The 70,231-nt window shown below is 41.8% G+C and overlaps 1 long non-coding RNA gene across 1 annotated transcript; it reads right to left on the minus strand.

Moving 5' to 3' along the window:
* Positions 1-45,299: 45,299 nt before the first annotated feature.
* LOC121489268 lies at positions 45,300-60,381 on the minus strand. Its single transcript, XR_005987313.1, has 3 exons — positions 59,371-60,381; positions 50,053-50,197; positions 45,300-45,837 (listed from the first exon to the last, which is right to left on the minus strand). It is a non-coding gene; the product is annotated as an uncharacterized LOC121489268 (long non-coding RNA).
* Positions 60,382-70,231: the final 9,850 nt, after the last annotated feature.

A 70,231-nucleotide genomic window follows, 5' to 3' on the forward strand; every position in this document is an offset into this window, starting at 1 on the left:
TACCTACGTTATGGACCAGTGATTCTACTCGCAGGTATATTCCCAATAGAAACCTGTATGTATGTTCACCAAAAGATACGTTTAACAATGTCCTTCGCATCATTAAAAATATTTCCAAACTGGATGCAACCCAGATATCCATCAATAGTAGAATGAGTTAAAAAAACATGGTCTCTTCATTCAATGGGATACCATATATAATGAGGATGAACAGCATTATTGCATGTAAAAAAAAAAAGGCTTAAAACTCATAAACACAATGGCAAAAGAAGTCAGACCTTGAAAAATGTAAGATCCCCTTTTGCATAAAGCTCAAAAACAAACAAATCTATGGTGTTGGAAATTAGGATAGCAGATCAGCCTTGGGTGGATGGTGGCTAGAGAGAACCCGAGGGGGGACTTTTGGTGTGTTGGTGACACATATATGTTCAGTTTGTGAAAATTCAGTTAAGAAGTAGTCTCTTAACCTATACATTTCCTTCATATGTGTTGTACTTCAATGAAAAGTCTGTATTTTAAGAAATGGAAAGAAAAGTAATTAGCAAAAAGATTTAAGTTAAAAAGCCTTCTTCCAAAAAGAAATAAACAGCAGTTATGAAAAATAAGCAGAGAAACTAGTGACAGACCTAAGATCCTGAGCTGTTTCTCTCAGTTTTCATTTGTCTCAGTTGTCTTGGGATTTATTACTGCTGTGTTTTGGCTATGAAAATAATAACTACTCATAATTGCATTTTGTTTTGCAACATTTGAATCATAGGGTCATTATTCCATTTAATCTTTAGAACTTCTTTATGATGATTCATTATTATCCCCATTCTCCAGATGGAGAAATTGAGGCCCAGAGAGATTTCTTAATTTGTCCTCACAGAGTTGGTTAAGTGACTGAACTGAAACTATTTCATCTAAGTATTGTCCGTGACTCTGGGCCACATGGGATTGGCAGTTGGACTTGGACTTTGAGTCTCCAGGAACAGAGAGGAGCGGAAGGGGGTTGACATTAATGGAGGGAAAAGTGGTGAATGATCTATATGATACATCCACAATGGAAGCTTTGTAATTAATTATGTCAAGCCAACAAACAAACAAAGCTTTTTTGACATGTGAGTTAAATCCATTGTTCTTTTGCTGTTTTTCTGCTTCAATAATTAGGGGTCTGAAATACAAATTAAATGACCTCAAGTTAACAGAAAGAAAATGCCATGGACTTGATTGAGTTATAATTGAAAGTGTTTTGGGCTGCTTTCATTGAGCTTTCAGCAAACACAAACTTTCCATGAGTGGCCGTGGAATCATCTAGCATGTTTTCGCTTGGATAGGACCACAGGGGCTTTCTGGCTCAACATTCCATCCAATGCAGTAACACTTCTGCAGCGTTAGTGATAATTGTGATCTAATAAGTATGCACACCCAGAGCTTCCCATGGGCCAGGCACTGATTACAGTTCTCTGAGGTTGCTGTTAATATCCTTGTTTGACAAGTAAGCAAATAGATTTGCTGTAAAACATACAGGTAATTAGAGCAAACGAGATCTAGACGGTCCTCTTGATTCTAAACTTGAAGGGTTTTGTTGCTGTGTTACTTCACTGCTTCTATCTTGGCCTTGAATTCATTCAGTGATCATTAGATCATCATTTCCATGAGACACACCATGCTGGGAATGGAAAACCATACTGGAAAAGTCTTTCATATATTTATGTGGAATCCTCTTTCTCTTAATTTTCATCAGTGGGACCTAGTTTTACTCTCAAGAGTAATACCACTGAAGATCCCCCCTTCCCAGTGAAAGCCATATGTCCAGAAATTAAAAGTGTGCGGTTACATTAGTTCCAGAATGTTGCAATGGCTCCAATGATTGATTGGTGTACAACAAACTACCTTGTATCTTAGTAAGTCCAATAACCACCAATGAGTACCTATCCTCTCTCATGATTTGGCATGATTTAAGTAAGGCTTAGCTGGAAGATTATTTTGATATATATGCATCAACAGGGATCTGTTGGTAGTATTCAACTTGTGTCTAGTGTGGTCCTAGAATCCAGGATGGCTTCATTCATGCCTGGTACCTTGGCAGGGACAGTCTCAAACTTTTCTATTAGGTCTCTCCTACGAAGCAGTTGGACTTCTTACATGTCAGCTAAGAACTCACAGGGTGAGTGTTCAAGAGAGGACATCAATCTGCCAGTCTCTTCAGGTGTGACCTTGGAAGCTGGAAAGGTTGTCGCTTTCAGGTCAGAGCAGGCACAGAGCCCACCCAAGTTCGCGTGGAGGGACGAAAACCCCACCTCTCAGTGGGAGGAGTGTGTCAAAAGTTTTGCAGCCATTTATCATTTGCCACACTGAAGATTAGTCCAACTTAATCCCCATTTCCCTGGGTTGGAGGTGATACTAGTTATTCAGATGTGAAAGTCCCCCTTCTGAAGTTACTATTTTCTCTATTTTGGGGCATTTGAACTTTAAAGGGCTTCTTTTCTAACTAATTATTTTAGTTATAGAGCATGGTCTTTTTCAGTACTAATTGTTTGTGAACTTAAAGATGGTAAGCCCATTAATATTACAGTTCAATAAGGACAGATCCTCCTTCAGGCTGTTGGACAAAGGACTTTCTGATATAATTCATTTGCAGTTTAAACACATGTGAGTAGAGGGCAGAAGGATGCTGGAGATGGGGTAGAAGAAGAATGTAGAGACCCTAAATCAAAAGGGTTTTTATAAGTAGCTTAATTTGTACTCTTATCCCATTATATCATTTTCTGTTTTTCATTCCTGCAGAGAATTTGTGACCTTTTGAGTCTTTAAAACAGCATTTTAAAGTTCTGTAATTTTGGTCAATGAAATGCATACTTTATTTTTCATTGGAAATTGAGGCAAAAAAAAAAAAAAAGGAAATTGAGGCAAAATTAAATGGTTATTCCTCTACCTATATTGACAGAAGGACTTAATTGAAATTGTTTCTAATCTTTTGATCCTTGTCACACTACTCTGCTATGCAATAATACACTAAAGAATTTTCAGAAAGCAACTGTTGGGGACCTAGCATAATTCTTTGCCTTAAGAATATGCCATTTTGTAGAGTTATGCTAGCAGCTGGTATGCTAAATTGATCAAAAGGTGCTGTTAGAGAAAACAAAATGCTTTTTGCAGAAGTAAAACCAAGATACTTTGGATAAGAGGTGTGAATTCATTGTTGCCAGGTACCTTGTTTTTTTATTTGTTGAGAACCTAATGAAAATCTTATATGAGGATTCAAAAGCTGAAATAATAGGTTTTTCCTGCACAAATGCTATTTATTTTTTACTGATGTAATCCTTACTGCAAAAATAGAAATGAACTTGAGCACACATGCTTGATGAGTCTTTGTTTTATTAAAGTATTTCAGACCTACTGAAAATTACAAGGAGTGGTATGCCAAACACTCCTGTGTCCACAGTCCAACATAAGAAAGACCACATTAAAAACAAAAACAAAAACAAAAAAACAAAACAAAACAAAAGACCACATTAGAGAGATACCTGAAGCTCCTTGTGGACTTCATCCCAACCCTCTTCCTCTCTTCCCAGTAGTGACCTCTACTCTAAATGCAGGATTACCATTTCCCGACACAACTTCTTATCTTTACTATATATGACATATACACATAAATAATACGTAGGCTTTAACGTTCTTAATGGTTAGAGAAAAAAATCAAAAGAATAGTCTTTTGTGACACTTGAAAATTATGTGAAATTCAAGTTTTGGTGTCCATACATAGAATTTTATTGGCATTCAGTGTAAAGATGTAATATCCATGGTTGCCTTTGTACAAAGTGGCAGATTTGAGTAGCTGGAACTGAAACTATATGGCCTACCATGCCTAAAATATTTACTATTTGGCCTTTTATAAAAACAAACAAAGAAAAAAATGTTTGTTGACCCCTTGTCTGCCATATTCACACACACAAACACAGAGTAAATAATCTGGCTGGGGCAAGATTGGTATGTAGGTATACATGCTTTGGCCAGGAAGGAGCAGGCTCATATGGACAAAAGGCCTTTTTTTTTTTTTTTTTTAAATAACCTAGATATTTTTTTCCTTTTTTCTGGTCTCAGGAGACCAGCAATGATTGACCTTTCCCCTCTCAGCCCCCATCCCTGAATGTCTTATTCCTCTGCTTTAAGGTTTCCCCTTTGCTCTCACTTTTCCCACCCTTGTGTCTATAAAACCAGCAAATTCCATTTCTCCTGTGACAGAAAGAACAGTTCCAAGGATAGTCACCTCCCCTCTCCTGAAAGTTCTTAGCTTAGCAATATGCTTTGCCTGCGTCTCCGATTTGGCACATTGCGTTCCCTTGCACTTTCCTTGTCTTCTGTCTCTTAGAATGTTGGCTTACCACATACCAAGAGATCACATCTACAACTGGCTGCAGATAGATAGGCGAAAGTCAGCAAGGAGTGACTGAACAAATGTTCTTTTAAACAAACTATATAGTTTATGAGACTATTTCAATTTTTTTTGCAGAAAGAGAAGCGATAGTAGTGATACCTTTTCCTTATTTCTTTACTATGATCTTCCCCTTTCCCAAGCCAGAATTATGCAGATAATTGTCCCAACTGATAATTTTCTCTTCCAGTAATAGCTGAATAACGCTCGATAGTGTAGTGGTGAGTTTCTGGGCTTTGAAGTCAGGCAGTCCGTCTGTTAGCTAAGAGACCTTGTAGTTTTCTTAGCAAAGGAGAAGGAAATGGCCATCCGTGGTGACTGTCAATAAAGGTGGAATACAGGGACACCTGGGTGGCTCAATGATTGAGTGTCTGCCTTTGGCTCAGGGTGTGATCCTAGAATCCAGGATCGAGTCCCACATCTGGCACACTGCAGGGGAGCCTGGTTCTCCCTCTGCCTGTGTCTCTGCCTGTCTCTCTCTGTGTCTCTCATGAATCAATAAATAAATTTTTAAAAGAAATAAAGGTGGAATACAAAGAATAATGATACTTTAATCTCACTCAGGGTGCTTTTAAGTGAGTTGGCAAAATAAAAAAGGAATGACAAAATGGAAAATACTACAGGGTAAACTAGAGTGTCATAAAGGCTATCAGAGGTACAGAAAAGGTACTGGAAGGGAAAGACAGGAGAGGTGATTTCCTTTTTGGGACAATTTGAAGTGCTTCTCGAAGGAGGTAGCAGGGAGAGACAAGGATTTGAAGCAATGGAATTTAGAGCAAAAACATTCTAGGCCACTGGGACAGCATGAGGTGCTGAGACAGAGATATCAGGTGGAAAAATAGAGGACAGAAAAGAGTTCAGTTTGCCCATATATGAAGGGTCATGGAGAGATGAGAATGGAGGGGAGTATTAAGGTCTGGCAAGGCAAGGCCTTGAATGCCAAGGAGAGGAGTTTAGTAGCAATGACAGTTGATACACCCCTTCCAGTAATATGTGTACTTGTACAATTATGACTTTTGAGTCTCAGCTCTGTCTTCAGCTCTAGAAGACTGCCGCCCCACAAGGCCTTGACTTTTCCTATCTCGGTCCAATGTCACTCCATGCAGATTTGCTATCTCGGTACAAAAAATGTGAAAGATACCGGAACATGTTTTACAAAACATCTCCAAAAGAACCAATCTAAGAAGCGTTGCGCAATGGCCCTCATCTCTCCATTATCACTCTCAAATCAGGAGAAATATCTCTGACTATAGCAGAATATACTGTCTCTTCTGTTCCTTGCTCAGCCACAGTTCTGGCTGAGAAAAGAGGCCAGAGTGGAAACTTTCATATTTGAAGTGGGCAGAAGAGGGGAGGAGAGGAAAAATGATTTTCTAAAGTATTCCCTTGGATCAGTAGGGATATACATTTATCAGGGTTTCAGGCACATCTGAAGTGGCCTTCCATGGGTCTCTTTCCTGTACTCAGGTATTATTTAGGCTTCCATTTATGAAGATGGGTCATTGGATAGAAAGATTATTTAATGTTATTATAATGAAAGGGTGTCCCAAATATTTTTCATTGAAGTTAAATTGAATAGAGAGGTTAGTAAACCAAAAACTCAGGAAAGCACCCTGGAGGACACAATCTAGCTTTACATTATCTAATAGTATAGTTTCTTTAAAGTGTGATGGAGCTGGTGTAAGTAAGAGGAAAATAAGCTGATGGTTGTGAAATGATGCCTCCCCTGTATTTCATGTTGATGCTAAGTTTTGCAGACTCCCTACTACTGAAATCTCAGTCCAAGGAAGAGCTAAGAAAAGATGGGGGGGGGGAGGGAAGAAATGAAGTATTTTGTGGTATTGGGGAACATTGGACTTTTATTTATTTTATTTTTTTAATTTTTTATTTATTTATGATAGTCACAGAGAGAGAGAGAGAGGCAGAGACACAGGCGGAGGGAGAAGCAGGCTCCATGCACCGGGAGCCTGATGTGGGATTCGATCCCGGGTCTCCAGGATCACGCCCTGGGCCAAAGGCAGGCGCCAAACCGCTGCGCCACCCAGGGATCCCGAACATTGGACTTTTAAAGCAAAGGTCTAAGATTCTATGTTTGAAGTCTGAGTGGGAAATGGTAAAAGTGAGGAGACACTATTTTTTATTTGAGAGAGAGAGAAAGGGTGCTTGCACAAGCAGGGGGAGTGGTAGAGGAAGAAGCAGGGACTGGTGGGGCTTGATTCCAGGACCCTGGGATTATGACCTGAGCTGAAGGCCAGCACTTAACTGACTGAGCCACCCAAGTGCCTTGTGAGGAGACATTATTAACAACAAGTGTAGCACCCCTTGGTTAATGAATACACACTTTTCCTGAGTTGTAAAACATATTTTTAGAAGTGATTCTCTCTGGGATTACCATAGTGAATCTCTCCTAAGCATCCAAAAAAAAAAAAAAAAAGTATATATATAAATTTTTTGAGATTCAGTTTCTATACACATTTACCTCACACCAAATTCCTGCCAATCCGTGAACATTGTATGCTCTTTCTGCCATATGTCTTCCAATGCAATGTGTCTCCTACCTAGAGAACTCCCTCCAATGTCCCTCCACTGGGGAGCCCTTCTGGTGTCACAGGTAAAACCCATCACCTGCCAAGATAATTGTGAAGTTGCCTCACACATCTGCCACTCTTTGATTTTCTTACCCAGATGCTATTGCCTTTTTTTTTTCTTTTTTAAATTGAGGTGATATTCATGTAGCGTAAAATTAACTTTTAAAGTGTACAATTCAGTGGCATTTCATACATTCACGGTGTTATGTAACCATCACTTCTATCTAGTTCCAAAACATTTTCATCACCTCAAAGGAAACCCCATATCCATTGAAGAACTCACCCCCATTCTATCTTCCTTTTGCCCCTGGCAACCACTAATCTGCCTTCTGCCTCTCTGGATTTAATTAACCTTTTCTGAATATATCATATAAATGGAATATACAATGTGTGGTCTTTTGTGTCTTTTTTCAGGTAGCATGATGTATTTGAGGTCCATCCATGTTATAACATGTAGCAGTATTTCATTGTCTTTTAAGACTAAATAATATTTCATTATATGACTATACCACATTTTGTTTATCACGCATACATTGATGACCATTTGAGTTGTTTTTACCCTTTGGGCTGTTGCTTTTTTAAGGTAATCATGACTAAGCTAAATGATAATCACCAAGTGAGGCAGTGTGTCTTCAGTCTGGAAATTAGGGCCCTTGTCCAGGAAAGAGGGACCTCTACTAGGACTGCTTAGTGACCCTAGATGAAAGGGTGCAGATGGGCAGTTCTCAGGCAAAATGAGGCCTTCAAGATGTATTTGATTTTACGTGCACTGTTGTCCTGTTCAATCTTTAAAACTTGATGTTTTTTTTTTTTTTAATTGAGTAGGTGCCATGCCCAGCGTGGGGCTTGAACTCACAATCCTGAGATCAAGAGTCTCATGCTGTATTGACTGAGCCAGCCAGGCACCCCTGTTTGTTTTATTTGTCAATTATCTTTAAAACTTGAATCCATTGTCCACATTTAAATTTAAAAGATTCCCCTGCTTCTCTCTCCCTCCCTCTTTCTCAGTCTCTCTCACACATACACTTGAATATTTATCTTTTTTTCTTTAGATTTAAAAAAATTTCTAAGTAATCTCTATACCCAATGTGAGGCTCAAACTCACAACCCTGAGATCAGGAGTTGCAGGCTCTACCAACTGAGCCAGCCAGGAGCCCCTGAATGTTTGTCTTGTTACAAAAAAACAAAAACAAAGCTTTGTCAGTACCTGAGCTGTATCTACCTGGCAACTGCCAGCTGGAGTTGGATGCAGGCTTGTACTTGGGAAAGTCCTCTCTAGTTTGCCATAGCCCTGACGCAGTGAGGCCAACGGTCAGGACGTTTGAGTTGCTGTCTTCTTCTGATAATGGAGTTAGAGGAATGTGAAAGATGGGCTCAGTCTCTATCAAAAAACAAAATTCATTTGAAAAGAGATGCAAGTGGTTGCCCCCCCCCCAACTGCCTTTCTGTCCTGCAAGCACCTGGGATCATGTCCTTTATTTTACCAGGTGTTCCTCATTTCCCTAATACCAAAATTTAAAAACCCATTTATTGAGATATTCCATACCATTCACACATTTGAAGTGTGCATTTCAGTGGATTTTAGTATATCGCAGGTACATGCAACCATCACCACCGTTAGTTCTACAACATTTAGACAAAACAGTTATTTAACATTAAACAGTCATTTATCACAATTAATTTAGAACCTTTTCATCATCTCAAAAAGAAACCCTTTGGCTGTTGCTCCTTTGTCCCCCTTCCCCTTGGACCTAAGCAACCACAAATCAAATGTTGGAATTTTTGATGGCACACCAAAAAGGGATTGGAAGGGAACGCAACACCAAGCACGTCAGCCAGAATTCCAACCCAACTGCTGTTGGAGTGTGACATTGTTGGAGTTTGACAATGTCTCTCTTCCATTGCCAATGAGAGAGAGAAAAAGGAAGGAGGGATGTTGAGATTGAGATTATAGCGCTTCATTATTGCTTTTTTGTCACCTGGAAGCCCTGGTTCTGCCCCGCCCACTCTTTTTTTTTTAAATAAATTAATGATGCAATCTACTCCTTTGGGCCAGTGCATACAGGATCTTTCTTTGGAATCTTAATTGTAGCACAGTAATTTATACCTGTAAGCAGCTCATCACTGCATTTCAAGACCAAGGGAGGCAGCTGCCTAGCAGCCAAGAGAACAGACATAGTGGGAACAAAAATTATTTTGTCTTTTTGATCACGGTCTGGCTACTGTCACACCTAAGAAGCTTCTAGGCCCTCATCCCAGTCAGTGAATTTCAGGAACAAAATCGCTTAGGTTTTCACTGCTTTAGTGTTTTTAAGGGAGTGTGTCCTGCCTTTGTCTCCTACCCTAACATTTCTTGGTTAGTTGGTTGTTCTTATGGAGAATTTCAGTTTGCATTTGACACATGTAAGAACCTTCCAGGTGTTGTCATTATTCTCATTGAATCATTGCTTGTGACACTTCAAATCCTAAAGGGAAACCACCCCAGAAATAATTACCTTGGCGGAGAAGCATTGAATTTTAAATGACCAAGCCTCTGGGAAGCTGGAATGTTCCCCTACAAAGCCTACAGCACTCACCTTGCTGGCAGTCTTGAGCTTCCTTTTGGCCTATGGTTGCCATATTTAGCAAAGGAAAATGATTGACTATTTATCTGAGGTCCAAATTTTTGCTTCCACTCCAGGACATCGTTGTGCTGCTCATCACTTGGCCTTTGAGTTGCAGGTCCTTAGATCTAGGTCTGGAAGAGCTTCCCGCACCTCAAGGAAGTGGGAACTCAGAAGAGCAGCCATAGGGCTGGTGACCCCTTTCCAGCTAACACAGCTGGGCCCCACAAACTGGCCAGACCAAAGACAGATTCTGGCAAGTTCCAGACAAGTAGGAAAAACATAGACAGTAGTGGCACTTAGGGTGCTGTTTGGTAGAGGGCTCAATTTTAGGTCCTGGCTTCATTAGCTTGAACCTGGGCAGGTCACTGTAATTCTTTGGAACCATAATTGCCATGTTTTCACTTCCCTGAAATGAGAACAGTGAAACAATCAGTAACCAGCATTTGTTTCAGGCACTACTGTTTACTTCTCTAATTTACTTAGCAGTCCTAATCAGGGGAACATCCCTCCTAACTCCCTGCCCTGGGCATCTCAGAGAATCCTCACAATGACCTTTGAAGGGGGTCATTATGCCCATACTATAGACCTAGAAGCCAAGGCTCTGAAGGTTTAAGGAAAGTGTGCCACCCAGCCCCTCCAGTATTTTATTTAGTGAAGTCAGTTGGAGAATTCATAGAAGTGGAAGGAAAGGGCGAATCCACATATTTTGTCTTCATAGGTTTGGTATCTCTCCCCATACCCTCCCCCCCCCCCGCCCCAATCTAGTACCTGGCACATGGTCTTAATACATGTCTATTGGTGAGTGAACACAGGAACCATGGGGAAGAGTGAGGGGTCAGGGTCCCTGGTCTTCTCTCCGTGTCACCCCCATCCCTGCCCCAGTGTAGGTAGAGTCCTCCATTCTCAGCTCTTCAAGCACTTGGTGTAATATCACATATTTTTGTATTTAGGATGGTAGCTCATGTCAGAGTAGGAATTTCCCTTTGGTCCTATTCAGTCCAGACCCCTCATTTTATGAATGAGGACACTGATGTCCAAAGTAGTCCTGTGATAGGCCTAAGATCACACTTTTACCTAAAATAGTTGTTCACTGCCTGTGCACAGCTGTTCTGAAAGCATCGCCTCCATCATCCTGTATGTTTCAGTGGCTAGGGTGTATGCACGGTCTTCTGTAAGGAAACCCACAAAGCACCCTGAGAAGGGAACTCAGATCTTCCAAGCTGACAATGGGCAGTGTCACCAGTGAAGAGGAGTGGCTGGATCCTCCTAGCTCTGACTTTTCTTTCTAAGGACCATCTTCTTGGTTCATCTATTGTATTACCTCCACCTGGCTATTCTCAGGAGCACTGTTCTGACTTTAAAATTTGAGTCTAGACTGGATGTAGGATGCTTGAAGGAGGTAGGATGAATGCAGAAAGTTATATCAGCTAGATATTCTGATTAATAAGATAAGGCTTTTCCACTGTTGCTGGTAGTTGGGCCTCTGCTCCCAGTCTCCTTCCCTCTCATTTCCAAGAAGTAGGGGTTGCTGTTAGTCTGGTTCCCCAGGAGCATCCTCCAAAGTCTGAATCTCCACGCAAGAGAAAACTCCAAATGGCAGTTTCTGTTCCTGGTGGTCAAAGTCTCATCTTCCGGATTCTTTTTCTGGTTGGAGGAGCCTCTTCTGTTTCAGAGTGTGTAACATTAGGAATAATCACATTCTCTAGGGAAGATGCCCGTCACTGCCACCACTCAACAAGGTTCTTTTGTTTTGTTTTGTTTATTAAGATTTTATTTATTCATGAGAGACACACAGAGAGATGCAGAGACCTAGGCAGAGGGAGAAGCAAGCTCCCTATAGGGAGCCTGATGTGGGACTCCATCCCAGGGATCATGACTGAGCCAAAGGCAGACGTTCAACCACTGAAGCCATCCAGGTGCCCCTCATCAAGGTTCTTTACCCCAAACCTCAACAGGACATAGCTGGCAGATTACAACATGGTTGTGTCCACATTTAATATGTTCTACAGAGGAGTGGGAGGTGGAGGACAGGCATTTAGGGCATATCCCTAACATGTTAATTCTTTAAGATGTGTACCCTTTCTTCTCTTGTTTTTTCTGTCCTGTGGGCATTTAGCCCAGTATTGGGCACTCAGTGAACCCTTTTAGAATTGGGTGGATTTGATGCATCAGGTGTACTTTAGGGAAGGAGTTTGGGTGGGTGGGGCCAGGGACATGAGTCATATGGGAAGAGAGAAAGTTTGCCATCCTGCTTACCACCTTCTAGGCTCCCGAAGAATGCTTATTCCACTTTCACCCCCTGGAGTGTATTCATTCATTCATTCATTCATTCATTCATTCAGCGAATATTTCTAGAGTGCTTCCTATATGCCAGCTATTATATTTGGTGCTGGGCATCAGCAATGAATAAAAACAGCCTCTGTGTCTGCCCTAAAGAGCTATGTTTTTTGCGTGGTGGTTGATGGATGATCTGTCCCAATCTCATTAGTAACAGTAGGAGCATTGTTAATAAACCCTGCTTGATCCTGTGCTGAGACACCTCTGTCTTCTGAAGATGCCTGCGTTTGCTTTGATTTTGTTGGGAAGTACGGATGCTAAGACGAGTTTTGCCCCAGAAGCACCACCAATGTGATTACCCCGGTTAACCAAGACGGCCAGTATGAGGCAAGGAAATAATAGGCTGTTGTGTAATGTGTGCACTTTTTCTTTACACAAGACCTTTAAAGGTCAGTTTATTACAGCCTAATGAAACAATTAGGTATATATATGGGGTAATTTAGTTGCTTCTTTACTTCTGCAATAAAAGTCGCAGGTCTTGGTGATTACAGACTTGCTCTGGGGCCCTGAAATGAAAAGGATACATAAGAACTTTAGGCTCAAAGGAACTTGATCCTATTTTCCTCTTTTCATTTTTTATTTGGCACATGAATTTCATTCCATACAATTTTTTTTTTCCTGTGCACAGTAAAGTTTTAAAATAAACAGCAGCAACTCTGTTTTCCTAGTTTAGCTAACATGGAAACACCTAATCCTCTTAGTTTTCTTGATTTTTGCAAACAAGGATTTGTTGGGATAAAATCTTTAAGTAGTCCAGTCACATGGACTAGATATTCATTTGATGACCCCAAGTACAACCTGTTAGAAAAGCAAACTAATGAATTAATAATGTTCCTCACAGATATTTTTCTGCCTTATTTTTCAAACACATGTTGCATGACTTGAATGGAAGTAGTAAATGAAAAAATATTCACCCCATAAGTAGGGAATAGTCACTTCACCTTGTAGCTAGCCCTCCTGTCAGCTTTCTGACCTTTCCCTTTTGAGCAGGTAGGAAAAAAAAAAACAAAAAACCAAAAAAAACCCAACAAACCCCATGAGTTATATAGATGTACTGTCCAACACAATAGCCACTGGTTCCTGGTGGCTACTGAAATGTGGTCAGTGTGACTGAGCTGAATTTTTCAATTTAAATTTAAAAGCAGAAAAAAAAAAAAATAAATAAATTTAAAAGCAGGAACAGTGTATTTTTTTTAGAGATATATTTATTTATTTGAGAGAGAGAGAGCATGTGCATGTGGGAGGAGGGGCAGAGGGAGGTATCCCAAGCAGATTCCCATCCTGAGCAGTGAGCTCTGATGTGGGGCTTGACCCCCACAACCCATGAGCTCATGACCTGAGCCAAAACCAAGAGTCAGTCGTTTAGCCTTAGCCGACTGAGCCACCCCGGTGTTCCAGTGTAGAGTATTTTTTTTTGTTGAATGCAACTTTACTGGGAGGCTTGTATGTATGTTTGGAGCAACTTGAATGTGTGAATCCACTTTTTTAACTATAAATTTTATGTCATAGAGATTATTTCTTATGATAATTTTGCATTCAAATTGAGATGTGCTATACATGTAAAATACATGGCCAGATTTTAAAGACTTTGTTAAAAATAAATATGAAGGGGCTCTTGGGTGGCTTAGTTGGTTAAGTATCTGCCTTCAGCTCAGGTCTGGGATCAAGCCCCGCATTCAGCTTCCTGCTCAGTGGAGAGTCTGCTTCTCCCTCTCCCTCTGACTCTCCCTCCTGTTTGTTCTCTCTCTCCCCCTCTCTCGATATCTCTCAAATAAACTCTTTTTTTAAAAAAAATCAATGTGAAATATCTCATTTAGTGATTAATAATTGTAAGCCTATATTTTAAAGATTTTTAAAGTAATCTCTAACCCAACTTGGGGCTCGAACTCACAACCCCAAGATCAAGAGTTGCATGCTCCACCCACTGAGCCAGCCAGGCTCCCCTTAATAATTTTTTATACTGATTGCATGTTGAAATAATAATGTTTCAGATACATAGAGTTAAAAAAATATATTAAAATTAATATTGCCTGGTTTTGTACTTTTTAAATGTGGCTACCACAAAATTTAAAACATGTAAGTGTCTTGCATAATATTAATACAGACAGCACTGTTGGTTTGTTGTGTTTAGAACAAAAGGTTCCGTGCCATGGTCCACAAAGTTCTCTCACCTGTTTACCTGGAGAGAACATCACAATGAGCTTGGTTAAAAACATGAACAACAAATTCTGTGCCATAGCAAATCACAAAATATATTTAATAATTCTGTTTGTTTTTTTAAGCTTGTCAAACCCAAGTGGTCTTAGATACTTTTTGACTGCAAAACTACATCACATATTTAGTTCCACTTACCCTGGGGGAAATCTCATCTAAAGTTTCAAACAACTCAGCTGGTTAAGAGAGCCATTCAACAGTATGGTTTAATCACTCTAGTTATAGATAGCTTTACAAAGCATTTAAATAATATTTTATGCTATAAGCACTAGAGTAATTGTGGTTCAAAGCTCAGGTTTTGGAGTCAGGCATACCTGGGCTTGAATTCTCCATCTGCAGTGTTTAGTTGTGTGACCTCAAACTAGTGTGTGTGTGTGTGTGTGTGTGTGTGTGTGTTTAAGATTTTATTTATTTATTCATGACAGAGAGAGAAATGGGCAGAGACACAGGCAGAGGGAGAAGCAGGCTCCATGCAGGGAGCCCAATGTAGGACTCGATCCCGGGTCCCCAGGATCACACCCCCAGCTGAAGGCGGCACTAAACCGCTGGGCCACGGGGGCTGCCCTCAAACTAGTGTTTTAAACGTGGTAAGCCTTGGTTTTCCTCATCAATAAAATGGGACAATAGTGGTCCCTATGTGATAGGGTTGTTATGAGGATCAAAAGTTATAACCCATGTAAAGTGCCTGGCACATGAGAAGTGCTCTGTTGTTAATTGTTGTTGATTATGAAGTTGCCCTATTGTTGTTATTATTATTCCTTGTGAAGTATCCACCATTGTCCTCAAAGACCCTACCTACTATCTTGCTGTTGGATCTGGAAGGCTGTGTCAGAGCTGCCATTCATTCGCAAGTAGTGTCTTGTGAAAATTACTTGTTCTCCTTGAGCTTATCCTTGGCCTTACTTTGTTCTTTTCTCCTTTCTTGTTCTTTGCCCTACTCTGCAATCAGCCTTTGATCTTGAACTTTCTCTTCTCTTACTTTGTGTTCTGTACTTGGCACACTCCATATCTCTACTAAGATTTTATTAATGAGTATGTATTGAGCACTTACTATGTGCCAAGTTCTCTGATAGGTGCTAGGAATACTAAGATGAGTGATAAAGCTCCTGCCTTCCAAGAGCTTATTAAATAGTCAAGAGAGAGAGTTTATTGATCAGGGTAACAAGTGTCACAGGTGTCGCAATGGAATTTGGCAGAGTCCTGTGTGGGCAGGGGCAGGAATGAGATGCCACAAGGGTGATGATCAGAAAAGACTGACGTGACAAGTGATTGGCTGATAACGAGCAGGTATTGAGAGTCAGCATTGTGTTGGGGAAGAGACAGGTAGAGGGCCTGGGATAGACACATGGGAACAGCCTGCAGCCAGAACAGTGTGTTCTGGAGATGTCAGTAGCTTGAACGGAATAGCTGGGTCACCATATGGAAAGATGAAGTTAAGCCAGCACATCAGCCTGGAGAACTGATCCTGGAGGACTTGGTATGCTTTGCTAACTAGTTGGTATTAAGTGATACAACCTGGTCCGAGTTTTGGCAGATCACTTTGGCAACGAGGACTGGCATTAGAGGTGGAATCCTGTAAGGCTACAGCCGGAGTCTGAGTTGAGTGAGGAATCTGAACCAAGAGGTTGGCTTTGGGACAGAGAGGAAGGGGCCAGATCTGGAAAGTCAAGGTGACTCTGCAGTGGTGGTGGAAGCTAGCCAGACTTCTTGTGGTGATTCTTTCGCAATATATGCAAATATCAAATCATTATGCTGTATACCTTAAACTAGTAGAGTGTTACATGTCAACTATATCTAAATTTTAAAATTGTAACTAGTCAAAGAACAAGATGACAACGATGACAATGAGGACGATGATGGTGGTGTCCAGGAGGGAGGAGAGGAGCAAGGAGGGGAACTGGCTTAAAGCCTTGGTGATTGAGTGAGTGAAGGCAGGGAGGGAGCAGGAGTCAGACACCAGCCAGGATTCTTGCACAGTGACTTGGGGGATGGAGCTCCACTTGCTAAGGTGGGCACAGGGGAAGGGAAGCAGGCCTAGGGGATAAAGAGTAAGGTCTGTGTGGGCTGTGGTGAGGGCAGTGCTCTGCGGGCTGGAGACGGAGAGTGAGGCTGGCGGACGGCTTGGGTATAGTGGCCATTGCTTCCTCTTGTGCTTTACCCTCTTGAGGGACTGTTGTCACTGATGCCACCACCAGCCCTGTCCACCCACACACATGCTCAGAATGCTTTCAGGGTTATGTTTTGAAGTACTTTTTGTCGGGGTTGGGGTGGGGGTGCACCCAACTGGCTCAGTCAGTAGAGTGTGTGACTCTTGATCTCAGGTTCATTAGTTCAAGCCCCATGTTAGGTGTGGAGCCTACAAATCAATCAGTCAATCAATCAATTAATCAATCACATTCTGTTGGGGTTATGGGCTCTCTTCTGACAAGGGACAACTTAATCTCACTACACACCCCGTCCCCCATCCTCTCACAAGCAGATTGTACCGACCAAGGGAGAGTCTTCCTCCAAAACACAAACGAACCACCCCTGTGTGATGTTTCCTAATTCTTCATCTTCCCAAGTATCCCTCTGCAAAGCTTAACACTCTCCCGTGGCATCCCTCACTGCTCCGCCACAGGACCCCTGGCCACTTCCCCAGCCTCGGCTGCCACACCTCTGCCTCCCTCACCAGATTCCAGCTTATAGGCTCCTGTTCCTGGAGTTACACACAAAACACACAAACAAATGTACTTGTTCCTGCTACAGGATGTTTGCCCTTGTCTGTGCCTAGAATGTTCTTCCCTCAGGTCTCCACTAGGCTCCCTCCTTTTCTATCTCCTTTTCTTTATCCAGTTGTCAGTGCTGGTATCTTGGCGTGGCCTCCATGTACTCATCCCTGTTGGTCTCCACCCAGTGCCCTGCTCTTTTGACTTCATAGCACTTCCGCTGCCTGAAATGATCTCATTTGATGGCTTATGTGTGGTCATCTTTCCCCAAAAGTGTGTAAGTTCTTGGTTCCCACATGTCCCCAACACCTGGCAGAGAGCTTCCAGGTAGCAGGCATTCATTACATATTTGATCTAAGAGCTTGAAATCCCTGAATTAAGGTGTTCCCTCCCCCTCCCCCGGGCCCCACATCAGCTAAGTTGTTTTGCAACAAACTCCAGTTTCTAGAGTGACTTTATCTTTGGTGGGAGGAAGGGGAGGCGGCTACCCCAGTCAGATGCCCAATGGGAAACAGATGGACACTCAACAGGATAATTGAGGAGAAATTAATAAAGGGATTATCAGGGTTTAGGGAAACCAACAAGAGATTGTGAAGTACTGCCAAGAGCCCAGAGAAAATAGTTAAATGAAGAGGCCCTGTCAGGAGCCTGGATCAGGCTGTGGCCACCCTTTCATCACCCACAAGGGAGAGAATTTAGGGGATAAATACTCTGACCTTGTTCTACCCCCAGCCTCTCGGTCTTATGCCTGTGCCTCTATTGGCTTAGTTCAGTGGGGTTGCCGAGGCAAAGGGAGCCTAGGCAATGTGGGTCAGCATCCAGGGGCACAAAGTGGTAGTGGAAGGGGGTGCTGAGGACATGTACAGTGGCAAGATCAGAAAATCGCATGATGTCCATGCCATTTTCCTTTGTCCCTGATTCAAACACTATTTTGTACTGTTACTTAATTATTTTTTATACTTACATGTGATGCCCATGAGAGAAAGGTATGGGAAGACAGGGAACATGCTTATAACACCTTTATTTTTTTTTTTAATATTTTATTTATTAATTCATGAGAGAGAGAGGCAGAGACACAGGCAGAGGGAGAAGCAGGCTCCATGCAGGGAGCCCGACATGGGACTCCATCCCAGGTCTCCAGGATCAGGCCCTGGACCGAAGGTGGCACTAAACCACTGAGCCACCCAGGCTTCCCTGCTTATAACACCTCTAAAGAACCTGGAGTGATGTGATAGGGGGCGATTCCTCAGTATGTGTGAGCTCTGAGTGTAATGGAATGATAGGTGAAAACTCGCTAAGTGAGCATGATCCGAAACCAGAATATTTTGGGCAAATCTTAGGAATGACAAGCAACAGCTTAATCCTCCATGGCAGCATTTCCATAGTATCCCCGTGCCTGGTGCGCAAGAATGCCAGATGGTCATTTTCGTGTGTTGGTTTGCCTGTTTTAATGCATCATTTATGGCCAGAGTCCTAAGACTCCATTTGCTTCCCAAGTCAGAAAAAATTCTCCATAGGGAAGGGGACAGTCGATGAATCTTCCAGAGCCCTTTCTTTATCTCAGCTTACTCTACTTTGGGCTGATAATATCACTAAAGGGATAGTGATGCCGTGTTTTCCTGCCAACTAATATATGTTAGGAGAAAAAAAGAAAAAAAGTTATTTGTGTTAAAAAGATAAAGAGTGAAGTTCTAACATATTCTTTACCATTTGTTGAGATCTCATGGTATAGACCATGGGTCCCAAAATGTAACAAAAAATAATAGCTCCTACCTTGATTGAGCGCCTACTGCATACCAGGCACTGGACGACTTGACATAACATCCAACCATCTCGTGTCATTGGTATAATTAATGCAGTTTTATCGTTGAGTTGGATCTAAAGTCATCAGCAAGGAAGGGAGATTCAGAAAGGCAAAGACTGGGGGGGTTCTTGCTGCATGTGGAGATGCCCTCAGATGACTGCTGGGATTGCCATGTAAAGCCTGTTGCGGAGTCAGGGTGGGAAGACAGAGCTGGTCAAAGGAGGACATGACTGAGGGTGGTCATGAATCATTCTGCTTGGCCATGCGGTGGGAAGGAAGCCACGACAGAGCCAGATGAGAGAAAGATGTGGAAGAGGCAAGCTGAAGGCAGCTGATACCAGCAGGGAACGCCAGTGAATGCAGCCTTCAGTGGGTGACTCCCTGGGGATGCTGCAACCACGATTTCAAGCCCCTTCTCTTGGAGATCACCTGTCCCTGTGCTTACGGTCCTAAGGTTTCCACAGGCTTCCACGTGTCTGAGGTTCCTCATTTGGGATCCAGAAGGTTATCCTGTAGTGTTCTGAGGAATTCCTGGAACCTCGAAACCAGGAAGAGGATATAGGGTTTAGGTTCCAAATGAGGAACCTCAACTCATTTCATGTTGTCATTTCACAACTAACAGAATATATTAGAAACTGGGAGGAGGAGGATGGGGAAGGAAACAGGATTCAGGCACACAGATAAGTCACCTGGATTCTTTTTTTTTTTTTTTTTTAATTTTTAAGTCCCCTGGATTCTAAGGGTTTTTTTGTTAAGTGGAAGTAAACAAATTCAGAAAATATCCATGAGATGGAGTTATTTGATTATTTGATTTTGCTAACTAAATTAAGTTTAGTTGGAGAAAGAAAGGTTTCTTGGTAGAGAGAGGCCCATGGTATTTGGTGTGTGAGAGTTTAGACAGGGTTTGCTGGTACTCTAAAAGTCTGGTTTCAAGGAAAATATATTTGATTTTGCATAAGATTTTCTGTATAGTAATGGTCGGTGTGAGAGAAAACGCTTTGTATTTCTGCCGGTCAGTAATTACCCTAAAGTCCACTTTCCCAACATAGTAACTCCAAGACCACTGGAGAATATGGCTGGGGAAGGCTCCCCAGGGAAAAATGCTTCAGAGGAGGAGATTAATTAATGAACGTAAGGTGGAAGAGAACCTTACAGAAAAGGCTCACAAAGATAAGCTTTCAGTTATAAGAACAATGAAATTTAAGTAGGCTCTGACACTAGGTAAGGACGTAGAAAGATCAAGCTAAGAAAACTGAAAATGGATAAAAGTAGAAAATGGAATCAGAGGGAGACCATTTATTTATTCAACTGTTTGCTGGGTGCCACGGAGAAAATCAGTGTGTGTTTGTGGGTTTCTTTACCGGGGAATAACACTGTGGGACTGCCTCTGTCTAATCATAAGATTTCTGCAGAAGTAGGAGAAAACACCAGAGTTTGAAAGTGTCCCTGATAAGACAGAGATTTGGGGCTTTTGGTTTCTTGTTTGGCTGCATTCCTGTCTCTTTGTAACTATCAGGTTATCCCAGACATCTTGTTTTGAAAGCGTGAGACACCATTGAGAGGACCAGGGAAAGGAACACAGGATTTAAAAAAAAAAAAAAAAAAAAAAGGGATGTAGGAGGAGAAAATAAATGGCAGAAGGGAACATCTTTATTTTTCCAAGGAATCTGACCCCGGTGCCTATTATACTGTCTGCATCTATTTGGATGGACACATGAGCTGTTTCCAGAACTATCTTCATGTCAGTATTAACTCTGTGATCTTTCTGAGGCTGTCTGCAAACCTGCTGTTGGCCAAGGACCCTGGTGAGCAGGCATTTCCCAGTTTGAGGAAGTCCCCGTGGCCAGTGTGAGACTGAGGTCACCAGTGTGTGGAGGGCTGGAGTGTGGACTCAGTGATTGGCTAGATGGAATTTAGCCTTTTTCCCAGAACTGAAACTGGTCCCAATCCATTTGTTGGCTCAGCACTCGAGGAAGGCTATTTCAGGAAGCAAACCCAGAAGGAACTAAGAACGCAGTCATGTGTTCATGAGTGACTCACTCAGGGTTTCTGCTCTAGCATGTGACCTTCAGGCCACCAAATGCATGGAGTGGGCTGAAAGTTAATGATTCATTGTGGGAGGGGGAAGCCCTTTATCTGAGCAACTCCCTACCAGCTCCTGGAGTGGCTTGAGTGACAGGTACCATCCAGCATGAACATTGCAGTCAGCCTGCCTGAAACTGCTCTTACTGTGACCCTGGGAAAGTTATTTAATATCAGCCTCCATCAGTTTTTTCATCTGTAAAATGGGCATCATCATAATAATACTTGCTAGGATTGTGAATATTATGTAAGGTCACACATGCACAATGTGTGGATGTAGCACAGTACTGGCCATTGCAAAAAAGAGAAACAACATGGTAATTGCTAACCTCAAACACAAATGATTTCTCATTAGGATGTTAATATGTTACATTTATTTTGCATTTTACAGTTTGTGAAATGCTTTCATATGTATTATGTCCATGGATCAGAGAGGATAGATCAGAGGATAGTAGTAAAAATGTTTCACATTTATAATAGGCTGATGAGAGTATAATCTAGGAAAGATAAGGAGAAAGGAATGTATTCCATTGCCTGGTGTTCTACCCCAGGAGGAGTTTAGGAAAGGTGGCCCCACCGATGCTGATTGCATACCCTGCCTCTTAGCAAGCTATGTGGGCCTCCAGGGTAAGAGTGTTTCCCTAAGGATGCTGTCCAAAGGAGAACATGGACCACTGACCTGGGTGGGGCTAGAATGAGGTGAACTTTTGACAAATAGAGGCCCCAAGAAGCTTCTCCCCTGTTTGCCAAGAGGCAACCACTAGGCCTAGAGAGTATCTGAGAGGTCAAACCCTTTCCTTCCTGGAGCCAGGCCATGGAACTTGTTACATGTGAGAAAACCATGAAGAAACCAGATTTCTCTCTTTAAGAGAGAGAAATTACAGATGACCAAATGGCACCATGCTCTTGATCAATAGAATAGGACAGTCCCGGGCAAACCCACAGAGGTTGGTACCCTTGGCACACAGTAGGCCTGGATCACAGTGGCCCGAGGGGGATTAAGGACAAAGCTATAACTCAAACTTCAAAGCCAGATAACTTGGTGAGACTTCTTAGTAGATAGCTACTCGGGTGATACTTCCTTGTAGGTAGCCACGGTGATAATATTCCCTTTGTGAACGATAGTGTTTGTTGAGTGTTTCTGTGGGGCCAATAGCCCACCCTCAGGTTGGGTTTCTCAACCCTTGGCACAGTTGATATTTTGGATTGTTGTGGGATGTTGCCCTGTGCATTGTAGGATGTTTAGCAGCATCCCTGGCCTCTGCCTACCAGATGTACTAGCACCTGCCAACAAAAATGTCTTCAGGCATTGCCAAATAACTTCTGGGGTGTGGGTGGGGGCACAGTGGCTCTAGCTGAGAACCACTGCTCCAAGATCCATAACAGCTCCCATGTATTGGGAAAGTGACCACCCCATCATCTTTGTAACCTCTTAGTTTTTTGCTCTTTCCCTCCAGCTTTGCCCCTCCTAATATTCTGATAGCCTCCCCATTCTTCTCTCCTCCTATCCTCCATGATCATGTGTCATTCCTAAGTTTGTGAAATTCTAAAACATACCTACGGAACACAAGTTCGTCTAACAGTCTGAAGAAGTCATTTCATTGAGTTTTTTAGAATCTCTGGGAATTCTTTCTGGGCTGCTTCTTTTGTCTTCTGAGGTTCAGTGGAATCAAGCACATAAAAATCTTCAAGGTTTCTTAAAAAAACAAAGAACACCATAATTAAATTCGATCCTCTTACTGGAAAGCTTGTTTGCTCTCATGGTGCTAGCTTTGCTTAGGCAGCTTCTGAAATGATGAAATTATAATCTGTGTAGAAACTTCAAAAGGAGCTTTTTACCTTCTTGGAGAAGATTTTAAATCTTAAAAGTCTAAGAACTCAAAACACCTGCAGAGAGGCTGTGGGACTGTAGATGGTTTGTACAGCCTCGATTCTTCACCTGTTCAGTCAGTCCCTTTCCTACTAACCCTTAATGAAAAAATATTCTGAACAATGCTCTACAGTTGCTATAACACCTTTGTAAGGAGAGTTCATCAGATCCACCTTTTGGCCTTTAAAAAATGAATATTTAAACCAAAGATGCTTAATACTATTCATAAAGTTTTACAGAAATGAAAATTTCGATTATCTTTATTAGTGAACTGTTCCAGTTTTTTACTTACCCTCAAAGGCAAAGTTTCTTCCTTTTCTTACTCACTGAAGACAATTCCTCTTTATAATATTTATTTTCTTAGAACAAAAGTTAGTCTAATTTTAAAACTAACATGGGCCACTAGAGGGGAAGAACACAAAGGCGAAAAGAAAAATCATTGTTAAACCCACAACCCAGAGATAATGCAGATGATGTTTTTGGAATTAGGCATCTTTAAAAAATGCATATAATATGTGTTGATCAGGTTAACTTTTCTCCTATTCAGTTTTCACTAGGGAAAGAAAACACTTCTGCAATTTTGTGGTGAATTTTAATATATTGTACTTTTAAATGCATAAACAAAGAGTTTCACAGGGGAATTGACAAAGAATGCATAATGATGAAGACAGAACTTCTTCATTATGGTTTTATTTAAATAAATTAGGTATGGATGTCTGCTGTTCTTAGTCTCTTATCTGTCCTTCAGGAATTTATTCTGTGTAAGTAGGTACATTTATGGCTTCTACTCTCCTCTTTTTCCACAGAAAGTAGACTCTTAGGTGAATTGTTTTGAAGTGTTTTTCTTCACTTGGCAATACATTTTGGAGATCTCTCAATCTCAGCACATTGAGGGCTTCCACATTGTTGTTTTTTTTTTTTTTTAATGTTTATTTGAGAGAGAGAGAGAGAGAGTGTGTGTGTGAGTGGGAAGGACAGAGGGAGAGGGAGAGAGAATCTCAAGCAGACTCCATGCTTCGTGTGGAGCCTGACACGGGGCTGGATCTCACAACCCTGAGATCATGACTTGAGCTGAAAGCAAGAGTCAGACACTTCAGCAAGTATGCAACCCAGGTGCCCCTGATTTTTTAAAAAGCCACATAGTAGTCCATTGTATGGATTTACCCTAATTTATTTAATCCCCTGTTGATGAATATTTAGCTGTTTTCCAGTCTTTCACTATTAAAAATGATGCTGTAATAAGTTATCATGTACACATGTCATTTCATAAGCATAAAATATATCTGTAGGTTAAATTCTCTGAAGTAGAGTTGCTAGAATAGCAAGTATATGCAATAGTAATTATAATAGATATAATGAATGTATAATATAGTAATTTTAATAGATATGTAATATAGATAAATTTCCTCCATGGGGGTTGTACCAAGATATACTCCTATTGGATATGTATGAGAGTACCAGTTTCCCTACAGCCTTCCAATATATTATGTTAATATGTTACTATCAAACTTTTGGATTTTTGCCAATCTGATAGATGAGAAATATTTCAGTGTACTTTAAATTTGCATAATTTTATAGATTATTTGTACTCTGCCAACTATCTGATCATCTCTTCTGCCCATTTTTCTATTGCTTTATTGATCATTTTTTTCATTGATTTGTACAAGCATTTTATATATTACCAAAACGAGCTCTTTGTGGTGTGAATTATGGATATTTTTCCTTATCTTTTGATTTTGTTTGTAGCTTAAAAAATTTTTGTATGTAGTTGAATTTATCAGTCTTTCATTATGGCTTTTGGTTTATGAGTCATAATAGAAAGATCATCCTTACTTCAAGGTTATGAAAGAATTTTCCCATATTTTCTTGTAGAATTTTTGTGGTTTATTTTTTCACATTTATATATTTGATCCATCTGAAATTTATCCTGGAATGGGATAGGAGGTAGAGATCCAACTTTGTTTTTTCTAGATGTCCCAGCAATATTTATTGAATAATTTCAGTCACCATTGGAATAAGATTCCTCGTTTACATTCTGTCTAATAATTCCCGTATCTGGAGTCCTTCTGAGTTTAGTTTTGTTTTCTGTATTTCTACATGATGTCACTCATGTTGTCATGATGCACCTGTTTCTCTTTGATTGGATGCTGGATCTTATATTTGAAACTGTTGTTGTGAAATAATTTGAAGTCTAGCATTTAGTTATGCTCCTCTTAGATCATACTATTTATTAAGGCTTTATATTATATTTTAATATCTCATAGTACCATTTACCCTTCTGTCAGGATTGTCCTGGTTATGTACTTAAGATCAGCTTTTATCAACTTAGTTCCAAGCCTCTCCTCCTTAAAAAACACTGCATTGGTGGCACGTGGGTGGCTCAGTTGGTTAAGCATCCTAATCTTGATTTCGGCTCAGGTTGTGATCTCAGGATTGTGAGATCAAGACCTGAGTTGGGTTCTTTCCTCAGTGAGTATGGAGTCTGCTTAAGATTCTCTCTTCGCCCTTCCCCCCTGCTTGCATGTGCGTGCGTGTGCTCTCTCTCAAAGTCACAATGGTTCATTATTATTTTACGAAAGCAGAACGTGCTAATTTATGCATTGATTCAAAATGGCATCTTACAATGTTACATATTCTCATCAAAGAATATGATAGAGATAACACTTCAAAAAATGTTGGCATTCTTGGGTATTTTATTCATGGACTTAAGAACTATTCTTTGAGATCATAAGAGAAGTCAGTAATAGGTATGGTTTAATATATAAATAATCATTTTAGATGGCTTCATTTATACACCATGATAACTTAATAAATGATACTGTGATATTAGACTTGTGGCCTCTTGATCCTCTAGCATTAGGTTTTGTTTTTGTACCTTTCTCATCTTGTCTCCTGTACTGAGTCATGTTGAACAACCAAAAACTTTGACCTTTATCTTAATTCTCTTAGGCTAGCCTGCATTTCTTTGGTTTTGTCAGACACTGGATTGCAATCCTTTCTTCAGATGTTTTTTCTGTGTTGTTCACAATTGTGTGTGTTATCCAACAAGCATGCACGCTACGCTTTTACAAAGTCTTGGAGTCAGAGACAATAGAGCACAGTATTTAAGACAGCAGGATCTGGTGTCTGACTGAACTGGAGTGAAGTTGTAGCTGGGCCTCTTTATGAACTTGGGCTAGATACTTAACCTTTCAAAGCCATAGTTTTCTCTGGGAAATGCAAAGAATTTCATCAAAGAAATTGAATCTTCATCAAAATATTTGTGATCATTAAATGAGAAAGCTTACACTATAGAGAACAACGTATCAAGTGCTCACTAAATGTTAGCTCTATTGCAACATTGTACAGATAGATTTTCCTGGGTTCATTTACTGAAGTGGAAATGGCAGAGCTTTTGGTCTCTTTTCATGGTGCCACCAGTGAATAATAGAATGACCAAGATGTATGGTCCCACTGCATAGGCTCCATTCTTAGTGCTTTACCTCTGGGGGGTTTGGGTTTTTTTTTGTTTGTTTGTTTGGTTTGGTTTTTGTTGTTGCTGTTATTTGCACTTTACCTCTGTTGACTCAGTTTATCCTTACTAGTCAGAAGATAGATACTATAATTATCTCCATTCTACAAATGATGAAACTGAGTTACAGAGAGGTTGAATGATTTACATACAGCTAGTAATGGCAGCTAGGATTTGAACCAAGGCAGCCAAAGACTCCTAATGATATTGGCCTCAGAACGGGCTCCATAGTCCAGTTTCTACCATAATGCAGAGCAAGAGCGTCTGGTAGGTAACATTCTGAAAATGAGCACCCGGTGAGCCCGAAGGCCTCATTTCGGCAGGCCATCCCTACCACTGGTGGTAGGGCATTTGAATCCATAGCAACCTTTCCAGGTTCCTGTTTGCCCTTTTTCCCTTTTGTCTCTCCTTCAGTCCTGTCCTTTTCATTCTACATCTGTATCATTTATCTTCTACTTTTCCTTTATCTGAACCCTGTGAAGGGGGCTTGCCCTGAAGACAGTGTGAGCTGGGATGGGGACTTAGGGGAATTAGCACCTACCAAACCTCAGGCATTGCATCGGGTGCCCTCATGTCCATGTTCTCGCCCCCATTTTGCAGCTGAGAAAGCTAAGGCTCAGAGAGTATAAGTAGTAAGTTACCCACATTCACACCATTGGATTGTACCAGAATTACTATTTGAGTCCAAGTCTGTTTCTAGAGCTTGCTGTCTTCACTAGGGCTGATAAATAGTTGTATGCACTGGTAGAGCCATGTTGCTTGTTAAAATACTGAAATCTCTCTGTACCTCTTGGTGGATAGCTTCTCCCAAGCCTCCCATGTGAACTTCTTCCTTCCTCACTCCCCTCCCCGCCTGCACCCACCCCCCCTTCCCCCTGGCCTCCCTGGACCTGCCCATAAGCCAGTAAGTAAAAGGTTCATGCCCACTCTAGCAGGGGCATCAAGGGCCGTTCTCCGGCACCAAGCTGGCTGGTAGATGCATCCATGCCCTTGAGGTACTCCTGCTCTGAACCACGCCACCGCCACCGTGTAGTATCAAGTATCATGCTGAGTACTGCTTAACATCACTGGGGCAGCTCAGGATGAATGAGAAAATAACAGCTCATTAATGAAACTGCCATTTGGTATCAAATCAGAAATGCTGTGGAGGCTTAGCTGAATTCACTGCCTCCTCTGACAAAGTACAGAATGAGGAATGTTGCATCTGTGGACAAATGGATTTTATGTTTACCAAGACTGAGGTTACTAGAGGAGGTGTTTCCAGCCCAGTCTTCACTCCCACTACCCAAGCCACTCATGCCAGGGCCCTCCTTCTAGGCATTCAGCCTCTGGGCCCCTTGCTTAGAAGCTCTTCTGCCTCCTTTGCCTGCTGAGGATCCTCAGGCCTCAGAGGCCCACAAGCCTGGTGTTATTTTTAGAATCCTTTCTATTGTACTTGGGTAAAAAAGATTTTTTTTGGTTGAGTTTTCATTCCTAACATTCTTTCTTTGGAGAAGGTATTCTGTGTTTCAAAAAGCAACTTACAAATGAACTTTTCTAAAAAGCAAGATAGGAATTTTTCTAATATTCTGGAAGGAGATTAAGTATGATATATCACTCTTGCCCAAATGTTGATTCCTTCCTATTGTTTTGTGGTTGATGATAAACCCCTAGAAATGTTACCTGTGCCTCTTATTTCTCCTACTTTAAAGTCTTTTAAAGTTTTTACTTTTGCCAATCCTCAGAGATACCCTGTGTACTAGTTAGGATAACCTAAGTAGGAGTAACATATGGACCCCAAAATATTGGTAGCTTATTCAATAGAAATCTATTTCTGGCAATCCTGGTGATGTGCTGATTGGCAGGGTGGCTAACTTCCATGGACTCAGAGATCCAGACTGAGAGTGGCTTTGCCTTTTCCAACACACAAGGTCCAGAGTTGCTTGGGGATTGCTATCTTAGTCAGCGAGAAGAGGAAGGAGTCTAGAGGAGAGTGTCTGGTAATATTTTAGGGCCAGGCATCATGGTACACACACTTGAGTTCCTCTCCGTCCAGTGGCTAAGTCAAATGGTGATGCCTACCTGCTGTGTGGGAACTATGGTCTTGCTGTGGCCCATAGAAACAGACTTTAAACTCTAGAGAACAAACTGATAGTCACCCAAGGGGAGTTAGGGATGGGTGGGTGAAATAGGTGATGGGCATTAAGGAGGGGACTTATGATGAGCACCGGGTGATGTATGAAAGTGTTGAATTTGTACATGTGAAACTAATATAACACTGTATGCTAACTATACTGGAATTCTTCTTTTTTTATACTGGAATTAAAATAAAGATGTAATAAAATTTTTTGAAAAAGGAAATAAAAGAAGGAACCTTGATACCAAAGCCATACTGAGAGGAGCTTTTGTTACCTCTCTGGATTAGGCAGGTTCAAAGAGTTGACCAGAGGGAAGGTGAACATGTTGGTGCATCCACCCAGTTTCTTACTGCTGGACACCACTGAATACCATCATGCATCACTTGGAGAGAGGCCTCAGTTCTGGGTCCTGCTGAACACTGGCCTTGTGACCTTGGGCAAGTCACCTGCCTAAATCTCAGTTTTCTTATCTAGATCAACTAGTAGATATCTGAGGTATTTCACTGGTTTAAGATGGCATGATTCTAAGAATTTGGCCTCTGGAGATCCTACCGGATAATTACAGCAAGCCACAAAATTTAGAGAGCATATTATAACTGTTATAGCCATTCAGTCTTCAGAAAAAAAGAAAGAAAAGGAAAACTGCACAGATCATCAGTGTTCATTGTTTAAATGCTGTTTATGAAGCAAAAGGATTTATTCTGAGTCAGCCTCATTCGATGGTGAGGTCAGAGGTCAGCAACCACATTAAAATATATTTTTGATTTTAGGAAGGACTAAGGAGGGGGCTCGGTTGAGTGTTGGACTCATGATTTGGGCTTGGGTCATGGTCTCAGGTTCTCAAGATCAAGCCTCACACGGGGCTTTGCGCTCAACTAAGAGTCTTAAGAATTTTCTCTCCCTCTTCCTCTGCCTCTGCCCCTCCCCACTGCTTGTGTGGTCTCTCTCTCTCTCTCTCAAATAGTAAATAAATAAATCTTTCTTTTCTTTTTTTTTTTTTTTTTTTTTTACAAAAGGAAGGGCTAATGAATGCCAATTTAATACAACATATGGACCTGTTCACTCTGCATAATTTTAAACTGCCTACTTAATGCTGTCTTATCATTGAACTTCACCTTCTTTGGAATATGGCATTTGGACCTTCACATGCACCCAATATGATTCTCACCCCTTGCAGTGAATTCTTCATTGATGTCTCCTTATCTAAGAATAATATTGCTTCTGAGCAGTAATACTGAACAGCCAATATTATTCCATATGGAAAAAATATATCTGTGAAACCAGTTTTAGTTTCTAAGGGATAGTTATAAGTAGAAAGGAGGTGTTTTGTGGGCAAGTTATATGTTTGTGTGTTTATTATCCACTATGTTGTAAGGAATACTGTATTGTGCACATAAAAACTTTCATAAGCTTTGGCCTAGTAAATAGCCATGCCTATTTGAAAAAACTATTAAGAGCTCATCTGTTCAAAGCAATGGGTTAAGCATTGTGTTCGCATTTAGAATATTACCATTAGCTTGGGCTACCTAACATTAGCATAATCTGAATATTATGCCATGTGGAATTCAGTGGGACAGGGTATAAGCTTCTGGTACTACACTTGGGGCAAAGGAATGAAGAGAAAAAGGGGCCTTGGTTATAATAAAAGCTGTTGTACTATTTATCAAGACACATTTTAAAAAATTCTGAATCCCCAGTGTATCACCTTGAATACATTGCCTCTTACTGGGCCCACACTCACAATAGGCTAAATGACTTGCCAGAGAACTGGGTCAACCAACTTGCCCAATGAGTAGAATTACTGGAACACTGTTTAAAATGAGAGATTTCTAGACCCTTCCTTTGGTGGTGCTGATGCAGAAGGTCTACAGCAAGGCCCAGGAATCTGATTTGGACAAACTCTTTAGGTGATGGGCAAGCCTGAGAAACTATGGAGTGCACTGGTCTCCAGCCTTTCAGAAGAGGGTGCTATGAGGGATACCAGGGGATGAGAAGCTCTCCCAGGGGAAGGCCCTGGGGAAGAAGGTCTGGGTGAACATCTAGTGTGGTGGTGGCTTGTCACAGGCCCCCTCCATCAATATGTGTTGTCAACTGAAAATAAGGTTACTTTTGGAAAATTAGCACATTCTCTCTCAACCCGGGGTATACAGGGAGAGGCAAACAATGTTCACAAGACCACTGGGTGAACATGGAATTACAGCTGGAGGAGAGACATCTAAAATTTAATGGCACCCACCTCCTTGACCTGGTATACCTCAGTCTGTTTCACAGTAGGCTCATGTTATCTCTGGGCCTGGGACCCTTCTGGAGTCCAGTGACTTTAGAAGTTTCCTCTCTTGATCTGTATGCCAGTGGGCACTGTCAACTTTTACCTGGCCAGCTTTTTCTGGGCTTCCAAAAGGGGAACCACCCTTCCCTCTGATAGTCACAATTTTTCTTTAATTATGTTAATCTTACAGTCAGAGAACCAGGCACACCAGGTGGTCTCTTTCTAGCTGACTTTGCATATCTTTAAATCTAGTGGATTTTGAAGATTGTCTCTCGGGGACTCTTTCCCTGCATTGTAATCTGACTGTACAGATTATAAAACTTGAAATTGATTTAATAACAGCTTTTAAAGTGAGAAAATATATACATTTCGCTATGTGAGAGATGTTGAAATGTAAAATTTGGTGTGTTGTAGAGTAGGAGAAGCAAGCTTCAAGCTACTGAGTAGACCATGCATTGTAGACCTCTAATAAATGTTACTGACTGGATGGATGAATGGCAGAGATTCCTGATCTCCTAGTGGGAGGATCTCTCATTTTAAGACAATGGGATAATTTCAAGAAGATCAAGCTTTAAGTCTCAGCCTACCCCTGAGAAGGCTTTTTTAACAAAAGATTCTCCCTGAGCATCAGTTTCCTTCACTGAAAGTCAGTTTAACAATTTCCCACCTTGCCTGGTTGTTGGGAGGATTAAAACAAGACACATGGCCTGGTTTTCCTTTCTTCTTCCTTTTTTAAATCTTATTTATTTTATTATTTTTTTTTTAGATTTTATTTGAAAGAGTGAGAGAGATCATAGAGGGAGAGAAGGAGGGAGAAGTAGACTCGCTGCTGAGTAGGGAATCTGATATGGGGCTCGATCCCAGGACCCTGAGCTCATGACATGAGCCAAAGGCAAATGCTTAACTGACTAAACCACTTAGGTGCCCAGTATTTTATTTTATTTTATATGTTTTAAGTAATCTCTATACGCAACATGGGACTCCCAACTTACAATGCCAAGATCAAGAGTCTCCTGCTGTATGGACTGAGCCAGCCAGGTGCCCCAGGCTTAATGCAGTGTCCAGCACATAGCCAGTGTTAAAAATATGACAAATAGTGAAAGAAAAGGGAATGGCATCAACTTTTGATGTGTTCTGCTGGTCAGCAAAGAGGACCTAGAGCAATATAATGCACAAAGTATATTCAAACTTGAGATGCACAAGGTTGGGGTGGGGCCACCCCGAGGCTGCAGTGGGAGTGGGCATGTGTCATTCTACCCGAGGAATTGATCATATCATGAGTTCTGGTTAGTTTTACAAATTCAACCCAGCAAATGCACTTTGAGCCCTGTTGGTCAAATGAGGGTAGGAGGAGAGTGCTGGGCCATGTGAAATCTCATGTCTCTGGAACACCTCTGGCCTGGAAAAATGGAGACAGCCACAGAGCAGAATTTCCATGCCCCTTCATTTTAAAGTCTGACCTTAGTGAGCGCTTAATGCATTTTAGGGGTTTTCTGCACTTTTCATGCAGGGGATTCAGATTCTGCAGGTGATGTTTGTGAAACCTTCCACTGTCAGCAACCCTGGTCATGTTAGGAAATTCCTGGCAACTCTGAAAATTCTGAGTGGTAGGCTTGTATTTTGACAACATCGTTTCAGCCGACTGGTCTGGTTTTAACTGTTGTGCCTCTCTGAGAGTCAGGGTAGAAAATGAGAACAGGGTACTGCCAAAGTTGAGTGCCTGGCCATGGGTGAATGATTCACAGACCTACTCGCTAATCTATCTAACATCTATCATAAATTTGACCAGAAAAAAGTAAACATTAAAAACTGCTTGAAACATGGTTGACCCTTGAACAATACGGCTTTGAACTGCATGGGTCCACTTACACATTAATTTTTTTCCAGTAACACAGGAAGGTACTATAAATTTCTTTTCTCTAGCTTGATTGTAGGAATGTAGTATATAATATACATAACACACAAAATATGTGTTAATTGACTGTTATCGGTTAAGTTTCTGGTCAATAATAGGCTGTTAGTTAAGTTTTGGGGGAGTCAAAAGTTATATGTGGATTTTTGGTATTGTAGGGGGTCAGTATCTCTAACTCCCGCATTGATCAACGGTCAACTGTATATAGACTGAAGGAACACTGAGTTATATATTTCATTTGTAGTTTGGTGTGCTTGAGAATCAGAGCTAGGGGATATTTTGTGCTGCTAGGAGGAATGAGGAATTAAGAAATCAGGAACAAGTGTTCTTTCCACCCAGTAATGAAGGGCCTGACTTAGCAAAACAACACAAATCCTACTTTTGCTCCACCAAGAGTTTTCCTGATTTGGGTGGGTCCTGAAGGACGGTAGAGGGGATATTTCATGAAACTAAAAAGAACTTTGCTGAATTAAGGTTTTCTCTGCTCTTGTACTGGTCACTTGCATGAGCAGAGTTAGAACCTGCATTTTATATTTAAACAACTCAATCTCTGGGGCACTCTTGACACATTAAAAAAAAATTTTTTTTAGATTAAAATCTCCAATGTTCACTTCAGATTTTCTCACTTGATACTCCTCAGCACCTTGGGGCTTCAGTTGAACCTTTTAATCAGGTTCAAAGTTAAATAAGAATAATAAATTGAAGTAACAGCTCAAAACCATAGAGAACATGTCATAGGGCACCGAATGATGAACTGCCAAATAGAATTGTCCCGGCAAGAAGACATTCACAAATCACAGGTGAGAGAAGACCTTGTTTATGTCTGCTAGTGAAGTGCTGGCCAACTCCTGGTTTTCTGTAGAAATTCTAGACTCCTTCATTCACTCAACAAATATATATTGAGCTACTAGGATGTGTCCGGTGCTATGCTACATGCTAGGGATGTAGAAGTGAGTAGACGGGCACCTGGGTGGCTCAGTCAGTTGAGTGTCTGACTGGGTTTCGGCTCAGGTTGTGGGATTGAGCCCCACACCAGGCCCAGCGGGAGTCGGCTTGAGGATTTTCTCTCTGCTCCTCCCCGACTGCGTACTCCAGCTCTCTCTCTCTCTCTCTCAAATAAATAAATCTTAAAAAAAAAGAAAAGAAAAAGAAGTAAGAAAACAGGTAAGGGTCCTGCCCTCATGGAGATTACAGTCTGGTTGGGGACAGCCAGACAGTGAATAAATTAACTCTGTAGTATTTAATTATAAATCACGATGAACCCTATGAGAGAAAGCTTACATCAAAATGTAAGAGAAAATGGGGGAGGGGGAAACAATCAATTTGGGGTGTTAGAAAATCTCCCCTGAGGAATTAATATTTGTTTTTTTTTTTTAATTTTTTATTTATTTATGATAGTCACACACAGAGAGAGAGAGAGAGAGAGAGAGAGAGAGAGGCAGAGACATAGGCAGAGGGAGAAGCAGGCTCCATGCACCGGGAGCCGGACATGGGATTCGATCCCGGGTCTCCAGGATCGCGCCCTGGGCCAAAGGCAGGCGCTAAACCGGTGCACCACCCAGGGATCCCAGGAATTAATATTTGAACTGCTATCTAAGAATGGAGTTTACCCCCCAAGGACTTGTTGAAGAAAGACTACCACTGGTCCAGTTTCAGTAGCATCTTTTATTTCCATAAATGATTAGTTTGAAGGATAGAAATAAAAGCCCTAACACAATTTATACTTGTTTTGCATTCTGGGCATTAGGAAAAAGTCTGTTTGTGATGAGCATATGCTTCCATGCACACACACACACACACACACACACAGCCTTTCTACTCACACATTTTCCTGCTCACACCCCACCCACAGCTCTCCCATCCCACTTCATAGAGTAATTTTACATAAGAACGTAGGAAAATCATCCCAGATGCCTAGCAGGTCTACCTCAACCTTTCTCAGAAACTCCTGGGGAGGCTCTCAGAGAGGTGGAACTTTTTTTTTTTTTTAAGATTTTATTTATTCATGAGAGACACACAGAGAGAGGCTGAGACATACGGCAGAGGGAGAAACAGGTTCCTTGAGGAGAGCCCAATGTGGGACTCGATCCTGGGACTCTAGGACCACAACATGAGCCAAAGGCAGACGCTCAACCGCTGAGCCACCCAGGCTTCCTGAGAGCTGGAACTTTTGATGGCCAAAAGCTTCGAGTGCCTCCTTCCTGAGTGTGGCCATGACTTCCTGAGAAGCTCACTATGCTCAGGTTACTGTCCCTGAGCCCCCACTGGCTGGAGTCTTCGCTAGTCCAACGTCAGACTTATGTGTGATGTCACAAGTTCACCCTAGCCATTCGCCTTGCTGAATCCTGTGTCCTGGAGCTATATCAAGAAATAATTGAGGAAATAATGACTTTTCAGCTCACACTGACATCATCCATTAGACAGGATAGTATGTGGCCTTAAGCAGGACCTGCAGAATTAGACTGCCTGGGCTGGAATCCCCACTTTGGCACTGCCTACCTGTGTGGCTGTGGACAGCTCACTTCTCTGTGTGTGAGTATAAATCTGAGACATCATCACCTGAAACTCTGGGTCAGATGTCTTTTTGGAATCCAGAATATTTCAGATTTTAGAAAGATAATAGATTGCATGTACTCTACTTGGCTTAATGCTACTGGCTGGGTCTGGGGCAACATCCTATAATCAAACCCATCACTATTTCTTCAGCAAAGCCTTTGGATACTCAGACATACTGGAAGAAAGGTAGTCTGTGGAGTCTCGTTCAAGTCTGGAGGGTCTAGATTTGGTTGCTAAATGACTTCTAAAAGATACGTGGTTTTCAGAGTTGTGGTATCTCCCTTACAGGTGATGTGTATGTCTTGGAGGATTCACTGAGAATACATAGGTAACGTGCTGAGACCAGGAGGCACCCACCCAGCACATGTGAACTGTTACTATAAGTCACACTTGTTATTGTAAAGCCATTATAGACAGAGTAGAAATTCAGTCTATATGTCATTTTCTTCTCTTCTCCCTTCCAACAAATGGGCCTTGACTGTGTGCCAGGCACACTGCTAGATGCTACAAGATGACAAATGGCAGGCAGACATGGCCCCTGCCTTATACTACAGTTATTGCACCTGTGGCCACATACACTGCTGGCTCTTTCTTTCTTTTCTTTCTTCTTTTTTTTTTTTTTTTATGATTGCTTTGCATATCCTAGTTTTTCCTAGGTATTTTCCATGTTGGGCTATTTGAATTCTGTTAGAGTCAGACTATCCCCTAGATACACTGTCATGCATGGTACGTCGTCAAACTGCATTTTAAAAGGAAAGCGCACAGGAAATAATGACACGTGACATATGTAACTGGAAATGGTTCTCGGGCAGGAAATTATAGTTGAGACAGCCATGAGAGGAAGTATATTTCTGTTGAATGAGCACTGATGGCAAGACTGAGTGTAGTTGTTACTCAGGCTTCTGCTGAGCTTATCCCATGTACCAGGCACTGTGCTGGATCCTGAGATTAATAGAAGTGAATCAGGTAGGCTCTGTGCATCTTTAAGTGACCCAGTATTTGCTGATGTTCACGATTTTGGCGTGAGTCTGGAGAAGCCAGCCAAACTTTCCAAACCTGCGTACTTACCTTCAAAACAAAGGCTGGTTCAGTTGGTAGTGTGTGTGGCTCTTGATCTCAGGGTCATAAGTTCAAGCCCCATGTTGAGTTTAGAAATTACCTAAAAATGAGATCTTAAAAAAAAAAAAAAATGCTGGAGTAGGTTATAAGTTTTTTAAGGCCCCATTTTACCTTGAAAAGTCTGTGGTCCTGGGCACCTGGGTGACTCAGTCTGTTAAGCGTCTGCCTTGGGCTCAAGTCATGATCCCAGCGTCCTGGGATCGAGTTCCACATCAGGCTCCCTGCTCTGCGGGAAGCCTGCCCCTCCTTCTGCCTCCCCCTAGCCCCAGTCTCTCATGAATGAATAAATAAATAAATAAAAATAACCTGTGGTTTTAAAGAATTACTAAACTGACTTGTTGGTCAAGCACTGTCCACCACTCTGGGATTTAAGTAAAGCATAGGGACTTTAATTGCAGTAAGAGAGGCTTTATTCAAGTAGACCTTAAGAAGGATTGGTCGACAGCGACAAAGTGTTGAAACGTGTTTCATTCAGGTTTATTAATCTCTGCAAGCAGGGATGTTTCATTTCTCACAAAAGTGAGTATTGACTAGTTTTAGACTCTGTTTCAGAAGAGAAAGCCCTTTTTTTCATGGACCTTATATTTCATGAGGGCATAGAGATAATTAAAAGTGACAAAAATGAATACATAATGTAATTTCAGATGATTACAAGCACAAAGGAAAAAAATAAAGATAGGAAAAAGGAGAGAGAGTGCAGGCTTGGTGATTGGAGGCTTGTTTTCAAGGAATGGTCAGAAACGACACTTAGAGGAGGTGATATTACAGCAGATACCTGAATCCAGTCTGAGAGAAAGCCAGACTGGGAAAGGAAATTCCAGGCAGCGGTGACCATGAGTGCTAAGGCAGAGAGGTGAGAAGGAGTTGGCAAGTTGGAGGAACAGCCAGGAGGCTGGTGGTGGGCCCAGAGAGAGTAAGGGAGGTAGGGAGAGGAGCAGAAGGGAAGCAGAGACAGCCCTGCAGGCTCCTGGAGGGGGGAGCTCTGGGAAGGACTTTGGGTTTTATTCCAAGTAGAAGGAGAAGCCATTGGAAGATTTTGAGAAGGAAAGTGACATGATAGGATTTTTTTTTTTTTTTTTTTAAAGATCACTCTACTAGAATATGGATTCAGCAGCCATTTATCAGGAGTTAGTGTAACCCTCGTGTAAGTTCATTTAGTCCAACGTGATACTGTTACAGTGTGGACTAGATGAATTTTTTTAACAGTTGAGATACAGCATCTATATCTGTATTTTTTTTTCTCTGTGTTCCTTTTTTTTTTTTTCATAAAAGGCCTTATATGAAAATGGATTGCTTTCTAAAGGGAAAATGTTGCCATTTTTGAGCTAATGCTTGTCCTTTTATCTTTTTTTAAAATTAAAATTTTTTTTAAAATTTTATTTTAGAAAAGGGAGGAGGAGCAGAGAGAGAGGGAGAGAGAGAATCTTAAGCAGGCTCCACTCAGCCTGGAGCCTGACATGGGGCTCAATCCCATGACCCTGAGATCGTGACCTGAGCCAAAATTGAGAGTCAGATGCTTAACCAACTGAGCCCCCCCAGGTGCCCCAGCTTTTTTCTTCTGTAGTGCAACTTTTGAAAAGATAGGCTCTTCGGTGCTCCCTCCTCCCTGCTTTTTATCCTTTCCCATCTGCTTCTTTCGTCCCTCCCTTCTTTCTTTTAAACAGATGCTTTGTGTTTCCTAAGACACCTGGATCCCCTGCACACCAGTGTTAACAGAGGCCAGTGTTTGGGGAGGGTGGCTTGGTGGTGGCGGTAGTTTTTTTCAATATGCATAGATATCTTGGGAATATTGTACAAGGTGGTGGAACTGAAATTTTCAGTTCTGTTTTCTGGACACCCATCTTGTTTGAGACATATGCTTGCTTCTGTGATGCTGGCTTCATGCTGCAAAAGTGAAAGCGTGTGCTAGAGTGTGTTAAAAGTAAGCAACAACTTAGACTGCACCAAACCGCCTTTGGAACTTGGCAGCCTCCGACCAGATGGATTTTGTGGTAACCCTGTTTTCTTAGGTATTTACTGCTTGGCCATGACACAAGCCCATCAGGCCCCACACACAATCTTGTGGTGGCCTATACACCCACCCTCCGTTTCCCCTGAGAAGTATCCGGGGCCAGGCTGGGACGGCCACCTGAGTTAATAACTGTCCAGTTTGTGCTCAGGAAATATATGTCAAAGCCACAAGAGGGCAGCTTGTGCAGTGAATCTGGAGGTAAAAAGTGCTGCTCTCCAGACATGGCATGATGAGGGGGGAAGCCTTTGAAATTGTTCAAAATATTTCTTGCATAAGGAAGATTTTATTTTATTTTTTAACATTGTTAGCCAACTTTTTCCACTCCAAGAAACATTGTTTTTAGAGTTTAAAAGATTTAAAAAAAAAATTTTTTTTTTAATTTATGAGAGAGAGAGAGAGAGAGAGAGAGAGAGAGAGAGAGAGGAGCAGGCACAGGCAGAGGGAGAAACAGGCTCCTTGCAGGGAGCCTGATTTGGTACTCCATCCCAGGATCTGGGGTCATGCCCTCAGCCTAAGGCAGATGCTCAACCACTGAACTACCCAGGGATTCCCTGGAGATTAAAAGATTTAAGGCAAGTTCTTTTACACAAATCTACTTGGAATAAGTATCTGTTTTCCCTTGAGTGTCCCTTTTTCCTGGTGGCCCAGCTTCCTTCTATCTTTCCTGAAATATAATTTACATATAAAAAAATTCACACAATCTTTAGGGCTATGTGGAATACATCCTGCCGAGGAACCACTGCCTGAGTTAAGATAAATTTCCATTTCTCTAGAAAGCTCTCCTGTGCCCCTTTGCAGTGTGTCTCCTTTTGCAGGTTTTACAGTCCCCTTGAATCTTTAATCTTTGAAAAATGTTTACCAGAGACAAAGCGTTTTTATAAATTTAAAGTAATGGTCATGCACAAATACTAGGACTTTTTAAAGAGGTGGTGTGAGCATTCTGGAGAGACCAAGGGGATCAGAGGCAGCTCCTTTCCAAGGCAATCATACACCTTTTTTTATCCTGCGGTTGTGGTTGTTGTTTTAACCTGGTTCATATTCACTGAGAGGGAGCAGTGTCCTTAATTGCACAGGCATTAATTATCCACTTATTCTTTAAAGTTTATTTATGCTTTCATAATAGCTAACATTTATTGCACTTAAATACTTTTATTAATGAGTTGAAGAAATCCTCCCTGTAAGGGAAGTGCCATTACCATCTACTTACAGATGGGGAAACTGAGGTACAGGCACACGTGGCTCTGACAGATCAAAAACACGAGTGGAGTTCATTTCCTGATGTGAAATGTAAGATAAACGAAATTCAAAGTTTCTTAAGAAATGCATGATCTCATTGATCAAAGTAGTGCTGGCTTTTTAAAAAAATCAAATAAAAACAGTGCTTCTCTTTAAAAACATAATGTCCCCAGGCAGTGTCATCCATGGCCACCCATCCCCCCATGATGATTCCAATTCTATATCCCTGACCTTGACCACTAAGTATCCCTATGTCTGTTTCCCTGGTTCCTGCCTTGATGGGTCACCTTGCCTGAGCCTCTTCTGCATTGTGGTCAGAGTGATCTTTCTAGCAGGTGGTTCTGGTAAAGTCGCCTTCCTGATTAAAATTCTCCATTGGTTCACTGTGCAATAAAATGTGAGCTCCTGGTTCCTTGCCTTGTTCAGCTGTACTCCCTGCTGCTCTCCATGGCCCACCCTGAGTCCAGCTAGTTGTCATTTTCCAAAGATGCTGTGCTCTCCAGTCCCCACACCCAGGACTAGCTGTTCCTTCGGTCTGGAAAGTGCCCTCTCCTCCATCATCCCTGTCTGCCAGGCCCTCAGAACTTGGCTCATACCTTCCTCAATTAGCCTTGACAGAGTTGGAATCATCTTCTTCTCCACTGACCTTGCCCCTTCTGTATTATAGCCAGTGTCACATTACTTTATAATGCCCCCCCCCCCCCCCACTGTGCATTTCTAGCCTAGCTCAGCACCTGGATTCCCCCATCCAGACCATTCTATACCATATAGGCCCACACGATGCATATTTTATTCACCACTGCTGTGCCCAGTGTCTGGCACAGAGCCTGACCTGTAGTAGGTGTTCAATTAATATTTATTGGAAGCATCAATGGTAGGTATTTTTAAATGTCAGATTGCAGTGCATTAGCCCAGGATCGCAAACTGACAGGTCACCGGCATCATCAAGCCATGGACATATTTTGTACGGCCTCACAGTATTTTTGATACCTGTAGGTAGAGCCTGCTGTCTCCTGCTTACCACTATGTTACCCTATTTCTTGTCCTTGGGTCACTTATTTGTTACTTGCCTGGTCCTGGGACATAAGGTTGAAGGCTGCAGGATGTATGAGTGTGCTAGGGCTGCTGTAACAAAGTACCACAGACTGGGTGGCTTAAACAACAGAAGTTTATTTTCTCATGGTTCTGGAGTTCTGAAGGCTAGAAGTCCAAGATCAAGATGTCAGCCTGTTTGGTTTCTTCTGAGGTTTCTCCTCTCAGTGGCAGACAGCTGCCTTCTTGCTGCGTCGTCACATGAACATCCCCTGGTCTGTGTGCGGATGTCCTAATTTGCTCTTATAGGGACACCAGTCATGTTGCATTAGGCCCTGCCTCCAAAAATAGTCGTATTCTAACATGCAGGGGGCTGGGACTTCAGATGAATTTGGGTGGCAGGAACACTTCATCTCGTAATAGGCAGAAACACAAACTGGCAACTACTGTGCTCTTTGCCTGGTGTCTGACGGGTGTTTTATAACAAGTTAATAAAGGCAAGTGCAGGAACCGTCCGAGAGCAGTTTGCTCACCAAGGCAGAATCTGGAGACACAGGTCATGCTCAGACACCTGATCTCTACTACAATCACTTCGATCTTGGGACCATATTCATGCTTCTTAAACATCTGATGTTCAGTTAAAACACCAAGTAGAATTTAGGTGCTTTTCAGTTTGGAAATCTATATCCTTTCATCCTGTGCACTCCAAAAACTGACATCTGGGTTGCAACCCTTGTCTCTACTACGGAATCAGTGGACAGTAGAGGTAAAAGCCGTCCAACGACAGGGCCCCGCCTCCATGTGCCGTGAGCAAACAGCCGGGCCCTTTATTACCCTTGAAACCAGCACTCGTGACACAGATTGGACTCGGGAAGCAAGTCAAATGCCAAGTTTCTGTGGGTCAAAGTTCCTTCAAACACTGTATGTTAATCAAAAGCTCAACCTTAGTTAATTAGGCATTTTGTTGGGAAGAACTTTGGAACAAATGGTCACTGAGTTGGGCTGCAGAAGTTAGCAGAACCCTGATTTTGGTTTCCAGCACTTGGTCGTGGGCTTGTGGTCTTTCTTGGAGGGCTGTGGGAGTGAGACTCTTACTGGGTTTCATTCATTCTTGGTGGAGTGATAGCATAATAAAACCGTGCTGTACAGGGGCGCCTGGGTGGCTCAGTTGGTTAAATGCCTGCCTTCAGCTCACGTCATGATCCTGGGGTCCTGGGTTTGAACTCCGGGTCCAGTTCCCTGCTCAGTGGCGTGTCTGCTTCTCCCTCTCTCTCTCTGCCCCTCTGCCCCCTGCTCGTGCATTCTCTCTCTCTCTCTCAAACAAATCCAATCTTTATAAAAAATAAAAGAAAATCACTTTTCTTTTATTAATCAGGTACAGAGCCTGGCTAATCAAATGTATTTACTTAAAGATGAAGCTGAATAGTTACAGGGTATTCTAGGGCTTCCAAAGGTAAGGAGACATTTAAAACACTGACAGTTCACAATGCTTTAACATATTTTCAGTGTTTGGTGATTTACCCTAAAAGACCACAAGCAAATGCACCTCTGCAGAAGGAAATTTAAATGACTGTAATAATCACAGCTGTCCACTGAGTTTTCTCTCATGAGACCCTAAGGGCTTCATATCTGTCATCTTATTTATTGTCACAATGTCTTTAATAGGTGGGTAATATTAGGCCCATATTAGATGAGAAATACAAGGCTCAGAGGGGTTGAGTAACATGCCTGGGATCACCCAGCTAGCAGGCAGTAGGTCTGAGTTTTGAGCATGTGGGCAAACCTTTGAGCTTCCCTTCCTTGTTACGCCACCTCTCTCTACATTACTCTCTTCTCATCAGAGTCAGATTTTCTTCCTTGAACATTCTTTTAGCTAATATGAACCCACATAGCCTTGTAGAATTGGCAAAAGCACGTGTCCTATTTTTTCTGTGTATTTGGGCCAGTGGAAATTTCCTGTATGACTGGGTTATGTGCTTCTCTTTGTACCATGCACACACGAAGGGTATATGATGATAATTAAACCCCACATTTCTTCTTACCCCTCCTCCTTCATTACTCTTAGTGGCCACTAGTTGCATCCTCCTCATTCGCCATCTCTGGGTCAATAGAGTTATCCTTTCAATTTCATAGTTCAGTAACAGGCATTTGGGGGGCACCTTGCATCAGGTCACCCAAAGGAGAACAGCCCTTCCTGGGCTCACTAAGGCGGTTTGGTAAGTCAGGCTGGCTTCATTTTCACCATGGCTCAAATGAACGTAATCCAAGGGTGGAAAAAAAGTAGGTGAACGTTACGTGGTGACATTCAAATGCTCATCCTTTATGATTATTTTTTTAAAAACCAGCCCGTATTGTTTTTGCCTTTGGGTGTTTGCTTAGCTTAACCAGGCCAGCATGCTCTCTATTATATAAGCGTGAATGGCCCAGAAGACTCCCACAATCACAAATGACAGTTCTACATGTGAATGACTTTGTATTTCTCAAAGAAAGAAATTTGATTCTAACATTGAAAGAAAAATGAATTGTTTTGATAACTTCATACAATGATTTTGAGATTCATAGCCCTAGAACCTCATAAGCAGTGGTACTGGCCCTTGGGACAGCCTGTGTGAGATCATGGAGCAGCCTCCCAGGCAGCCAGTCCCCAAATCAGACACTCTTACCCAAGGCCAGGTTCCCCTCCAGCAATCAACATTGTAGGATTTGCAACTAATACTTCTTCCTATGCCTCAGAATGATTTGTTAGCATCCATTTATCTGTGAATGAATCCGAAGCCACATCATTCGTGTTAAATGCATGGGAAAATACATCTTTCTAGAGTCGGTGTCATAGAATGAGCAGGATTCCTCAAGCCACATGGATCAGGTTTATATAGGCGTTAATATTTGCATAACCTCCATATTATAGGGCCCCATGAATGATACTACACTAATCCCGAAATCAGTATGGATACAGGAAAACTGGTTTATAAACATTTTCTGAGCACCTACTACGTGCCAGGCTCTGTGCCCAGATATTGGGTAATTAAGAGATTAAGACAGAGAGATTAGATTTCTGCTCCTAGGCAGCTGGGCTAAGATTCAAGGCAAATATTAAATAAAAAAAGAGTAGAGGCACCTGGGTGGCTCAGGGGAGCATCCAGCTCTTGATTTTGGCTCAGGTCATGATCTCAGGGTTATGGGATGGAGCTCCGTGTCGGGTTCTGCACTCAGTGGGAAGCCTGCTTGAGATTCTCTCTCCCTCTCAATCCTTCTGCCCCTCTCCCCCTCTCTCTAATTAATCTTAAAAAAAGAAAAAAAGAGTAATGAGTGGGCTGAAAAATTATAAGGAGTTTAAAACTCCTTATAAAAGGAGTTTAAAAAGTTATAAGGTTGTTTAAAACCAGAGGACCTAACTTAAGTAAGAGATGTGACCAGGAGGGAAGGTTTCTTAGAATCTAAGTGGTGTTTTAAACCAAAGAAGAAAGAATGATTTGCTAGGCAGGGGGAACTTGGGGGCAGGTAGTAGTGATGCACCAAATGAGGAACAACCTTTGTGAGGGTCTCAACTTAGAAGAGTGTCAGCTTCCAGGAGTAAGCAATGAACCTAATTGGGCAAGAGGTAGAGGGAGAGGGTTCCAGATGAATAGAAGATGTCTTTTGTAAAATAAGGACTAACTTAAATTTTTGGAAGGATCTGCGAAGCCCCTTAGAGATCGATTTCAAACTGGTCAGATGTTTTGGTTTTGTGGTTCAGACATCAATTCTTCCTTCTGTATTAGCATTATATTCTAGAGCTGGATCCCAAGTCCTGTTTTCTTGCCAACCCTTTGAATTCTCTCCAAATATACGTTCTTAATTTCCTTCACCCTCCCACAAGAAGGTGACTGGGGAAGGGTGATCATTGGCATTGTATATGATCCTCCCCCCACACCATCCAAATGCTAGATTAAAAAAAAAAAGTTTAAACAGGACAGACAGAGGCCAGCTACTTGACCCTGACTCTTGGACCATTATGAGTTACTCAGGTTTCAAGTTTGATCTCAACCCAGTTCATTACTGTTCTATGTAGACATTTCTATCAAGAGTACTGCCGAGCTGAGCACCTTGGTCAGTAACTAAACTGGCAGATTCAGAAGCTCATACTTGTATATGTACAAACATATATCCGCACACAGGATCCCGATTCCATTTAATTAGCCATGTCAAGCTTGCTCATTTCTTAATCATGGGTGAATTTGATGTGGTCATTTTTTAAGAGTTCTGTTTAGGGATCCCTGGGTGGCGCAGCGGTTTAGCGCCTGCCTTTGGCCCAGGGCGCGATCCTGGAGACCCGGGATCAAGTCCCACATCGGGCTCCCGGTGCATGGAGCCTGCTTCTCCCTCTGCCTGTGTCTCTGCCTCTCTCTCTCTCTCTGTGTTTGGCTATCATAAATAAATAAAAAATTAAAAAAATTAAAAAAAAAAAAGAGTTCTGTTTAGTGTAGGGGGTGACCAGAGTTAGATTTTTTTTTTTTTAAGACCTTTTTAAAAGGCTTATAGTCTTTTGAGGAGGTTTTTTGGGGTTTTTTTTGTTTGTTTGTTTTGTTTTTGTTTTTTAAATCGCAGTACGAGATAAGATTGGTCTCTTTTCTCCATATAGAAGGAAAGAGAATCACTGGCTATGATTGATAGGAACAGATTTGATCTTTAGAATGAAATGCTGGTGACCTCCTTGGCCAGTCCTCTTAAAAAGTTAGCGTCTAGGTTATTACCTGATTTTTTCAAGCAACAGGAGGTTTATGCTCCCCCATCAAGATATGGGTTAGATGGTGGAGTGGTGGAGATCCTTAGGAAAGCCAAAGGGCGGGGCGGGGGGGGGGAGATTATGGAGTTCCTGATGGAAACTTATTTCTTTTTTTAGATTTTATTTATTCATGAGAGACACAGAGAAAGAGGCAGAGACACAGGCAGAGGGAGAAGCAGGCTCCCTGCAGGGAGCCTGATGTGGGACTAGATCCCAGGCCCTGGGATCAAAAGTGGTGCTTAACCACTGCACCACCCAGATAGCCCCTGGTGGAAAATTGACATAAAATAGTAAGAGATTTTGAGTACTGGCCTTTTCCTATACATCATAGACTAGCATCCCCTTCCAAGTAAGTTAATAAACTAAGACATGGATATTGTTTAACCTATAACTTGAAAATTCATGTTGCTTTTGAAAAGGAGGAAAAGGTGGGCTGTGAGAAACATTGTTTTCTGCAGTAACATACTGTTCATGTTTCTGAATTGAAGTTTTCACTGAGGTAACAGATTTCTTAGCGACAGTTCTTCCAGAATCCCTGAAAATGACCAGAAGGTGTCTCTTTTGGAAATGATCCTCCCATTATTTTTTTTTTCTTCCAGGAAGGCGGGCTGTAATTCCAATAGAACATAGGTGATCTCCTAACTGTTGCACAGTTCTCATGTGGTCCATATAAAGGAAACTTGCTAAAAAACATACATACAAAAGTCAACCAAGTGAGTTGAAATAGATTCTCTTTCATTTAGTCAGCTACTAATAGGAACCTGTCACAAAATGACCTCCCACTGCTCAAGGCAATTCCCAAAGGCAGGTTCCTTTTCTTCTTCTTTTTTTTTTTTTCCAAAGGCAGGTTCTAAACACAACTATTCTGTTTCCTCACCTGAAAATAGAAGGGAAGTTTTCCTATTACATATTACTTCCTACTATTTGCCTTATGCCATATGGCCTACTACTACACAGAGTGGGGAAAAGGCCTGTAATTTAATTTGATTCAAATTAATATGACTACAAAGGACCCACACACACAAGAAAGATAGTGGGGCAGGTGCATGAGGGATATAAAGATGAACAGACATGATCCTTGCTCCATAGAGTTTCAGAATAAAAGTTTTAGGGGTGCCTGGCAGTCTCAATCAGTAGAATGTACAACTCTTGGTCTTGGGGTAGTGTGTTCAAGCCCCACATTGGGCATAGAGCTTCCTGAGGGAAAAAATGAAAGTTTAAATATTTAGTTAAGAAGAAATATTAACAATAAAACAAGGGTGAGTTAGAACAAGCAACATCATAACTCAAATATTTAATGGCATTTTTGAAAATGCAATAGAAATTAGTAGATCTCTTTTCTCACCCATATCAAGATTTACCAGGGAGTAAACTCATCGCTTTCTTGTCTGGATCTCTTACACTCCTTTTCTTTTGTTTGATCTCTGACCCAGTTCAATACTAGTGCTAATTCAAATATGAGGCCCACTGCTGGTAAGGACTTATGCAGAAGTAACCCTGAAGTCCTTTACTGTTTATAATTATCAATGTGTAATTGATAATAAGCTAAAGGACTCTCCAAGACTTGTCAGTATTTGGGCTCTACTCATACTTAGCCTCTTGTACAGTCAATCAGGGACTTCATAACAAGGCATTCCTTTAACCAAGATAATACTGAGATCTGTTTCCTGGACCCAAATGAACATGTGTTTGTAAAAACTAGTTTTCAAAGGGAAAAACTGGTTTACACAGGGAGTTTTTTGGTTAATCCTAAACTGGATGATTTTCCCTTTTAAAATTATTTCAATCATATGGGCAAAAGTCTCATAGAGCCAGTGTTCCTTTGGCAACCTGCTCCTTGATGGGTTGATATTTGCAAAACAAGGTGACCCTTTTCAAAACTGAAAAAAGGTAGAAAGGGGATGTGGGTTGTGACTCAGCCAATAACAAATGGCAGACAAACGGATGTTTGCCAACAAAAGGATGACTGTCTTCCTAAAAGGAAGAGGTTTGTTCCCACCATGGACAAGGAAAAAGAGAGCTGTGGGCATCAACAAGATGTGTGTGTCTCTTGGCAGAATAACAGGTCGATGGTGGCATTATGCTTTGTGGGAGGGTATTTGGTGCTCTGGAAAGCAAACAGAACGAATACTCCAAGGTTATGAGGCTGACATCTGATGGCATCGAACTCTTAGGCAAATTTCATGGGTGTCAAATGTCAGCTCTGAAGTTTCCAAGAACAAGATACTTCAGTCATTAGATATGCATCACAGTTACGTTGAGTTGGAGCCTCATCAGAGGCTTGGTTCAAACAGGTTTTCCCCCAGGTGTGTCCACAGTTGCTGAAGCAGGCCGGAATCGAATATCTGACGTTCCCTTCAGCCATACTTGTGGGGGTCTGCGCTACCCAAAAATAACAGTAATGAACCAACTACACTGTTTCATCAAGAATGGCCAAAACGCAGTGTCTGCAAAATAAGTGAGGTCCTTTCAAAATGAAGTCCAAGATTAGCAAGATACAAGGGGCATCTCAAGCAAAGAATGGAGTGGTGATTGAGAAGTCAGGCTGGCATGAAAGGAGGCCCCACACCCACTGGGTCTTGAAATCTAGGGGTGTTGGTAGCTGCTGATTTTTGTTTATTTCCATATGCGCCATCACCAAATGATTCTTAAGGTCATAAAACATCGTAGTTAGAAGGAACCCTAGAGGTGATGATGATGATAATAATAATGACAATTAACATTTCTAGAGTGCTTACATGTGCTCCAGGTACAAAAGAAGTCTTTTACTTACCCTGTTACTCACAGGGCCTCATTTCATTTCTACAAAAATCCTGTAAAGAATGTGTTAGCATAGCTATTTGGCAACTGAGAAAACTGAAGTATAAAAGAGAATATGTAACTTGCACAGGATCACACAGGCCCCTGGCAAAGCTGGCTCACACATCTAGGTTTGTCCAATAGCTCCCCAGAGGGTGGAGGGATCCTCAGACAAAGGCACGCTCGTTGACCAGAATCCATTGCCTAACCTGAGTCCATAGGAGTTCTCTAACACATGCTTAAGTGAGAATGACAAGGGGATGCATTGAAAATGACAGATCCTACCCCTAGAAACAGAAACTATATAGTGCTTACTATGCAAATTATAAAGTGTCCTGGTGGGTGCCGTGTTGGCCTCCACTGCCCCCTCACTAAGGACCTGGCTACAACTCTTAATCCGGGTGGTTAGGAGCATCATGTCAGATCTGGATCCCAGACTGTTCCTGTGCCCCTTGAACTGTTTTTGCTCTGGGGCATCTGCTTGTACTTAGGGTTTCAGCCATTTTGAGAACTTAAAAAAACCCCACATTGATGCATAGGTCCCATTCACTGAGACTCTGATTCAGTTGGTCTCAGGAGAAGCCCAACCATCAGTATTTTTTGAAAAATTTGCAATTAATTGACACTCATGTATGTCCATTGTGGACAAGCACTGGTTTGGACTTGGCTTCTTAACCTGACAAATGGTGGTATATTACCTTCTCTGGAGAAAATAATTTGTGTTCTCCAGTAGCTGTTTTGTTTTTGTTTTTCCTAGGCTCTGTGAGGATGGATGGGGCCTTAAAATCCTTTGCAACCCCAGCTGAGAATGGATCCCCTGTTTATACCACCCCATTATGTGTCCTGTGAACCACACCCATACATCCTCCTTTCAACACTGCTCAGAACATATGGTTTAATAACTTTACACCTAAAATCTTATAGACAGACTGCCAGAGGCTATATATGCCATTCATACAGGTTCAAGAACAAGGGAACATTTTTGTCTTATGACAACTTCTGTCTATATATGATAATCACTTAAAATACAAACATATATACATATGCTTTTTTTAAGTTCCATTTTATGTTTGAAGGATATTCTCAAAAATCTCATCTGACCCTTAATGAGACAATAAGAAAAGGTTAAGTGACTAGTACCTTAATTCTTTTTTTTTTTTTTTTTTTAAAGAGAGGGAGAGTGCATACGTGGGCATGCAAGATGCAAGTGAGGGGTGAGAAGGACAGAAATGGAGGGAGGGAGAGAATCTTAAGCAGATTGCATGCCCAGCATGGAGCCCAACCTAGGGCTCGATTCCAGGACCCCGAGAGCATGACCTAAGCCGAAATCAAGAATGCCCAGGTGCCCCTAGACCAGTACCATGAGTCTAAAGTGAGGAAATCAAATCTGGAGTTGGAGACAAGGCTCACTGAAATGGCCAGGCCTAGAACTCAGGTCCCTTGATGCGAATGGTCTTTTCCCTGCATCATGCTGCCTCACTTAAAACTTTCTTCTGTCGCCTTTCCTCTTCATTCATATTCCCACCTTTCTAGGTCTGGTCATATCTGTATTCCTGAATTACTGCAATAGCCATGAAAAGATAAAAACAAACCTGGGAGAAACTACATCAAAATGCCAACAGTGGTTGAGTTTGAACAGGAGAGGCCTGTTTTTCTATGATATATACTTTTTTAAAAAAAAGAAACAAGTATTACTTTCCTAAAGGAAAACCAAAACCATTAGAAGAATAGCCTTCTTTCCAGTCTCTGAACGTATATATTCATTATGCAACCAGTTCTCTGGCTTGATTTCCCTTCCTAAAACAGGTTTTATTCCAGTCATTATCCTGCTTAAACCTTCAGGGGCACTCTTGAGAAAAGTCCAAACTCCTGGAATCCAAAGGTCTCTGTGTCTAGCTCCACCCTCTACCTGTCCCCCTTATCTCCCAACACACCCAACACAATCCTCCCTTTCTGCTGGGCCAGCATCCTCCTTGCCCGAGAGCCAGGAGAACTCTGTCCATTTCCTCTGGTTCTGCTGTTCTGCTCTGTCCTTTCCTCTTTACCTGTCCAAATCTATCTTTCTAGGCTCGGCTCGAGAACTTCCTCCTCCAGCTCACCTTTGTCACCGTGTGAGTATCAGGAGTGGCGGCACATAGGTTTCATTACCTATTACCAGGTGCAGGCAGTTGAAAATATGTTGCACGGAGTATCCTGAGAGTCAATGTTTGCTCAGAGGGAAAGTTTTATCATCAGTTGTAGTTCCTGTCATAGACGTAGCAGGGAAAAAGTGACAAAATGTATGTTACATATCTTCCATCCAGACCTGGAACCTTTCTTTTTAGATCTATGATGTTCAGTAGAGCAGCCACTAGCCACACATGGCTATTTAAATTTAGATAAATTAAAATTAAATACAATTAAAAGTTCACTTTCTAAGTCATATCACCCACATTTTAAGTGCTCGATAGCCACATGTGGCTACTGGCTGTCATATTGAACAGCAGATGTTTTACCCATATAGTTATATAATAATTTAAGACAATAATATTTGTTTCCTGTGTTGTTTTGTTTTCTCAGGGAGGCCAAAAGCCTTTTATAGGAAGATATCTTCTCTTTTTTGTATCCCTAGGGCACCTAGCCAGTGCTGGGCACATTGGAAATACACTGTATTTGTTGAGTTAGTATTTAGTACTGATTTGGCAATGTGCAGTAAAGTAGAACAATAAAAGGGAACTGATTTGGAAATCAAGAATTTGTGGCTGTAGTTCTGACAATCAGTATGGGATTTAGAATATCTCATTTAACTGAAGTAGGTCCGTTTCCTCAAGGATACGCAGTTAAAGTCTAGGCTATACCAGATTTTTCCAGGCTTGCAATTTTGTGATACATATGGAGAGTTCACTTTTTAAAAAGTTTTTTAAAAGATTTGAGAGAGAGAGAGCAAGAGAGCCGCATGTGTGCATGATTATAAGTAGGGGGAGGGGCACAGGGAGAGAACCTTCAAGCAGACTCCTTGTTGGGTGTAGAGCCCAGTGTGGGCCTCGATCTCAGGACCCTTGACATCATGACCCTGAGCTGAAACCAAGAGTCGGGCACTTAACCGACTGAGCCACCCAGGTGCCCCTGGAGTGTTCACTTTTAAGCAAAATGTGTATATACCCACACACATGCAAAGAATGAAAACTTTTCAAATACTCTGATTTTATTTATTTTTATTTTATTTTTTACAATTTATTTATGATAGAGAGAGAGAGAGAGAGAGAGAGGTGGAGACATAGGCAGAGGGAGAAGCAGGCTCCATGCACTGGGAGCCCGACATGGGATTCGATCCCGGGTCTCCAGGATCGCGCCCTGGGCCAAAGGCAGGCGCCAAACCACTGCGCCACCCAGGGATCCCAATACTCTGATTTTAAAACTTGTTTATCTCATTTTGCAAATATATAAGACTAGCATTTCAGGATTTAATTCCCTGCCAGAGCTACAGCTAAATTATTATTTTTTTTAAGATTTATTTATTTATTTATTCATGAGAGACACACAGAGAGAGAGAGGCAGAGACACAGGCAGAGGGAGAAGCAGGCTCCATGAAGGGAGCCTGACGTGGGATTCGATCCCGGGGCTCCAGGATCACACCCTGGGCTGAAGGCGGCGCTAAACCGCCGGACCACTGGAGCTGCCCTAAATTCTTTTTTTGAAGGGAATCACAGCAAAGGCGAGATGACCTTGTAAGTAGAGAATGTCAGATGTGGGCAAGTGGGACAGAGGAGGAGATAGCCTTTGTCAGCAAGACAGGGACAGACATCTACATTCTGACATGTTTGACACTGTATTCGTCCAAACTGTATGCAGGCGTCACCCTTGGACCCCGCCGGCCCTTTGCTGTTGCTCGGAGTGAGGAACCAGCCAGCTGGCCTGCTCCTCTGTCTGTTTTTATATGTTTTGTATGTAGCTAAGAATGGTTTTGTTTGTAGCTGAGAATGGTTTTTACATTTTAAAGGAGAGAGAGAGAGAGAGAGGGAGAGAAGGAGGGAAACATGTAACAGAAACTGTATGACCTGCAAAACCTAAAATATTTACTATCTGGCCACACTAATGACTAGTGACCACATACAGTCCCCGCACTTTTCAAGACAAATCGCTTTCTGAAATGTCATAGGGCCTGTGTCTCAAACAAAATGGGAAAAAAACCTTCATGTTCTCTGTGCTTTCGAGAACCCGGAAGAAGGGAAAGGCCGCCGGGCTGGGGCACAGTGGGCGGGCCACACAGCTCTGTCACCTTTGTGTCTGAAGCAGGCAGGACCCTTGGCTCCATTGTGACGGTAGAAAAGCTAGTCCTGGAGCCTGAGACTGTGTGTTCCTGTCCTTAGTTCAGAAAGTTGATGAGTCATCGCTTCTGGCTGTGTCCTTGACATTCAGCATTCAGAGAGTGAATTCTGAAGGCCCCTGGAAGGGGAAAGCTTTCGAGAATCCTCCACCTCCTGCGCTTATCTAGGGAGAGAGCCCAGGCTTGCCTCTCAGTTTATTCTTTCTCTCTCACCCCTTGCCCTTTCAGGGCTTGGGGGATCTAGATTGAGTGAGCAGATAAAGGGGCCAAGCCCAGGAGGCCGACGCAGCCAGCAGGGTTTTGGGCAGGGCTGGGCCAGTGTCTGCACTCAGACAGCAGCCCTGCCAGGTGGACCCAAGGCGAACTGCGGAGTGGAGGGTTTTAGAAGTAAAACATTGACGTTTTTCCCTTGGATGACCCGTGGCCTTGGGCCTCCCCAAACCTTCTTCCCACCTACGCCTGTTCTCTAGGCTTTCACCCAAGTCTTGGTTTCTAAAAATGCACCTCTTCTTAATTATCTAACACTCCTGTTTTGATATTTTTCCTTTTCTGATCTACCCTTTTTTTTTTCTCCTCCCTATTCCTGGGCTCATTGTTAGAGTCCTATCACCATTGGCTTCTGTATACACAACTGCCCCTAGTTTATTCCAGTTTGCCTCACATCTAATAAAAATCCAAATTTACAAAACAAAAAAGATTTGAAACGTAAATCTTCCCTTTGTTAAAGAAATTTCCCCCATATGAAAGACTGGTATCTCTCCCTCCCTTTATGTTTACCACTTTGGACACTACCTTATAGCCATGGGTGATTGGGGGGGAGGGCCTCCAGTTGACTGCAGGCAAATTCACTTTGTATTTGCAGATCATGTGGCACAGTGAGTGTATACTCTTGCCCCATGCTGGATCATAAAAAAATTTACTTTCCCTAGTTTGTTTACTGTTGAGCTTGAGCTCATTAAATATATCCAGTGGCCTGGGTCATGATCGTACAAAAAACAGGACCTTGGCTTGCTTACAACAGTGGTTGCATTTGCTTCAGTTGGTACAGATTCATTTGGAGAAATTCCCAGTTTATTCTCAAGGATGATTCTAGCTCAGCACCAAATCCCAGTGGCTTCCAATTAATAGTGATGAGCAGCGCCAGTGTGCCATAGCTGCATTCTAGAATTCCTAGCCTGGAACAGCACTGCTGTCGTGCCCAGGGGAGGATCTATCAGAGAAGTTGGCTCTGGGTCAAAATACTGATGCCCAGTTCTGGATAGAACTCTTTGACACACAGCCTTGGGTTTCACCATTGCTCTGATAACAGAACACACAACTGCGTGAGAGCTGTGTGTATATATGTGTGTATGAGGAAGAGAGAGCAAGAGAGAGAGAAGAGAGGCATCAGAGATTGGATTGCGAATAAGTAAAAAAAAAAAAAAAACATGGTCTTTGGGAATCTCCCATTATTCAGAATTCAATTTAAGCCTAATAGTTACAAGCTGAGATTTTGGCAACTGAGTGGGTGGGTTCCAGGCTTGCATTCCACCAGTACTTAGCTTCATCTGACTTCTTTGGGTTTCTGTTTCCTCATTTGTAAAACAGAGATTGTAAGAGTACATGCCACATAGGATGGGGCGGGGGCAGGAGGAGACTGAAGAAGTAGTCTATGTCAAGAAATTAGCACCGGGTTTTGTATACAGTGGATGCCTAATAAATGTTAGCGTTTCAGCACAAATGTGAGGGGTGTGGTCTGGTGCAGTGTTTCTTAAACTTCTGGGGCTCCATATGACTTAACAGGCAAAGAAAAGGGGCACCTGGGTGGCTTGGTCAGTTGGGTGTCGGCCTTCAGCTCAGGTCATGATCCCAAGATTCTGGGATCGAGTTCCGTGTTAGGCTCTCTGCTCAGCTGGGAGTCTGCTTCTTCCTCTGCCTCTCCCCCCACTCATTCTCATCCTCTCTCTCTCAATTTCTCTCTCGAATAAATAAGATCTTAAGAAAAAAACAGGCAAAGAAAATTTAAAAATGCACAGATAACTTCAGATAAAGTTCAGGTAAGCAATAAGTAATTTTTTAGGTATGAGTATGTCCCAAATATTTCACGGATACTCTTACTAAATTATCATTTCTTATTTATCTGAAACTCAAACTTAACTGGATGCCCTGCATTTTCATTTGCTAAATCGGGGGCAACCCTGTCTTTGCATTCTTAAAAATTATTAGGGAACCCAAAGTACTCTTGCTTATGTGGATTGTACCTGTTGCTATTGAGCATGTTAGAAATTCAAACTGATAAATTAAAAATATTTAATTCCTTCAAAAATAGCAGTAGTGAACTCTTGTGTTAAAAACATAACATTTTTATAAAAAAAACTGTATTTCCAAAAACAAGTAAATGGTGAGAAGAGTACATTGTTTTTGCAAATATCTTTCATGACTGGTTTGATAGAAATGAGCTATATTTTTATATTTGATTCTGTCTTCAATCTGTTGATATGTTATTTTCACAAAATTATATCAAGAAAATTCAGCCTCACAAAGATATGTAGTTGGGAAAGGGAAGAGTATTTTAGTAGCCTTTTCAGATAATCATAAACATTCTTCTTTGATAGAAAATCCATATTCTCAAGAAGAGGTAGTTTGTTAAAAGTTAGTTGCAGTATATGGAATCTGAAACAGTATCAATGAACTTTCCTTACTCTATAACATGAAAATCCACTGGTTTATTTCATACATTGAATGGCTCTTTTACCCATGCATGATTCTGTAACATTATGAATTGGTCATTTGGAAAATATTGGTTTACTGGGTTGTGAAGATCTCCTAAATATTGACACATTTTAAAAAAAAATCACATTTGTTAACATCACAACTAATCTCATCAGAAAAGCCTATAGTTATTGGCAAGCCGTCAAGTGAATGGTGGCAAGTGCAGGTTCTCCAACATTTTAACTTTTGACTTGAAAGCTGGAAGTTTATCATTGGAAACAAATACTATCAATTATGTTCTTTGAAGTGACAGGCACACTTCATTCATTTTCCAGAAAATGTCTGCCAAATATCCAAGTCTGAATAACCATGGTTTTGTCTATCAGTCATTCATTCAGGTGAAAATGGTGTTCTATGACAAAGACAGCTTTAATTCATCTACTCTGAGGCCCACAAAAGTGATTTTCCTTGAGACTATCATCATAATTTGGCATGGAGCAAGAGAGCTTTGTGCGTACTTCCCGTTTCATCACACAGACTATTACGAAGATATATACTTAGGAGTCAAGGTAGAATAAAATTAATATTTTCTTGCATCGTCAAGTAGATTCTCGAGGAAAATGGGCTCAAAAAAAAAACAAAACAAAACAAAGAAGCTTTGGAGTACCTGGTGGTGAAAATACTGTGATTACTAGTACACATTGTTGCCTCTTCCTTATCTTACGCTGCTGTACCCACCACTGCCTTTACATCTTTAGGACAAATGTCAACTCCTTGAAAAAGGTAAAAATATTAGAATTATTATGAAAATAGTTATGACCTTATAGACCTCTTATTTATTCATTTTAAGATTTATTTATTTATTTGAGAGAGAGATTGAGAATGAGCGGGAGGAGCAGAGGGTGAGGGAGAGAGGATCCCAAGCAGACTAAGCACTGAGCACAGAGCCCCATGCAGGGCTCGATCCCACAACCCCGAGACCACGACCTGAGCTGAAACCACGAGATGGACGCTCAACTGACTGGACCATCCAGGCGCCCCTGACCCTATAGATTTCTGAAAAGGTCTTGGTCCTTCAGAGGGCCCAGGGACCTCAACTAGAGAACTGCTGGTCTAGTGGATGATGTCTCAGTGAAAGACCATGTTGGGCAGAGAAGATTCATCATGTATTCTTCTGACCTGTTCCAGCCTCTCCTTCCTTGAGCAACTTGGGAAAACATCAGGGGCTATTGGGATACCTTGCTTGAGATCTGAGTTTAAGCTGGATTGGGTGATGAGGAATTTCTGAGCCACACTTGGAAGGTTCTTTGAAGCCACCTTCCAGAAAACTGAAAGAGCATGGGTGATTCAGGGGGAATGCCAAGGCCCTTGGCAGATTCTGGGAGTCTTAGCAGCTCCAAATAAAACCTTCACCTTCTGCTGCTTCCTTCTCTCTTATCGCCTAGAGTCCAAGGGAACTCAAAATCCCTTCCAGAGTCTGGAACCATCCTGCAGGATAAATATATGTGAGACTCAAGGATATCTAAGCTAGAAGGGGGGCCTCTAGAACTGCTTGGGACAGTTCCAGGGTAATAGAGTAGCATTTGCCTAGAGTTTGATTATTCTGCCCTGTTGGAACTTTGCAGTTATAAATTTCAGGGGCATAGGGGCACCTGGGTGGCTCAGTGGTTGAGCGTCTGCCTTTGGCTCGGGTCATGATCCTGGGTCTTGGGATTGAGTCCCGCATTGGGTTGCCCTCATGGAGCCTGCTTCTCCCTCTGCCTGTGTCTCTGCCTCTCTGTGTGTCTCTCATGAATAAATAAACAATATCTTTGAAAAAAATTTTCAGGGGTATACCTGGACACTGGCATAAACAATAGAGCAAAAACTTGACTTAGAAGTATATAGCTAGAAATGGGGAAATGTTGTTATAAAACATTTATATTGTACAGAAAGCACGAGTCTTAGGGGCACAGAATTTGGTCTCTGAGCAGTATGAAATATATTATTTGAATACAATAGCACACCAAATGCTCTCCATATTGCACAGGGAATTTTAACACAGCCTGCAGTGTTTAAAGTCAAATATCAGATTCGCAGCCCCAGAAGAAATGAATATAAATGGCCTCCCAGAAGTGGAACAGTCCATACTGTCTATTTGGTTAAGGTTTTGTGGTCAAACGAGGGCCCCTATATTAGAGTTTGTCAATAGATTTTAAAAGTGAACAGGACAGATTGTCTTTGGGATAAGAAGAGGAGGTGGAGGGAGGAGGGCAGGGAGGCCAAGGAAAAGAAGAGTAGAAGAACTGGGTCAAGCAGGTTCTGAGCACAGAGTGGCAGAAATCACCCGCAGGTGGCTCTTGATTGGGGCACTAATCGTGTCCTTGGAGTGAGTAGGCTGCAGAGTGGCTCTGGCACAAGGACAGCTCAGGCAAAGAGCAAGGATGGAGACCTGCTCTGATTTTCAGTTCTGTCACTATCAGCTGCCTGCCCATGGGCAGTCTCTCTGAACCTGTCTCTTCCTGTCTGATTACAGTAAATGAGGTAACATATGTTGAGTACCTGGTAATTGCAGACATTTAGTAAATGATGCTTGTTTCAGGGCACAATTTGATGGTTAGCTTATTTGCTATCTCATCTTTATAACTCACTTTTCTTATCCTTATTTGAGTACAGCCCCCCCCCCCCGCCACACACACACACACACACACACACACACACACACACAGAGACAACCCAAAATGCAGAGCAACTGTGTCAAAACCCCAAACTCCGGCCTCCGCTTATACCTAAAGTGTACTCCACTAAGGCACTGCCTTAGATTCAGATACTACATCCTCACATTTTTTTTTTCATCAAAATTCTAATATGTTCCTTAATCCTAAACCCTGGACCCCATGCATGGGAGGCAGAGGTGGGTGCTCTGGTGGTCCAGAAAGCAGTTGACATATACACAAATAGTGAGGTGCAGGATAGCATGAGCTACATGGCCCAAAAGGAGAACTAGTGAGGAAAGTCTCCTAGGAAGTGAATAACTATCCTCCAGGCTTACAGGTTTGTCAGTTTGGAGATTTGCTCCTGTTGGGTTTGCCTAAAGAAAGACATACAGGGGTAGCAGTAGTCAGAAGTGGGTTGTAGGGATTCAGTGACATAGACCCTAAAAACAATAAGAGGTTGACCAGCCAGGAGGGAAGAAGGAAGGAGATGAGTGATCCAAAGGGAAAATGTGCACAATTGGCAGGGAGAATTGACTAGACTAGGTGGGGATTTCGGGGTACTGAAAGGGGCATTCGCAGCTGGGGTGTTGGCCCACACTGGAGTGGCAGCAGGGAAGCCCTGGCCTGTGGGGACACCCGAGCTGTAGGGCCCCATCGGCAGTTGGCCTGAGACCAATCTAATCTCTGAATCTCAGGGCTCTTGTCAGTGGAATCTGGATGATAGGGGCACCTGGTTGGCTCAGTGGTTGAGCGTCTGCCTTTGGCTCAGGTTGTGATCCCGGGGTCCTGGGATTGAGTCCCACATCAAGCTCCCTGTGAGGAGTCTTCTCCCTCTGCCAGTGTTTCTGCCTCTCTCTCTGTGTGTCTCTCATGAATAAAATCTTAAAAAAAAATTTCTCAGTGATAAAAACATCTGACTTCCCTCCCTCACAAGGGTGGTTGATATGACACATAAAATAATAGAAAAAATAGGATGAGAGGGTAATTCCTCTCCACCACATCCCCATCCTTTTGCTCAGGGAGGCAAGGCAGAAAGGGAAGGGGGGCAAGGGAGAGAGAAAATGGAAAAAAAAAAAAAAGGCAAGAGAAGGAAAGGGAAGGTGAGGCCAAGATGAAGCTTTATAAGGCGGTAGCTGGTTGTGCCCAAGGGCAGGTAGATTCATGATGAGGGGAAAGGTGAAAACAGTTCAGGCCTCAAGGTTGTCCCTGGGAGGCGGATAAACCACCATTTAGGATACCCACCCGAGGTAGATTAGCCAGTTAGACCAAAGGGAAGTGAAGTCAGTTGTCCTTAGACATAGCACCAACTGGAGGCATCTGTATTATGGAGAAACCGAAAATAAAATGGGACCTATATACTGAAGGTCAAGGGACCAAAAAAATTGCACAACCCTGAAGATTTGAAAACCTTAAGTTTTGAAAATGTAGAGAACTGCTCTTGGCCATTGTTTAGGTTCTGATTGGGACAGCTGTCAGTTCTTTGGGATATCTTTGCAGGTTCTAGATGTTTTTATGATAGAGATGAAGACACAGGCTCCAAGAAGTTAAGTGATTTACTCGAGGTTACACAGCTGGTGTGTAGAAGAGCCATGATAACAGTCCTAGGCTCAATTTTCTTTCTGCCCCACTAGACAACCTAAAAGTATGAAATGCAGAACTCTGAGTATTCCTGGAGACTGGGGCCAGGGGCTGGGGTAAGAGAATGGGTTTTCTTATTTGCCTACCCTGGCTGTGTGTGGGACTTCGGAGCCGAAGTCAATTCTTTCTGCTCCTCTGGACGGCCTTGCTTGGTCTCCTTTTAGCGAGGAGGCTTGATAGTTGCTCAATGATTTTACTGTCTCCTTTCTCAGACTGTCCCACTCAGAGCTCCGAGAGCAGGTAGGTAGGTGTGTGCTGCCCCTATGGGCCCCGGACTCCAGCAACCTCCGTGTGTAGTTTTCCTAAAACCAGGCAGCTGATCCCTGAGCACCTCCTCTTTCTCGTGTTAACCCTGGTGGTACCAAGAGGCACCTGACTTTCTGGGTATGCTAATAATTCAGTGCCAGCAAGTTCCTGTTATCCTCTGGTTGTAATTGTTAACTTGAATGGAATGCAAAACTTCTGGTTTGGAGCAGAGTTGGGTTTTAACTGTGAATTACTTGAGGAATATAGCAAATGGGGAGTACATCTTGTTTATTGTGCAAGGTGGCCTCGAAAAGCTTTTTCAGGTTGTATTTTCTATAATAAGTAGAAATAGGTGGTAAATGTGAAGTTGCTACTGTGTCTGTCTCCAGGCTCACTGGTGAACTCTACCCTTTATTAGCTCTTGCCTTTGACACTTTTTTGGTTTAGCAAGCCAAGACTTGCTGGGGGATTAGAACAATGGCTTATCATAATGCCGCTCCAACACACACGCACACAACTTGTAATGCTTCTGGTGTCAAGGTTTAGTTCTGCAAGCCCTTCCTGCCAGCCTACCCCTGCCCCTCACAAGTTTGGAATTTCTTTTCCGCCTTAAGGGGAAGTGTAGAAATAGAGCCTGCCTGTTCATTTGCATTATTGTACATCACACGATATCTTTGCAACCATTATATTGTGTTCTCTCAATGGTGTTTGCTCTGAGGGTGGGACACAAGGCTGTTTAGTGTCTCGTAAAACATTTACCAAAAGCACTGAGCCATGGTTTTGAAGGGCATTCCGTTGCCAGAGTGTGGGAGGAGAGCGAGCCGGGGAAAGGAGAGCTCCAGGTGTTTGGCAGGTACTTGTTTCATACTTTCGTATTTATAAATATTTAAGATTTCGGATTACATACGATTTGGGTTGCTTTTGGCCGAACGGGCAGGAGTTGGGGAGGGGAGGAAGAGACAAAAATAATTCTTTTGCAAACTGTTTCTTGGTGGCCCAGAGACCCCGGAAAATTGTAATCTTCCCTCTCGGTCAAGCATTGTTTTCGGTTTTACTAGAGGGACTGGGGTGTCGTGGAGAGTGGGGTAGTACCTTCCCGGGCTTGAGGTTTTCCAGCAGGATGAATCAGATGTTAGCGTTTGCTTTAGCAAAGAATTCGGAACCAGGTGTGGTGTTTCTAAGAGGCGACCTGTAACCTTGTGATTTGCACTTCTGTGTGCCCCGTGACTCATGCCATTAAAAGCTTTTGCTAAATGGTGGTTCTGGTTTCATGAAAATACTTTTAAGCTTTCTTTCCTCCCCACCTTTTCTGTTAAATTTTGACAAGATACCAAAGTAAAAGTCAGCTTCAAAGACTGCTTCTTATCCTCAAATCTGTGTTTTTAGAGCAAGGTCACTAGGAGTGACTATATACTGTTCATAGATCATTTTTGGAAAACTAATGACTAAGTACTTCTTGGAAATACTAAGTATTTATATTCTAGCTCCCCCCCCCTTTGGTTAAAAAAATATCCATACATATTATAAAACTAGAGCCTTAATTGAATATTTCACATTTGATCAATTGTGGTAATGGTATCCTGGACACAGATACCTGCAACCATGTAACTAGTGACAAAACCCCAGACAATAAATAGGAGAAATCTAGAAAAAGATTAGCTCTGAAAGGTTTCTGTAATGCCCAGTTCTTGGGAAAAGGAATCACAGTATAATATCTGCAATTTAACAAACATGGGATCCTTGGACTGTCTTCATACTATCGTCTCCCACTACGTGGATAGACAGCACTAAAGTGAAAATCCCATTGATTATGAAACAATGTGATTTGTGGACATTTTTGCCCAGTGACATTGGCAGTAAGAAGCCAACAGTCTTTCTTCTTACAAGTTCCCAGTCATTGCAAAATGGCTGGAAGAAATGATTGTTTCACAATTAGAGGGAACTTCCTTCATGGAGAAAATTTCACTGTGGCTTTGTGTATTTAGGCAAATAGGACTAAATCTAACAGCCACAGAGGCCAAAAGACCTCGAGTTCACCCGAGGGATGGCAGATTTGATTATTTGTGTGTGCCTATCAGAAAATTGGGTTTAGCGGCGAGTTGTTATACTCCCCCGATGGCTGAAAGTTAATGTAACTTTCGGCAAGTGGATTCACTTTTTCATACCCACTCTTTTAAGATTCCAAAACAGAGGGAAGGAGTACTCGCTTTCTGCTTTCCTGGCCCATAGTTGCACTTAGATGCTTAAAAGTCTGTGAAACTTCACCATCTGTGATGCCACATAAATCCAAATCCTAACCAGTGAAGGAGCTCATGCATTAATCCCACTATTTCTAAACTACATTGGGGAAGTTTTAGGTTTGAAATCTTATCAGATGAACTGACAGACTCTGGGAAAAAGTCTAAAAATGTACCATTTCCAGATACTTGTCATTCCTTGTTTCCCTTTATTTCGTTGGGAAAATCCTTATTTGGTATAATTCCTTTGTTTAGCTTTTTCAAATTCCGAGTCCCAAAGATCTACATGAATTTTTTTTTTTTTTTTAAGATTTTATTTATTTGAGAGAGAGCGAGAGAGAGAGCACGAGCAGAGAGGGAGAAGCAGGTTCCCCACTGAGCAGGGAGCCTGACATGGGGCTCGATCCCAGGACCCTGGGATCATGACCTGAGCCGAAGGCAGACGCTTTACCAACCGAGCCTCCCAGGTGCCCCATCTCTGTCATTTTATTTATTTTATTTTATTTTTTAATTTTTATCTCTGTCATTTTAAACTTTACTGCTATTACATGAGATATGATAATAGTGTTTATAGGTCAGGTTGGGTTTAAAAGGTATATCATTCTGTGGTCTCTCCACAAAGGGTATTGTCATCTGTTCCTGCTGTCCTATAGCATGTAAGTTCTTGATTTGTCATATGCCATGAAGGTGGACTTCAGGGACAAGCATAGGCCCCAAATTAGGTGGCAGTTTGCAGCCTCCAATAAAGCCCAAGGAGTTGGGGCTGCTTTTGCTTGCTTGAACAGAGCCGTCACACAGAAGTGTGCATGGGTGACAACTGCCTATCCAGATGATTTTGGGTGACAGTACCAGAAAAGTCACATTCATAGGACCTGGGGTCAGAGCTCTGCAGGCAAGCTAGAGGAATCACATAAAGATTTGGGCTACGTTGGGCTGGTTTTGTTTTGGTAACATGAAATGAAAACTACAAATAGGTTAGTTGAGCAATGAGTAAAAATTCTTCACTAGTCTACTAACTTGGTGTTCTGACCTCCTAAATTATTACCTGTACTTCCCTCTTTCTGATTGTCATCACATTTATTTTTTTTTAATTTTTATTTATTTATGATAGTCACAGAGAGAGAGAGAGAGAGAGAGAGGCAGAGACATAGGCAGAGGGAGAAGCAGGCTCCGTGCACCGGGAGCCTGATGTGGGATTCGATCCCGGGTCTCCAGGATCGCGCCCTAGGCCAAAGGCAAGCGCCAAACCACTGCGCCACCCAGGGATCCCCCATCACATTTATTTTATACTTGACTCCTCTGCTAAAACATAAGTCCCCTTAGGTCATAGGTCATGAATGTCTTTTTCACTACCATTCTCTCCAGTGCTTAGTACATACAAGGCATTCAAAAACATAAGTACTGATTATATGAATAAATGCATGAATGAAAGCAAACGAGAAGCACTGGGGGTCCTCAGAGACAGGCGGGTGATGACAGTAAGAAATAGCCCCAGATAACAGGGAAGAGGCAAAATCTACTGTCATCAGTATAGAAGCTATGACCTCTGAAGTCTCAGCCCACCTTGACCAGGTGAGTTTCTCAGGATAACCTTGGTTCACCAGGAGGAATGTGCTCAGTCATGTCTACTTAAAATGATAGTGAGGACTACAGATCATTTTATAAAGATTTTTATCCAAGAAAGTACTAGTTTTCTGATGTAAGTGGATAAATGCAATTATTTGGAAAATTTCATATTTGAGTAATTCTTTATCCTACAATTGCAAGGTACCAGTGAATACATTTATCACCCATGGGAATGTAAAAAAAGCCTAGAAGAATGCACAAGAGAGAAACTTCCATGTGATAAGATTAAAGTCCAATAAATGCTTTGAAAAGTATGATTTTTTTAGGGGCACCTGGCTGGCTGAGTCAGTGGAGTATGCAACTCTTGATCTTGTGGTTATGGACTTGAGTCACATGTTGGGTGTAGAGATAAAAAATAAAATCTTTAAAAAATATTATTTTAAACATAATTACTGAGGTATGACAAAGGCAGTAAAATGCACAACTCTTAGAGCTTGATGAGCTTTTACATAAATGTGCACTCAGATCAAGGTACAGAACATTTTCAGTGTCCTAGAAGGTGCCTTTGTGCTTCCCCTCTGTCACCCCATGGCTCAAGATAACCATTACTTTAACTTCTTTTACCATAGATTAGCTTCGGCTGTTCTTGAACTTCATAAAAATGGAATCATACGTGCTCTTTTGTATCTGGCATCTTTCATTCAATATTATGCCTGTGGCATTTGCCCACATTGTTTCACGTAACTGGACTCTATTTCCTCATTGCTGCATAATATTCTGTTGTAAGAACAGACCACCATTTCATGCATTTTGGGGGGGGGGGTGGGAATTAAAAACATGGCTATATGGACTGAAAATCATTCCTAGTTAGTGCCAGAGCTTTCAAGTGATCTCAGAAAGGGTGGAGTAGAAATGTTATCACCTAAAAGGGGTGGAGAGAGAAAAGTCTGTTTCTGGGAGTATGTTTACTAAGTGCTCTGCATGGACTGTTTACTTAACTGAATCCATCAGTTGGTCTGAACTAAACACTTAAATTGTAGATTATTTTGGGGGCAACCCTGTCCTGGCAAAGACTGCGCCAGATGTGCCACCTTGTTACTCAGCTTTTATGCAAACAGTGCAGGCTGCGTATCTCCTGTTGGAAAGCTGGCCATTGACCAGACTTCTCTTAAGTCATTTTCTCTCTGTTTCCCCCTCAACGTTTGTTTTGCTTTGAAAAAGGGCACACTTGTGTATTTTTCATTCTCACCTTTACTTATGAATAAATTTTTTTGCGTACGAATAGTTTTTATTTTCAGATGTACATGGTACATTCTAAAATCTGAAGATAGCAACTTTTGAGGGTTTTTTTTTAAAGCTCATGTTTTAATATTTATGCATGAAGAAATATTCAGTCACCATAAGAAAGGTAGGTGAATTTCAAGTCAGACTTGCTGAGAAATTTCCTGGGAGACAAAGGTCATGTCTTTCGAAATGGGGTTAGAAGTGCTTTACATTCTAACTCACACAGGGCTCTCTACGTGCTGATCCTATGGGTGTCAAAGCCTCTGACTCAACTGAATATCTTAGAGATGAATACAGTTTCTCAATTTCCTATTCTACAAATATATGTATTCACAAATATTCCATTCTTATTAAAAGTTACTGGAGACTGCTCAGTGTCTTTCACTTAGAATAGCAAAAGGAGGCATTACACCCTTATTTTTTTTTTTCCGGTTGTGGATGAAAATGCTTGTTTTGGCTTTTTTTAAAAAAGATTTAATTTACTTATTTGAAAGAGGGAGAGAGAGAGTAAGCGTACAAGCAGGGGGAGGGGCACAGGGAGAGGGAGAAGCAAACTCCCTGCTGAGCAGGGAGCCCAGTGTGAGACTCCATCCCAGAAACTGAGATCCTGACCTGAGCTGAAGGCAGATCCTGAACTCTGAACTGATCGAGCCACTCAGGTGCCCCAAAAGCCATTATGTTCTTAACTTTGCATTACTATGATAGGTGGTTCAGTGCAGTCACGCCATCATTTGGGCAAGCACCCTTGCCCAAGGGCAGACAAGGAAACACTCTGAGTTAAACACTCTCAGTTAAAATTCTAAGTCACGGGATCCCTGGGTGGCGCAGCGGTTTAGAGCCTGCCTTTGGCCCAGGGCACGATCCTGGAGACCCGGGATCCAATCCCACGTTGGGCTCCCGGTGCATGGAGCCTGCTTCTCCCTCTGCCTATGTCTCTGCCTCTCTCTCTCTCTCTCTCTCTCTCTCTCTCTCTGTGACTATCATAAATAAATAAAAATTTAAAAAAATAAAAAAAAATTCTAAGTCACTTCTAGAAAAAGCAATAGAGGGATCCCTGGGTGGCGCAGTGGTTTGGCGCCTGCCTTTGGCCCAGGGCGCGATCCTGGAGACCCAGGATCGAATCCCACGTCGGGCTCCCGGTGCATGGAGCCTGCTTCTCCCTCTGCCTGTGTCTCTGCCTCTCTCTCTCTCTCTCTCTCTCTCTGTGACTATCATAAATAAATAAATAAAGAAAAAAATATTAGAAAAAGCAATAGATGCCCAGATTCTTTGCTTTATTATTCTCACAGTTAATAGAACCCTTTTCATATGGGATACTTGAGAGCAGTCATCAAAGATTTGACTTGATTCTTTTTAACTTTAAGAGCAGCTATAGGAAGAGTATCTACAGGAAGAATACTGTATATTTGTATACTTCTTTTTTAAAAATAATTTAAAAAATTTTTTTTAAGTTATCTATTTATCTATTTATGATAGTCATACAGAGAGAGAGGCAGAGACACAGGCAGAGGGAGAAGCAGGCTCCATGCACTGGGAACTTGACATGGATTCGATTCCGGGTCTCCAGGATCGCGCCCTGGGCCAAAGGCAGGCGCCAAACCACTGTGCCACCCAGGGATCCCTATTTGTATACTTCTTAAAATCCTTTCTCCATTCTTTGGTTTACCTTTTTAAAAAAATTCTGAAATATAAAATACACCTATCTTGTACTCAAGAAAGCTGAAATAGAGAAACTAAGGTCACACATCTGGTTAGTGAAATCAGATACTCAGATTTTCTATCTCCACCGTGCCCAGCTCTCCGCACTGGCCCACACTGCCAACCAGACAGCGTTTGGTGAGCTGTGTCAGCCATTAGAAATGACACTCCTTCAACAACACTCTGGTCTTTGATGGCTTCTTTAATCATACTATTTGATTGTGCACTTAGTATGTGTCAAACATTGTACCAGGTACTCTATGTATATAACCCCCAATCTTTTTTTTTTTTTTATAAGACCGGATTATTTATTCATGAGAGACTGAGAGAGGCAGAGACATAGGGAGGAGAAGCAGACTCCCTGCGGGGAGCCTGATGCAGGACTTGATTCTGGGACCCCGGGATTATTTTTTAACTCTTGGAGCTGTAGGAAAACCAAATTAGGTTGCCATGGGGTCAAGTCATATGTGCAGAGGGTTCTATCCATCAGTGAGATTGTGGGCCCTTTTGATGGAAAAACGGTGACTGTCTGGAATGGAGATGAGTCCAGGTGGGGTAGCCTTTCCCCCTGATTTTGCACTGCCATCCTCCTTGCTTATTTATATATTAATTCAACAAGTATTTATTGAGTACGTACTGTTAACATAAAGTGTAAGATGGTAATGCCATAGAGAGGTGTAAACCAACTGAATTGGACTAATCTGAAGCTAATTGCAACATCCATAGTTTGTAAAAGTACCAAATCACAGTCACATTCATACATTGTTTTAGAAATGAAAACCTGTGTGTGTGTGTGTGTGTGTGTGTGTGTGTGTATGCCTTATGTCTTCTAGCAATTAGAAGCTATCATGTCAACTGTCAAACTTAAAAATTTTATTAGAATATTGCACCATATTTTGCTTTCCAACAATCCCTGAGGGAGAACTGCCAGATTTCCTGGTAATTTAAGTATTTTAGGAAAGGGCATTTAAAGGAGCCTCGATGATCGATAACGGTGTCATGGTGCCCCATTAAAAGACTCACCACTGATTGTATGGCCCAAACCAATTGTATATTTATCAAATTGAGCAAAACTAGATTGCTCAATGAAGTGACTTCAAGTTGCAGATGCATATTAGGGTTTTGAAGGCAGGCTGGTAACAGCTCTTGACATTTGTGTCTGCTTTCTAGAATTGGAGAATTTTTAAAAAATAATAAACATTTGCAGTTCATAATATAAAATGAAGGAAGCTTGTTTTGAATTTATAAGTATTTCTCTGGGTTTCACTAGTTTTTAAATGTCGTATCTGTGGTTGTATGTTAGTAGGTTATCAACTTTGGATTATGTCAAAAGCAAAAGAGAGAAAGAAAGGAAGGTAGAAAAGTCAGGAGTAAAGACACTCAGCGATGAGGGGTATCTTTATAGTAGAGAGAGGGTAAGCTTGGGATCAGATTTCTCTGTGCCACTTACTTGCTGTGCAATCTTGGGTAAATTTCTTTCCCTCTCCATGTCTCTATTTCTTGTGCTAAAAATGGAAATGGTGCCATTTTCCAGGGTGGTTGTAAAGATTAGAGATGCTATACATAAAACACTGTTACCAGTGTCAGGCTGCTACCAGACTTCATAAGTGACAGCTTAATTATCTGCTTGTGGAGAAGAAAGAATAAGAACACCCTAGGCTTGGTTATGGCCCAGATCACCCAGAACAGTTGCAATGGTTGAGATATCTATATGAACGAGTGGTTTTTGACCTTGGCTACATACTAGAATCACTTGGAGGAGCTTTAAAAACCAAGGCCCAGGACACTACAAAAATTCTAGTTTTTGTGGTGGTCTTTCTGTTTTTAATTTGTTTTAGCTCTCCAACCCAGATTAGTATATAATAGTTTAGACTGAGTAATGGTATGGAAGCCATCCTTCCTGCTAGTAGCCTTGCTCTGCACTGTACACAACAGATTGATGAGCAACCCACTGCTTAGCCCCCACAGGTGCTGATCTGGTTCAACCCTGATCTAAAAAAATTCTCTTAGTGGATTTTCCATGGCTTCCTGTCAGAGTTGCCCCCCAATAGGTTTTGTTCTTTATTCTTATCTATACTCTTTTTCTAAGAGGGAAGCAGGAGAAGGCAGATAAAATAAAAGGAAAAAGAGAAGTGAGGATGATCAATTGTTTCTGAGTTCTTTGAGCAATCCCAGTTAACACTGCCAAGGACAGCTAACAGACTCAAGAGAGACAAGCCTTTTAGGGGCCGCACTCCAGTGGCATTCGGCTGTAATCATTGCAAAAGGGCTCTCTCTGTGAACATGAGAATTTTCTGTAAAATTCTACTACAGAGAGAGAGAGAGATCTGACCACTTTTCAGAAGTTAAAAATAAGGAACTTCTAGAAGGAGCCCTCTTTTGTGAGAATGTCCTTTGTCATTTTTCCGTTTGAAGTCTAGCACTTCTCTTCAAAGATACGTGAGATTAGCGACCATTCTTCCGTTATACCAAAAATGGTGAAATACCCTCTTCAATAAAGGCAAAGAGGCCTAGATTCAAGTTTTACTGATGGAATTAAGGAGGGAAAATAGCAACTTCCTCTGGCACCCGGAGAATACACTCGTGACCTGGAAAAAAAGATTGCCAAGAGCAGGTGGGTCAGGTGGGATTACTGGGTGACCTTCTTGGTTACATAATAAGATACACACCGAGGACGAGCCAGGAAGGGAGACCCTTTGTTAATTAGGACTCTTTTGGTCGCAAGTGATAGAATTCTAATCCCACATCTCTTCAAGGATCAACCAACAAATAGATCGAACTAAATTCTACACGTGAAGTTCCATATCTACATACATGTTGACTTAACTAGAAATTCCAAAGGCTGGCACATGACCAGATCAAGGGATTCAAAATAGGCCATCAGGATGGCTTTTCTCTATCTCCTCATCTGTTGTCCTCTGCGTTGGTTTCATTTTTTGGCAATGTCAGGCTTATATTGTTCTTAGAGCTTTTATTCCTATGGAAAACTTCACAGCTTTCTTATCCGGAGGAGGACTACCCGCATGGACCTGCCCTGAGTTGTGGGACATGGGGTTTGGGGTGAGGGGGATCTGTTAGCCCAGAACACAGGAAGGCAGATAGGCAGGGTGGAGGAGGCACCTGTCCCCTTACTGGTTTAGGCATCCCCACATCTTAGGCCACAGACTCCAGAGTCGAGTTATACCATGTTCCTTGAACCACCATAGATTTTCCGACTCTCAGGGTGGTTTATCTGCACAGCTAAGCCTCTTGAGAACCCGTGGAGGTTTTATCATCTCAGCAAGATTTTGCTCTGAGAACACGGAGTACTTGACTTGTCTCCATTGAGAAACTATCAGTGTCTTTTTTTTTTTTTTTTTTCACTGAGGGGAAGCCCATTTGCAAACATCTAGTTCTCGAAATTACAATAGAAGCACAGGTCCAATCAAGAAGAGGCCATTATTATCAACATTATTTTCCTGCTTGTTTCAAGAACAAGTTTAAACCTCTTGAGCAATTATTGTGGGGGAATAAAAACAACATGTTGTTCTGCCCTGTGTTACAATTATCAAGGGCCCAGTCATTTGTAAGCTTGTCATATACTCAATTTTATGTCTCTGTTCCCTGGTGCCACATAATAGGGGGTCAGAAAATATGTCTCTTAATATTGAAGGAAGAGTCAAGAATTTTTGTTTTGAACATTTTCCTGGGTGTTCTGATTTGGCAAAGTTAGAATTATAGGTTAAAATACACAGTACTGACCCCAGGACATCTGCATTTATTTGTTATAATATCAATGTATTATGAATAATACCTTTCTAGTTTATATATAATAAATATATAAATATATTATAGGCAGAAAGAAATAAAAAAGTGAGGCCCGGCTTTCTTTAGTTGAATTTAGCCCCTGATAATACCCTGGCCAGAGCAGTGAACA

This window comes from Vulpes lagopus, chromosome 4 (assembly GCF_018345385.1).
Source record: "Vulpes lagopus strain Blue_001 chromosome 4, ASM1834538v1, whole genome shotgun sequence".
Lineage (NCBI taxonomy): Eukaryota > Metazoa > Chordata > Mammalia > Carnivora > Canidae > Vulpes > Vulpes lagopus.